The sequence below is a fragment of the Scyliorhinus canicula genome, chromosome 19 (genome assembly GCF_902713615.1).
Source record: "Scyliorhinus canicula chromosome 19, sScyCan1.1, whole genome shotgun sequence".
Classification (NCBI taxonomy): Eukaryota; Metazoa; Chordata; class Chondrichthyes; order Carcharhiniformes; family Scyliorhinidae; genus Scyliorhinus; species Scyliorhinus canicula.
Genome location: NC_052164.1, coordinates 79,832,641 through 79,883,455, shown reverse-complemented (window position 1 = coordinate 79,883,455; position 50,815 = coordinate 79,832,641). Strand labels below are relative to the sequence as shown.

Here is a 50,815-nt window from a genome sequence, read left to right as displayed (position 1 = left end):
TTCGTTTGACACCTCCTGTTGTACGATCGCTTGTCCTGTTGGAGGGTGGGTAGCAGATGTAGAAACAACAGTGTTAGACACGAGACCAATATTCAATTTGCCTTCCCAATTATCTAGTTAACTGCATGCTAGCTTTTTTTCTTTGATGCTTGGAGACCCCCAAATCCAACGGTTTGGCAGCTTTCAGCACTCTTTCACCATGTTAATCATATGCAGCTCATTTATTCTTCCTACCATAGTTCAGAACTTCATAATTTATTTATTTATATCCCGTCTGCCATTTTTTTGCCAACTAACTTAATCTGTCCAAATTCCTTTGTAGACTTGTGCCATCACACCAATTTATGTGTCGTCCACGATTATGGCAGAAGCGCTTTCACTTCCCTCATTAATATAAATTGCAATGTAAACCTCATCCTGGAGTCTAAGAGCAGATGCTGGAACTGAATTGGTGTTGGTGTAGTGTCCTGATAGAAGCGCCAGTGTCGGAGCCTTTAAAGACGTGCAAAGGGGCCAGCACCGGTGCCCAGTGGAACTCGAGCTATTCTAACTAAAGCAAACATTGAATTTGGTGCTGTCCTGATTGGCACCCGAGAGCTTGATTAGTTTGTGCTGCCTATAAGCATTCCTCTCCCCACACACTTTCATTGCAGCCAGGAAGATGGTACCTTAAAGAATTGCACCGACATTCGCAACTGTAGAGCTCCAGACACAGCTGAATGCCATGCAGGAGAGTTGGGACAACCTGTTCCCTGGACAAGGAAGGAGACAGACACCAGCCGGTGTCAGAGGTTCAGCGCCACGGGCCCCACTCCAAGGATTCGTCAGCAGAGCAGTAATAATCAGCCCAATGTTCTTGGGTCGGTCCATATGAGTCACCACCCCATATCCCCTGGCAAAGGTCACGACACATTAGGGTTGGTGACCAAATTAGGGCGAAGGTCAAGTTCAGAATGATGGTCAAGTTCAAGATCAGAATGAAGGTCAAGTTCAAGGTCAAGTTCAGAATGAAGGGCAAGTTCAGAATGAAGGTCGAGCTCAAGTTCAGAATGAAGGCCAAGTTCAGAATGAAGGTCAAGTTCAGAATGAAGGTCCAGTTCAAGGTCAAGTTCAGAATGAAGGTCAAGTTCAGAATGAAGGTCAAGTTCAGAATGAAGGTCAAGTTCAGAATGAAGGTCAAGTTCAGAATGAAGGTCAAGGTTGGTTTTCAATGTCACGGGGAGGGTGACTCACCCTGGCTGCCCTGACGAGGTTGTTTATCTTCTTGTGGCACTGTGTGCCTGTCCTTGGGGTGATACCCGCCGAACTGACAGCCACGGAGACATCCCTCCACATGCAACTTCGGAGTCGCGGGGCGACCCTGCGCCCATCTCGGGGGTAGAGGTCCTCCCTCCTGGCCTTTACTGCATCCAGGAGCGCTTCCAGGTCGCGGTCCTGAAACCTGGGTGCTGATCTCCGCGAAGCCATGACCGGAGATCTTGCGGGGGGGGGGGGAGGGGCGGATGCGCTATTTATATTCAGTTTCGCCGGGCGCCGTTGATGATGTCACCCGACGCGCCACTTTCGCAGCGCGTTAAAATGACACGTATCGCGTCAGTCCGCTGCTGGCCCTTTCGGGAACGGAGATTAACGGCTTAAAAGAAGGCCCCGACGCCGGAGTCATCCGCACCGCTTTTGCCCACCGGAAATGGGCGTCGCGCAGGTCTTCGCAGAATTTCGCCCAGGATTTATAATCATCTGGAAAGGAATAATTTGATTAAGGATAGTCAACACGGTTTTGTGAAGGGTAGGTCGTGCCTCACAAACATTATTGAGTTCTTTGAAAAGGTGACCAAACAGGTGGACGAGGGTAAAGCAGTTTATGTGGTGTATATGGATTTCAGTAAAGTGTTTGCTAAGGTTCCCCACGGTAGGCTATTGCAGAAAATACGGAGGCATGGGATTTAGGGTGATTTAGCAGTTTGGATCAGAAACTGGCTCACTGTAAGAAGACAGAGGGTGGTGGTTGATGGGAAATGTTCAGCCTGGAGTTCAGTTACTAGTGGTGTACCAGAAGGATCTGTTTTGGTGCCACTGCTGTTTGTCATTTTTATAAATGACCTGGAGGAGGGTGTAGAAGGATGGGTGAGTAAATTTGCAGATGACACTAAAGTCGGTGGAGTTGTGGACAGTGTGGAAGGATGCTGCTGGTTACAGAGGGACATAAATAAGCTGCAGAGCTGGGTTGAGAGGTGGCAAATGGAGTTTAATGCAGACAAGTGTGAGGTGATTCATTTTGGAAGGAGTAACAGGAAGACAGAGTGCTGGGCTAATGGAAAGATTCTTGGTAGCGTGGATGAGCAGAGAAATCTCGGTGTCCACGTACATGGATCCATGAAAGTTGCCACCCAGGTTGATAGGGTTGTTAAGGCGGCTTACGGTGTGTTAGTTTTTATTGGTCGAGGGATTGAGTTTCGGAGCCATGAGGTCATGTTGCAGCTGTACAAAACTCTGCTGCGGCCGCATTTGGAGTATTGCATGCAATTCTGGTCGCCGCATTATAGGAAGTATGTGGAAGCATTGGAAAGGGTGCAGAGGAGATTTACCAGGATGTTGCCTGGTATGGAGGGAAGATCTTGTGAGGAAAGGTTGAGCGATTTGAGCCTGTTTTCGTTGGAGAGAAGAAGGTTAAGAGGTGACTTAATTGAGGCATACAAAATGATCAGTGGATTAGATAGAGTGGACAGTGAGAGCCTTTTTCCTCAGATGGCGATGGCTAGCACGAGGGGACATAGCTTTAAATTGAGGGGAGATATATATAGGACAGATGTCAGAGGTAGGTTCTTTACTCAGAGAGTAGTAAGGGCATGGAATTCCCTGCCTGCAACAGTAGTGGACTCACCAACATTGAGGGCATTTAAATGGTCATTGGATAGACATATGGATGATAAGGGAATAGTGTAGATGGGCTATATAGAGTGGTTTCACAGGTTGGCGCAACATCGAGGGCCAAAGGGCCTGTACTGCGCTGTAATGTTCTATGTTCTATGTGCAAATATTTCAAATCCTAATTCTAAATTTGTAGCTCATTCAAAAACTTTTTTTCCAGCTTGATGTGACAAGATTGAGTTTCATTACACGGGAACAATGCTATTCAGTTTGCAGAATCACTGTACTGACCCACACTAGGAATCCTCGCACTGCTATGATAATCGCTGAAGACAGATCCAACTGATATGATGCCACAAGCATAACGTACCATGTTTACACTCCAGAGGTTGGCTTGAGGCTGCTGGGCAATAATGCCCCAGAGGGCAGGGAGCACCAGTGACACCATCGACAGGAGAGGCACTGTCAGCACCGGAAATGCAGTAAAACCCAGCAGAACAGTCACCTGAAACAAAAAGGGTGAACTTCAAACTTCCCTTCTGACAACTTATTTTTCCATCAGGCTTGGGATGGTTCAATTGTGCAGAATTACATAAATGGAATTGACACAAAAAGGTTTATTTTGCTTCCATCTCGCTTTCTTAAACCCTGTTGGAAAACGCTTAATCTGCTTTCAAACCTTTTGGTTGTTATTCCTGATTAGCCTAGCTGATATGCATATTGAAAAATGAGATAATTCGCCACAATTTTTAAAAACATTGCTACATTTCTTTACTCAGCCCTATTTGCAACAATCCAAACTGAACTCCCCTTTATCGATTGGATTTTAAGATTAAAGTCAACCCCCTGTGCCAACTCAGGCCGAAAGGGAAGCATGAGATGGACTAAAGGCTGTTACACATTCCTGAAAACATTGTTTAGCAATCGTCTTGTTCAGAAGCAGAAACAAGGTAGTGGTATTTTTCATAAAGGTACTACATAGAAACAATGGAACAATGCCTTTTTCTAATCATAATTGTAATTGCAACATCACGTTCACTCCAGAAACATAAGAGGAGGTATTCTGCTCCTTGTATGTAACCTCTGACTGTAAGACTAGTAAACTAGTGGAAAATCCTTGTGGACTTGGTTTATTTGTAACGGAGCTAAAAATTATTGGGAGTTATTCAACTTGTGATTTCCAAAAGTTTCAAAACAGCCACTGATGACGGTGTAACAATCACACGGTTGTCTTCAGGCGAGAGAAGGTTCTAATTCAAACCCAAGTTTTAAAAGAAGCTTTCTTTTTTCTCGTTTTCTCGACCACAAATCCCCACAATGTAGAAAGAGGCTATTTGACTCATTGGGTCTGCATCAACCCTCAGAAAGAGCACTGTATCGAGGCCCAGAGCCCTTCCCTATACCCCGCACATTGATCATGGCCAATCCACCTAACTTGCACATCTTTTGTTTCTGGGAGGAAACGGGAGCACCCGGAGGAAACCAACACAGACACGGGGGACGTGCAAACTCCACACACAGAGAGTCACCCAAGTCTGGAATAAAACCCAGGTCCGTGACGCTGTGAGGCAGCAATGCTAACCACTGTGCAGTCTCCTATTTTCTTCCATTTCCCTGGGTATAAATCTGGGCATTATTGTACTGAGATTTCTGAAGATATGATTTAGTTTAAGTTTACAGAGCGTGGAAGATCAATGTGATCAAGGTAATACTATCCTGTACTTCCATATTTGACCTCCAGTATGTTGGAACCATCACATCAATTATTGTAAACTTTGAATGCCATGTCATTTTATTGAATGAGTATTCAAAAGAAATACAGATGAATGCGGTAATGTTGCATTTGTTCCCTACCAGAGGGAAGATGTAACATTTCAATATATAAATATATTCTATTGTTCAGAAATATATCGAGTGAGATTTTCTGCCCTCCCCCCAATGGCATGTTTTCCGGCAACAGAAGCAGCTCGCCATTTTTCTGGTCCCGTTGATGTTTATGGCGTGTTGTGTGACACACCCATCCCACTGCCATGGTGGTGGTGGTGGTGGGGACCGGTAGTTGCTGGCCAGTGGGAAGGACTAGAAAATCCCACCCAGTGAAATTAAATTTGTGTAATTTACTCTTAAGAATCAGAACAAATCCTTACCAGACACATTACTCAGTCGTGGACCTTTGCAATATTTCCCTCCTGTACAAGGCAGACACTCATTTTGGGAAGTCACGCCGGGGAGAGGTTGATATGTACCCAGGGGACAAGGTTTGGGACTGATGCTCCCAGGTGGGCAGAAGTGGCCTGGTGGACACTCATCACCTTTTACGCCTCCAACAGGATTGGGTGTTGTGGCGCCGTGCAGGCAGTAATGTCCTGGGAAACAAGGTCCAGTTGGAGTAACAAGTCCTGGGGGAAGAAAGAAAGAGAGGGCTCTCAGCTATAGGATGAAGACATCCTTGACTGTCTACAAAAACAATTTACTTACACTTCAAATTTAATCAATTGGATGAAGTGCCTGAAATGTCTAAAAAAAAACACAATCCGATTAATTCCGTGATCCTGTTCTGCCAACAGGTGGACATATTGAGGAAATGATCCGAGGATCAGGTTACAGCTATTTCTAAACCTTCAAACATGGTCACACATAAATGCAGAAATTCCATAGAGAAAAGATTCACTGCCCCGCAGTATTACGATTGAACTTATGGACACTTTTTTTAAAACCCACATGCAACTTTCAATCCGTACAATTATCTCTGTTTAATTTCAATGCTGGATACAGATATTCAGCCGTATGTTGTATGATTGTAACAACTTCAGGGTGAAGCAGGATTTCTTTGATAGCAAGTGAACATTATCTGTAACAAAATTAATGCACTGTTCTGCACTCTTTCAATTATTTTCTCCAATATCAATTTGAGAAAATTAATTATAACCTTCTGTTATGCTTATTGTGTCAGGGAATCTGGTTAAGGAAGCAACAAAAACAGTAGAAGCTAACTGCACTGAATGAGAGTTGGAACTAGAGTGCAGTTGCATTGGAGTGATGAGATGTGCCGAATCATAGAATCCCTACAGTGCAGAAGGAGGCCATACCCTCTGAAGAGTACTCCACCCAAGCCCACTCCTCTGCCCTACTCCAGTAATCCCTTCACCTAACCTACACATCTTTGGACATTAAGGGAATTTATCATTGCCAATCCACCCAACCTGTACAGCTTTGGATTGTGGGAGGAAATTGGAGCACCTGGAGGAATCCCACGCAGGCACAGGGAGAATGTGCGAACTGCACACAGTCACCCAAGGCCAGAATTGAACCCATGTCCCTGCTGCTGTGAGGCAGCAGTGTTAACCACTGTTCCACCATGTCACCCGATGAAATGTTAATACGTGTCAAAGGACCATACGTGGGTTTTACACATTTTTAATGCAGAGTTTGAAATCAACTTACGCGATGATTTGAATATATAATTCTGTGACTGCTTGTGAATATATAAATCAATGATGAGACATATACATTTCCAACTATCTGCTGCATCGCATGTTGGATACAAGATATATTTCATCCAGATTTTCCATGATAAAAATAATTGTATCTGGATAGGAGTCTGTTAGTGAAGAATGACAACAGGAAAGATTTTAACTCATTCAAAACCCATCCTCTTGCATCAACTTAAAATTAGGCCTAATAAGGCTTGGCTCAATGGTAGCATTCTTGCTCGACAATAGAAGATGAGGGGTTCAGTCATTCAGGAGATTCCAAGCATTAGTACAAGAACAATTAAAAAACCCAAATTGAGGCGATAGAAAATTACTTTGTCTATCATTACCGCATTGGTAACACTCCTATTTCTCAGAGGCAGTAGGATTCATCATGGTTTTAAGGGTTTTTCACATACCTTCCGTGTCACAGTAGAACCCTGGTGTACAAGCAATGCATTCCATCACAGAATATAGACCATCCCGAGGGCCAAATGTTCCAGCTGGGCATTTAATTCCATGGCCAGATCCTAGGGGACAATAGTACCCAGATAGACATTTATATCCAGTTATGTTATCCGAAGGACAGGGAGAGGTGGCACCTGTCAAGCACACGCAACCTGGGTCACAGAGGCCGGAGTAACCACTCATTCCTGGAAAAGGTTGAATACAGCAGAATTAAAGGGGAGCACTGAGCATATTGTTTTGACTGAGAAAGTTACAAAAAACTCAAAAAGTTGTATCTAAACTTATTTTACAACACTGGCAATACAGGTTTTGGTGGCAATGTCATTTCTTATATACTTCATTCATAATTATTAAAGAGTAAATAGCAGTACCCTTCAGTGCACAATATTTTCCACTAGGACAAGGCTCACACTGCTCAGCACTGTGTCGACCAGTCTGATTACTATAAGTTCCCTCTGGACAGGGGTATAGTATTCCTTTAATGCAGTAATATCCGCCCGGACAGTCAATGGGCTGGAATATACCAGGGTTATTTTCACTGTATTGTTCAAATACATGGAGTGGGTCACAATGCCTAAAACAAACCAAATAAAGTGTATGCTATTAATTTCTTGTCCAGAGAAATGTTTGAGAGACAAGATTTATTTAGATACACATTTTAATAAGAAAATAAAAATTAAATAGTGTACAATATTCCTGTTATTTTATACTTACCTCAAAGAGTTCCAGCGGAAATCCACTCAGCTAGAATCAACATATTAACATTATAAATGAGCCAAGCTTTCTTCATCTTAACTACTCTGTCCATTGCCCATGAGAAAATTGATACGTTTGTTCCAATTCCATTAGCTTTCTTGACTGTTTGCTCAGTCTTCAATAGCTCAACTGTTGAAATTTGTGGTTTAAGGGCAACACAGCAGAGTAAGGATTATCTGGCTTGGGGGACCAAATGGGACCGAATGGGAAGTCACCCCAAGGGGTCGAGTCCTCTCTTACGCAAAAGACATGTAGGTGACTACAGTTGCCATCTGGCTGCTGTACAGTTTTCCTTATTAATAAATACCTTTTGTGTTTCTAATGAAGTCTGTAAGTGCATCTGGCAACAAGGATAAAAATATGACACTGACTTTGGCCTGATACCCGAGTGTATCCTGTTGTAATTGAAGACTGAGAAAAGGAAGGTGCTCACTCGAATAGACTCTTTGGACGAATAGACCCATTTGAGATGTTGAGATATTGCCAGACTCTGAGTAATGTGGCATCAGAAAAGATGGACAGTTACAAGCTGTGTGGGCAATGAAGAGAACAAGGCCAAGAACCCTGGGTTAGAATCCACAAGAAGGTCGAGAAAAAGGCAGAAACGTATCTTCACTTACTTATAGACTAGGAGCTAAGGTGGTCCGGGAGGCTCAGTGCATTGGAGCAGTTGAGGGACAGATGCAGAACAAATCTGAATTGTCTGGTACAGTCAAAAGTTTAGAAATAAACGTATAAAGAGTATATAACTCTGAGAAGCAAGAGCTGTGGTTTTTAAAGTTTTTAAAAAGTGGAACTTAAGTTTAAAAATAGTTTCTGCAAGTTCTTTTTCAAAACAAAAAGCACACAGAAATCAGGCCTTACATACCCCAAGGAGCTGCAGTGGGGTGTCCTGAAGCATGGGAAAATCAAGAGGTAAAAACAGACTAGCTTCCGAAGTTGGAGCAGAGCCTGTGGCAGCAATCGATGCACTGATGGACTTCAAGCAAGCAGAGAAGTCCTCAACTATAAGTTGTAAAAATATCAGCTTCTAGGGCAGCACGGTGGCTCAGTGGTACCACGGCAATCTCACGGCGCTGATGTTCCAGGTTCGATCCCGGCTCAGGGTCACTGTCCGTGTGTAGTTTGCACATTCTCCCCGTGTTTGCGTGGTTCCATCCCCACAACCCAAAGATGTGCAAGGTAGGTGGATTTAACATTAAATTGCCCCTTAATTGGAAAAAATGAATTGGGTACTCTAAATTTATAAAAATAAAGAAATAAATAAAAATATCAGCTCTTGGACCTCGAGAATGCAAGGTCTCCCAGTGAAAAATGGACAAAAAAAAATAAAAAAATTTGCCTCATCAAACAAAAAAAAAGGACTCTCCAACTGGCCAGTAAAATAACAAAAAACTACGGAGATCATTAAAAGGGCTTTCTTTCACTAAAAGTTGAACTTTTAAAAGTTGAAAAAAGAGCAACCATGTTTGGCCAGAACTTCAAAAATGCGGGAAAAATAATGTCAACAGCCGTTGACAGTTCAGTGGAAAAAAAGATGACAGTCTTAAAGCGGTTATGCATGTAAAGAAGTAATGCATTTAAAGTGGCAATGTTCTTAAAGCAGCAACCACAAGAAAAAACAGGCGGCATTGCTAAGGAAAATTGGAGAAGACCCCAGATAAGGGGCAATTCTCAAATAAAAGCGCCATAAGAAACAAAGACTTTATGGAAGAGGCAACAGAAGACCCCAGAGGAGGTAACAGAGACATCAAAGAGAGGGCAAAGTAGACCTCAGATAGGAAACAATAGGAGATCTCAGGAAAAGGGCAAAGTGAGACCTGGAAGAAGGGAAACGCAAGTCCCCAGAAGGGCACTGAAAGACCTCACAAGAGCAATCAAAGACCCGAGAAGGAGGGCAACGTAATACCCCACAAAAAGAGCAAGGCGAGAATTGCAGAAACAAGTCAACACTTATCGGAGATAGACCTGACTAACAGTGAAGCCAAAAGAGTTTGACTGAAGTTAAGACAAGTAGAAATGAAGGTTTCATTTGTGAAATGTAAATGTCCAGTAAGAACATGATCAATTCTCCTCAGAAGAAACATTGGCGAGACCATGCAAATGCTGCGACAACGAATGAACGGGCATCGCACGACAATTGCTAGGCAGGAATGTTCCCTTCCAGTCGGGGAACAGTCAAGGGCATTCAGCCTCTGATCTCCGGGTAAGCGTTCTCCAAGGCGGCCTTCAGGACACGCGACAACGCAGAATTGCCGAGCAGAAACTTATAGCCAAGCTCCGCATGCTTGAGTGCGCCCTCAACCAGAATCTTGGATTCATGTCGCATTACATTCACCCCCCCCCCCCCCCCCCCCCCCACCATCTGCCCTGGGCTTGCAAAATCCTACCAACTGTCCTGGCTTGAGACAATTCACACCTCTTTAACCTGGGATTACCCCTATCTCTGGATCTGTAAAGATTTGATTATCCGCAAATGCTCGCATTCCAAGCATTGTCTGGTATCTCTGACTTTATCTATATATAGGTTTCGGGAACATATCTCTTCATTCATCCGAGGAAGGAGCAGTGCTCCGAAAGCTCGTGTTTGAAACAAACCTGTTGGACTTTAACCTGGTGTTGTAAGACTTCTTCCAGAAAAATTAAACGCTTCCAAAGAAACCAGAAACTATTGAACATAAAGAGGAATCAGCATAAAGAATTAAAGCTCTTGAGAAGACATTATGAAATGACTGACAGTAAACTTGGGGAAAGGAAGTTGCAAAAAAAAAAAAACAAAATGAAGTTCAGAAGAAAGATAAATGAATGAGACAAAATAGAATAAGCTGAACTCTGTAAGAACCAATTCAGTGAAGAATTGAATCAGCAGATTCTGAGCTTGAAGGAGGAAGCTTGGCAATGATAAATTAACTGAAGAGGCAAAAACATTGAAATTGACAGCAGAATCAGCAATTCAAATCGAAAAGGAAACGGAGATTACGTGCCAGAACAAGATTGTCGAAATGGTTACACCAATGGAAATGCACAAGAATCAATAAAATGGTCAACGAAAAAAATGCTGAATTGAAATGCTGGAATGAGAAGAAATTTTATCACGCAACCTAAATTCCAGAAACAGAGTACCACGGCCATTCCTTCCCATGTGACAGGCAAAGATTATGAAAGAACTGTCAAGACATACGACTTTGTTGTAATGTGATACGTGCCTGCATGCATTATAATGTACGGTAGTCACATTGTCAGAGTACAGTCTAGGACAGAACGTGGCAAGCAGCAAGCCTGCATGTAACGATTCCATCAGCCATGATTGAACGGCAGAGCTCACTCGATGGGCCAAGTGGCCTAATTCTGCTCCTATGTCTTATGGTCATACAAGACCTTGGGCGGATTCTCCCACCCCCGCCGGGCCGGAGAATCGGCGGGGGCAGCGTGAATCCTACCCCGCTACCCCAACGCCGGTTTTTCAGCGGGGGGCGGGAATCGCGCCGCGCCGGTCGGGGGCCTTTGTCAGTAGCCCCCACCAGTGATCCTCCGCTCCGCGATGGGCCGAGTGGCCGTCCATTTTCAGCCAGTTCCGCCGGCGTAAATCAAACAAGGTCCTTACCAGCGGGACCTAGCTCTACGGACGGCCTGCGGAGTCCTTGGAGGGGGGGCCACGATGGCCTGGACTGCGATCAGGGCCTACTGATCCGTGGGCGGGCCTGCGCCATGGGGGTACTCTTTCCCTCCGCGCCGGCCGCTGTAATGGTCCGCCATGGCTGGCGCGGAGAAGAGTGTGCTGGGATCACGGCAGAACATGCTGGCACTCCCGCGCATGCATCATCTCGCGTCGGCCAGCGGAGGATTCCGCACCTTCCGGGCAGCCCGATGCCGGAATGGTTCACGCCACTCCTTGGCGCAGGTACAGCCCGCCCGCCGGTTACCAGAGAATCCTGGCCCATATTTGGAATTGTACATGGTTGAAGTCGACCAATAAATGTGTTTATATTTAAACACATCAGCCTCACGAGCTTATCAATGAGCCTTCACCACTGCAACAAAAACATATTAAGTACGTAATACGACGTGGTGTCATAATTTGAAACTTCAGTCGTGGATCAAGTTCGATTCTAAAAATTGTCTCGGAGACCAGACCCCTATCATACCAAGTAGACATGGAGGGATGGATCGTTCCTAAACAAGCGGACAACTTGAGTAGTGACACTGAGCAATCAATGTCGCCCTCAACAAATGTTTTCCAACGCGTAAGCACCAAAGTACCTGATCAACCTGTTATAGGCATAACTGATGTCTCCGCGGAAGCGAGTAGTAATGAACTGCCTGTGCCAAAGGGATACCAGTTATTGTAGTCCTAGTTAATGTCAATCCTGTGGAAGCAATTCAGACTACAGAATTATGCCCCTCTGCAAGAAACAGAAAAATTCTTCAAATTTTCAATTTGTAATTGTCCAACTCACATATATCATGTTTATTTAGAATATAGGACTGCACAATTTAGTTATTGAAAGGTGTATAAAGGAGTTAAAAAGGGAGGGATGTGGTGATTTGTGGTGATTGTCAGGCAACACAGCAGAGTAAGAGTCATCTGGCTTTGGAAACCAGGGTGGTTGGGAAACCAATTTGGGACCAGAGTGGATAATCACCCTGGGGGTATTGTCCTTTCTTAGACAGAAGACATGTAAGGGACTAGGGCAGCCAAACGGCTGCTACATTGCTGCACAGTTTTTCTTATTACTAAATACCTTGGGCGGGATTCTCCGAGCCTTCCGCTCCAAAATCACGATCGGCGCAGGGGTGGAGAATGGGAGTCGACGCTGAAATCCTGTGCGTCACCGCTGCCGCAATTTGCCACGAATCGCGCGCGCAGTCTACGCAGGGTAGGGGGCCATTGGCAGAGGCCTCCGTGTTGATTCTCCAAATTAACTGACCAAGTTCCCGATGGCGTGGTTCTCTCATGGTCCCACCCATTGGGAACTCGGCATGGCGGCTGCGGACTCAGTCCACGGCTCCCGTGGTGGGGGCGGGGGAATCATTCACCTGGAAGGGGGGGGGTAGTCCTCACAGACGGCCAGGCTATCCATCGGGGGCCACTGATCTTGGTGGTGGGGTGGGCTTATCTTTTTGGTGCCGCTCCGCAATGTGCGTCCGCCATGACGCGCGGGGCGGCTGACGCAGGCCGCCGCTGTGCGCATGCATGGGCTCCGTATTGGCAGCCGGAGCTGCTAAGGCTACTCCGGGGCCCTGCTAGCCCCCTCCAGGTAGGAGAATCACTCTGGACTTTCTTCAGCCAAGTCCAGAGTGATTTGGCCACGTTTTCACACTGGAGTGGGGACATGGGGAATCCCACCCCTTGTGTTTCTGATGAAGTCTGTGAAAGTGCATCATTACATCAACAATCTGTGCCTTGTTCAGCATTGAGCTGAACTTGTATCCAATAGCTTCTTGATCACAAAGACTATCTATTTCCTGTCACAGCCTCTCTCCAATTCAGTCCACTTGGCACTTTGTGATGCCTTTGCCATCTCACTGCTGTCTGAGCCAACCATCATCTTCCAGACTTCCCAAAGAAAACGCCCCAGCTTGCATTGTTCATAGGTCAATGGCTTATGCTTCCCCAATGGCTCAAAGTTAAAACTTCCATCCTTTTGTTTAAATTCCTCTCTGGTTTTTCCCATCTCTTTCTGTAACCTCCTTGACTGTTACAATCAGCATCACTTCCTGACTGTACAATCTTCAGGTATTGATCTTTCGTGTGTATACAGCCCAGGCTCAATGCTTGGGAACTCCTTATGTAAAAAACCCTCCACCCCACCCTCACCATCCAAGATCCCTTTTAAAACCCATCAATCTTAAAACCTCTTCTCAGAAAACAGCAACCATACTAAGAAGGTCTTTTAAAAAATGATAGTTACTTACTTTCCCAATGGACATGGTTTACACTGCATCTGTCCAATCAGATCCTGGTACTGCCCAGATGGGCATGGCTTGGGTTTTAGACTGCCAGGAGGACATTGATGATGATTAGGACAAAATAACTCTGGGAGCAATAAAATGAACAGATGTACGTTGGATTAAGTAAGGCTTATTATCGGCTTAAAAAATATGAACATATTTATTCTGCAAGTAAAAGATCTGATTAGATCTTCAAGTTCCTTTCATTTCTATTGCAACCGTTAACATTTGAACCACTGACATTTAAATGTTACATTTCTTTGCTTGGGGCAGGTTAATGTGGAGTGAGAAGGCAACTTAGGACAATCCAAAATAGCATTTAAAAGTGTCCATAAAGTTGTTGAACCCAAGCATGCCCAAACTTCTGCCCACCTTACATGCAGCGGTACCGGAATTGAGAGCTTGGTGAGAAAACTGTGGCGAACAATGCCACATACCCTCATCTCTCACTTGCCAGAGATCCAATGCTGCTGGTTACTTAAGTCTACAGTTTTAGTGGCACATGGGTCAAAAGAGTGAAAACAGAGTTGTGAGAAAGGGGAAGAGAAAAAAAGAAAATGAGTAAGAAAAAAAAGAGGAAGAAGAGAAAGTGAGATAGAGAGAAAACGTATGAATAGAGGCGAGAAACTGAAATGGATGAGACAGAGGGGAAATAGATAAAAAGCTAGAAGTGAAGGGCAGAGGAAGTTACTGGTTCACGATTGCACAAAGTTAAGCTCAGCCCCATTGTTTGAAATTTGGCTTTTCCAAAACTGATATGTATATTTTAATGGGTTTTCAAACCCTATCTACCAGATATCAGCCATGAGAGTACAAGGTCACTTGTAGAACTGGTAATATGTGAAGAAAGTGATCCTTTACCAGAGGGACGGACTGTAGAGTTAATGTCCTCAGCTTCACAGTAGTGACCTTGGGGACACACAAAGCATTCTTTTTGTTCCCAGGAAGGGTTGTAAGTTCCTGCAGGACAAGGTTGTGGTCTGCCGCTTCCTTCAGTGCAGTAGTATCCTGGCGGACAAGGACCTCCAGTATGTGTTACCTAAAGAACAAGCAAGTGGAATTGCTAAACATATTTAGTTACTTTTGCTTAACTACAGATTTAATTTGCAGTATATTTGCAATTGAGAATTATGCTGATTTCATGTTTAAATAAAGTTTAACTAGGTCTACAGCAAATAAAAGTTGAATCAGCAATAGGAGAAAAGTACAAACAATTAAAAAACAAATGAATTTTACTTATTAACTTCAGCAGAGATATTGTAAAGAGAAGACATGAGTGATTAAGAACAAGCCATATGGAAATGTTAGATATGCCATGGAAAGGGATATCGTTGGGAAGGATTAAAAAACAATGTATATAATGATATACAGGCATTAACACAGGAATGTCACGGCATAAGGAGAATCTGCATTCTTAATAATCAACAAAAATATCTCCATAATCTAACGCATTAATTGCCACAGCTGACAGAAGGTTGGGAGTATTATCAAAGAGTTAAGTCATAGAGGATAGAGAGGATTATTTAGGCAATAAAGATGGTTTAAGAGATCAAGGAACACATTTTTCCCCACTTGACAGCAAAATTGCGTCCGACGGTCAGCACACCAGATTCCCAGTGCTGCTAATTTTACAGAAATTAATTTTAATTAAAAGAGTCTCACAAACATTGTTCCTAAGTGCCCTAGCCACAAGATCCAAAATTCTCATTATAACTTGAGATATGGCTGAAACAAGCTGGTGAATTGGATTTCCTCTTTCTCATCCTCAGGACTGATGTTCTGCACTCCCCATCGACAGTTTCAAACAGTTCATTTGTCCAATTTTCTGTCAGATTTTATTGTTGGAATGGTTTTCTTGTATCTCTCATTCACCTCAATAAATAAAACATAGTCTTATAACCCACCGGCTAGAAGCAAGTTAAACAGAAAATGGTTCTTCATTTTCAAAGACCTCTTACTGGATGAGTTGGAACTATCAAAGAAACAATTAAGAAAATATTTCAAACCCATCTAAAGGTGAGTGGCTGGGGCACTGAGCTGATGCAATTCACCTATGTGACTAGGGTTTTGAATACCGCGCAGGCTGACGGGGTGAAAATCTCCTTTCATTGATTGCACAAGTCTTGTGTGAATTGAGTTCAGCCAACTTCATCCCAATTGCCAGCGAACCTATTGCCAATGTGCAAATTTATCATCATTTGAAAATGAATCGAGAATATTGTTCATTAAATCCACAGGCTGAGTGATGTCAGACCTGTAGATTGAAACAACCTTCTGGGCAGAATAGAGGGCCTTTTCTTGAGCACTTATACCTGGTTTGAAAGTGATTGATGCTGACACAGAGCATTTGAAATGAAAAACAATTTCTTCTACAGATCTCATATCTCTCTTCCTATTGCGAACAAAATTACCTTTCTAAATTGCCTATAAACTGAATACACCCTTTTAAAATCACAGTAAATATTTGTGAAAGGTTAACAGGGCATCAGCTCAGTGCAGCAGCCACTCACCTTTGGATAGGTTTGAAATATTTTCTTAATTGTTTCTTTGCTAGTTCCAATTTCACAGCAATTTATCAAGGCCAATCCACCTAACCTGCACATCTTTGGACTGTGGGAGGAAAGCCACGTAGACACAGTGAGAATGTGCAAACTCCACACAGATAGTGACCCAAGGCTGGAATTGAACCCGATCCTTGGTGCTGTGAGGCAGCAGTGCTAACCATTGAAATGAAAATGAAATGAAAATCGCTTATTGTCACAAGTAGCTTTCGAATGAAGTCACTGTGAAAAGCCCCAAGTCGCCACATTCCGGCGCCTTTTCGGGGAGGCTGGTATGGGAATTGAACTGTGCTGCTAGCCTGCCTTGGTCTGCTTTAAAAGCCAGCTCTTTAGCCCTGTGCTAAACATTGTGCCAACCATGCCGCCCTGTTAACCTGTTAATTGGCACTGTCAAAAGCCCCTAGTCACCCCTTAGTATTCAAAAAAGATGTGCAGGTTAAGTTAAGTGTTATTGGAATAGTTGGGGAAGTGAGCCTTTCAGAAGGTTGGTGCAGACTTAATGGGCCGAATGGCCTCCTTCAGCACTTTAGGAATCCTATGATTCTAACACAACTTATCATAAACTTGTATTTAAAAAGAATCTTTATTTCCTGAAACACTAGACGAGCTCCATTCTTCACTTTTCTCCAGGCGGTTTCTTTTCATTACTGATTTATATCATGACAATTATCATCTTCTCTTCTTTCTGTCATTACGAAGGATACATGTGACAGCATCAATCACAACCAAGCTCCTTAGTTACTGAATCTGCTAATTATTCATTCTTATATAAAAATACCCTCGGGTTGGAGGCCTTGACTATTTGCAGCATTTATTAATAATTTGGTTAATGGAATAGAAAGCCTCATTTCCAAATTTACCACTGACTCAATGAAATTGTAAGCAGTTCAGATGGAAGCATAAAATTACTTCTGTTTATAGATTAAGCACCAGGTAAAACGGTGGTAAATGGATTTTTTTTTAAAAATAAATTTTAGATTAGCCAATTATTTTTTCCAATTAAGGGGCAATTTAGCGTGGCCAATCCACCTACTCTGCTCATTTTTGGGTTGTGGGGGCGAAACCCACGCAGACACGGGGAGAACGTGCAAACTCCACACGGACAGTGACCCAGAGCCGGGATCGAACCTGGGACCTCAGCGCCGTGAGGCGGTTGTGCTAACCACTAGGCCACCGTGCTGCCCTCGGTAAATGGATTTTAATGACATCATTCACTTCAAAAGGAACAGAGTAGACTACTTTCTGGATGGTGAAATATTTGAAACATGGAGATTCAAAGAGGCTTGCCGATTAATATGTCTGGTTCCATAAAATGCCATGGGCGGGTCTAGGAAATAATCAGAAAGGATAAGGAACACAGGCCTTTATATCTAAAGAACTCAAATACAAGTGAGTAAAGTCTTGCTTCAGGTCGACAAAGCCCAGTTAGACAACACCATGTGTTCAGTTTCATGCACCACACATTGTGAAGAAAATGTTGACCGTGAAGGCAGACTTACTGCAATGTTAGTTGGATTCCCAAGCGTTAAATTATGAGGGGCAATTACACCAACTAGGATTGAATTCTCTGGAAATTATGAGGTTAATGAAGATGATTTTCAAGATAATAAACAGAACTGATAGGGTAGAGAGACAAATAAGCTATTTCTGCAGGTTGGACAGTCTGAGTCTGGGAAGCATAGTCTAAAAATCAGAACCAAATCTTTATGGAGCAAAGTTGAGAAACAATTCTGCATGGAAAGGGCAATAAAAGTTGGAACTCACTTCCACAAATTATATCACAGGATATGGGGAAAGGTGAGTTAAGCCACAGCCATGAATATCTTGAATGGTGGAACAAGCTTGAGGGCCAAAATGAAATCATCTTGTTCCTGTGGTCTCCACTTTCAATCCAGGTTTGGGAACCCGATGCCCAGAGCCTGCATCTGTGTCACTGATGCAATGTTATTTTTACATGCTAATAAAGCTGGAGCTGAGCCCAGCGCCAAACTAGTGTTTGCTAGAGATGGGAATTGGCTCTGGAGGAAGAATTTCAAAGGCAATCAGGAAGGAGAGCAGAGGTTCCGTATCCAAAATGTCAGGCGTACAATTATTGACCTACTTTTCTCAAATGGTAGAAACTTTGTACCATCACTCGCTTGAGTGCCTCAGTTAGAATTCTCATTCCTTTTTAAAGACTTTAAATCAGCAGCAACAATACATACCACCATTCTGACTGCTGTGCACTATTGATAAGGATGGAGATGTGGGCATCGCTGGCTGGGTCAGTATTTGATGCCCATCCCTAATTGCCCTTGAAGGGGCATTTAAATGTCAACCACATTACTGTGAATCTGGAGTCACATGTAGGCCAGACCAGCTAAGGATGGCAGATACCCTAAAAGGACATTAGTGAACGAGATGGGTTTTTAATGACAATCGACAGTGGCTTCATGGTCACCATTACAGGCTTCACAGTCACCATTACATTCTTAATTACTTCAAATGTCATCATCTGCTGTGGTGCAACTTGAATCTGGGTCCCCAGAGCATTACCCAGAGTCTCTGGAAGTGACAATACCACTACGCCACTGCCTCTCCAAATGTGTTTCAACCAATGGGCGTCACAGTGGCTTGTACTGCTGTCCCACTGCAGTGGGGACCCAGGTTCGATTCTGGCCTTGGGTGACTGCCTGTGTAGAGTTTGCACATTTTCCCAGTGTCTACATGGGTTTCCTCCGGGGGCTCTGGTTTCCTCCCACAGACCAAAGGTGTGTATGTTAGGTCATGGTCAATGTGCAGTGTTATGGGGATCAGGCAGGGGAGGGGCCTAGGTAGAGTGCTCTTTCGGAAGCACAGTGCAGACTCGATGTCCTCCTTTTGTACTGCAGAAATTCTATGGATTGGGCAAGGTATTAAAAAGTCAGCTCTTACTCTTCTAGCCTCCAGCAGATACAAGCCTAGCCTGTCCATCTTTTCTCTCAAGTCAACCTGCTCATTCCAGGTATTAGTCTAGCAAATCTTCTCTTAACTGCTTTACATCCTTCTTTAAATAAAGGGATTAATTCTGTACCACAGTACTCCAGATGTAGTCTGTATAAATGAAGTATAACCTCCCTATTTTTATATTCCATTCCCCTCACAATAAACTAACATTCTATGAGCTTTCCTTAATTACTTGCTGCACTTGAATTATAACCTATTGTGAGTCATGCACCAGGTCACCCACATCCCACTCAGCTCAGAGCTCTGCAATCTCTCACCATTTAGATAATATGCTTTCTGTTCTTACTACCAAAATAGACAATTTCACATTTTTCCACATTATACTCCACTTGCTAGATGTTTGCCCACTCACTTAACCTTTGAACAATTCCTTCCGCCCCTCCCCAGCCTGTTAACTAATTAGTCAAGGAGATTAACAGGTGGTTAATTGACATCGAGTAGGTTACCAGCTTTCCCCTTTCCCCATCATTGTGTTGAAAATTGCCAGGCATTTTGGGGACAATGAAGGACAGACAGGACATCTGTGAATGCCATTTACAAAGCGCATCTGCACCCAACCTCAACTAAGGGCAAATCCAGCCCGACTGGAACATCAGGGGCGGCATTCTCCCCTACCCGGCGGGGCGTGGGGTCCCGGCGTAAGGGAGTGGCGTCAACTACTCCGGCGTCGGGCCTCTCCGAAGGTGCGGAATTCTCCGCACCTTTGGGGGCTAGGCCTGCGCCGGAGCGGTTGGCACCACGCCGACTGGCGCCAAAACCGACACCAGCGGCATTTCAGGCCCGGTGCCGGGGCTGGCCTAAAGGCCTTCGCCGGTTCGCGCATGTGCCGCTGACGTCACCACCGGTGCATGCGTGCTGGGGGATTCTCTTCTGCCTCCGCCATGGCGGAGGCTGTGGCGGCGGCGGAAGAGAAAGAGTGCCCTCCAGGGCACTGGCCCACCCGGCGATCGGTGGGCCCCGATCATGGGCCTGGCCACCGTGGGGGCACCCCCCGGGGTCCGATCGCCCCGCGCCCCCCCACGACCCCAGGGGCCCGCTCGCGCCGCCACCAGAGGTGGTTCAAACCTCGGCGGTGGGAGAGGCCTCCCAGTGGCAGGACTTCGGCCCATCGCGGGCCGGAGAATCGCCGCAGGGGCCTCGCCGATCGGTGCGGACATCACGCCGATTGGCGGGGCGTGATTCCCGCCCCCGCCAATTCCCAGGTGGCGGAGAATTTCTGCCACGGCGGGGGCGGGATTTTCGGCAGCTCCAGGTTTGTTTTCTCCTGGTTTTCAGTCTGAGGAATTGTGTCCCAGTTACAATAGGCATCTGCTCCACTCTGTATAGCAATACGACTCATGGTTCTAATTAATGATCTAACAGCTCCTGTCAGTGTGATTGAAAATATAAGCTTTTTCACATCTTAATTACCATTTTGTACGTGCCGGATCATGAAGCTTTGACTTTCACAGTTCTGAACAATCACTTATATACATTTACCTCTGGTGGTCTGGATGAACTTGATCCCATCACACAATAGAATCCGGCCTCACAGAGCCCAATAGGTGTCGTTAGGGCCACTCGGTCACAGTAATAGCCTATTTGCAAGAATAAATACATATAATTTGTAATCTGCATTCCAATCCTTTAACGGTAAGGACTGAATTTTAACCTCAAATTCATTTTTAAGCAGGAGCCACTCCAGCAGATTGTCCCCACTCTGCTGAGGCATCACTTCGGTGTTTTCAATCACCGAGTTCTCATTTAAATGACACCAACTCATTTCTTGTCTGGACGGGATGTGGGAATTAAATTCCACACTACCCATATTCCTCAATGTCCTGGGCAGCCTGCAGGACTAGTACTGAATGAGTTACAGCAGCTTACTGCTGAAAATGGGATTGTAAGCAATTCACTGTGAGACAGGGAATGGGCACGTCCAGAGGTAAAGAGGATGATAACACGTCTGAAGTTAAGTAAGTGCTCAGTAATGGCTGAAGTGATTTGGAATATGCCTATTGGATCAGTGGTGCTTATGAGAAATGATGCTGAGCTAAATAAAGCATTGTCCTCATGGTAATGGGATAATTGGAAGGGGTTGAGAAGAACAAAATGTATATTATCAGTTGTGTGGGAACTTTGATTAACCTCAATTGTTATCTGCTGCAACATGATGTATTGATAAGTATGCATAAAATGTAACAATGAAAGGAAAAATTTGAACTGACATGTAAGCAAATCACTACATGGGGGCACTAACACAAGAGTCATGAAGGAGAATGGGGTCTTAATGAAGGCCTAATCTAACAATGTTACAAATGTCTGTGTGTGTAACCTGTTGTTTAAGGTATTTAGACCAATTTGAACAAGGAAGAGATTTAACCAGGAAGGTTGCACAAAATGGCTGCCATCAGGTTAAAGATGAGATGGTCTTTTGTTGCCCAAGGCGAGGTGGTGAATCCTTCAGGTCTCAGATACAGAAGCTTTCTACATACCAGAAGGCCCATTTTGCTTTCAAATCAGTTGCAGACTGCTACTTAGCTGTAAAGTTACAGTGGCTTCCCTGTTTAGGCTCTGGTGCGAACAGCATTATGGTTCTAGGTACCTGGACTTTTCCTTTCTTTATATAAATTTAGAGTACCCAATTCATTTTTTTCATTGGGGGCAATTTAACGTGTCCAATTCACCTAGCCTGCACCTGTAAGACGACAGAGGGTGGTGGTTGATGGGAAATGTTCAGCCTGGAGTTCAGTTACTAGTGGTGTACCAGAAGGATCTGTTTTGGTGCCACTGCTGTTTGTCATTTTTATAAATTACCTGGAGGAGGGCGTAGAAGGATGGGTGAGTAAATTTGCAGATGACACTAAAGTCGGTGGAGTTGTGGACAGTGTGGAAGGACGTTGCTGGTTACAGAGGGACATAGATAAGCTGCAGAGCTGTGCTGAGAGGTGGCAAATGGAGTTTAATGCAGAAAAGTGTGAGGTGATTCATTTTGGAAGGAGTAACAGGAAGACAGAGTACTGGGCTAATGGTAAGATTCTTGGTAGTGTGGCTGAGCAGAGAGATCTCGGTGTCCATGTACATAGATCCCTAAAAGTTGCCACCCAGGTTGAGAGGGTTGGTAAGAAGGCGTACGGTATGTTAGCTTTTATTGGCAGAGGGATTGAGTTTCGGAGCCATGAGGTCATGTTGCAGCTGTACAAAACTCTGGTGCGGCTGCATTTGGAGTATTGCGTGCAGTTCTGGTCGCCGCATTATAGGAAGGATATGGAAGCATTGGAAAGGGTGCAGAGGAGATTTACCAGGATGTTGCCTGGTATGGAGGGAAGATCTTAAGAGGAAAGGCTGAGGGAATTAAGACTGTTTTCGTTAGAGAGGAGATGGTTAAGAGGTGACTTAATTGAGGCATACAAGATGATCGGAGGATTAGATAGGGTGGACAGTGAGAGCCTTTTTCCTCGGATGGTGATGGCTAGCACGAGGGGACATAGCTTTAAATTGAGGGAGATAAGATATAGGAAAGATGTCAGATGTAGGTTCTTTACTCAGAGAGTAGCACGGGCGTGGAATAACCTGCCTGCAACAGTAATGGACTCGCCAACATTAAGGGCATTTAAATGGTCATTGGATAAACATATGGATGACAAGGGAATAGTGTAGATGGGCTTTAGAGTGGTTTCACAGGTCGGCGCTGCGCTGTAATGTTCTATGTTTGGGTTGTGGGGGCGACACCCACGCAAACACGGGGAGCGGGATTCTCCCAGCCCGGGGCCGGGCCGGAGAATATCCGCAACCGGGTAACGCCGCCCTGACACCGGCACGCGATCAGGAGAATCGACGGAATTGGCGCTGGCACGTTTGGCACGGCACTGGTCGCAGGCCGCCGATCACTGGCCCGGATGGGCCGAGCGGCCGCTCTAAAAAGGCAGAGTCCCTCCGCAGCCGTCCACACCAGTGGCGAAATTCACCGCGGACCTATTTGACGGCCATTTCCGGCGGGCAAAAGTGGCGCCGGTGATTCCGACGTCGCGGCCTGCTTTTAGGCACTAAATCGCCGTTTCCGAAAGGGCCAGCAGCGGACCGACGCTATACGCATCAGTTTCACCCGCTGCGGAAGTGGCGCGTGGAGACAGAGAGAGGGGGGTGAAGGAGAGAGGGGGGGTGAAGGGGAGCGGAGAGAGAGAGGGGGTTGTAGGGGCGCGGAGAGAGAGAGGGGGGTGTAGAGGCACGGAGAGAGAGAGGGGGGTGTAGGGGCGCGGAGGGGGGTGTAGGGCGCGGAGGGGGGTGTAGGGGCGCGGAGGGGGGGTGTAGGGGCGCGGAGGGGGGGTGTAGCGCGGAGGGGGGTGTAGGGGCGGGAGGGGGGTGTAGGGGCGGGAGGGGGGTGTAGGGGCGGGAGGGGGGTGTAGGGGCGGGAGGGGGGTGTAGGGGCGGGAGGGGGGTGTAGGGGCGGGAGGGGGGTGTAGGGGCGCGGAGGGGGGGGTAGGGGCGCGGAGGGGGGGGTAGGGCGCGGAGGGGGGGTAGGGCGGGAGGGGGTAGGCGCGGAGGGGGGTAGGGGCGCGGGGAGGGGGGAGGCGCGGGAGGGGGGTAGGGGCGCGGGAGGGGGGGTAGGGGCGCGGGGAGGGGGGGTAGGGGGGGGCGCGGGAGGGGGGAGGGGGGAGGGGGGTGGCGCGGGAGGGGGGTAGGGGCGCGGGAGGGGGGGTAGGGGCCGGGAGGGGGGGTTAGGGGCGCGGGAGGGGGGGTAGGGGCGCGGGAGGGGGGGTAGGGCGCGGGAGGGGGGGTAGGGCGCGGGGAGGGGGGGTAGGGGCGCGGGAGGGGGGGTAGGGGCGCGGGAGGGGGGGTAGGGGCGCGGGAGGGGGGGGTAGGGGCGCGGGAGGGGGGTAGGGGCGCGGGAGAGGGGGTAGGGGCGCGGGAGGGGGGGTAGGGGCGCGGGAGGGGGGTAGGGGCGCGGGAGGGGGTTTAGGGGCGCGGGAGGGGGTTTAGGGGCGCGGGAGGGGGGTAGGGGCGCGGGAGGGGGGGTAGGGGCGCGGGAGGGGGTTTAGGGGCGCGGGAGGGGGGTAGGGGCGCGGGAGGGGGGTAGGGGCGCGGGGGTGGGGTTTAGGGGCGCGGGAGGGGGGTAGGGGCGCGGGGGTGGGGGGTAGGGGCGGTGAGGGGGGGTTGGGGGCAGCGGCGTGCTGAGAGGGGGGCTACTGTGCGTTGGCATAGTCAACCGGGCATCCGTCGCCCCCCCTCTGCACGCCGCTGCCCCCTACCCCAACCCCCCTCCAATGCCCCTACACCCCTCACCACCATTACCACCATTACCTCCCTCCCCACCACCCCTACCCCCTCCCCACCACCACTAACCCCCCCAACGCCCCCCACCCCTCTCTCTCTTAACGCTGGTACACCCCCCCCCCATCTCTCAATGCCGGTACCCCCCCCCCTCTCTCTCTCTCTCTCAACGCCGGTACCCCCCCCTCTCTCTCTCTCTCTCAACGCCGGTACCACCCCTCTCCTCTCCACGCCGCTACCCCCCCTCTCTCAATGCTGCTCCCCCCTCTCTCAATACCGCTACCCCCCCTCTCAAATCCGCACCCCCTCCCCCCCTCTCAACGCCGCTACCCCCGCACTCGATGTAGGTTACTGAACGGCGTCAACCATCATCAATGGTTGACGCCGTTATAAACCTACTGTGATTACGGGTCACGTCGGCGGGACTTCGGCCCATCTGGGCCGGAGATCTGTTGACATTAAAAATTAAATGACATCCCGCCGGCGGCAGCTGTTCTCAGAGGCTGCCGGCGGGATTTGCACAACGCCGATTTTTGGCCCGCTCGGTAAATTCAAATCCCGGTGGTAGCGGGAATAACGCCGCCACCGGCCGATTCTCCGACCCTGCGTGGGGTCGGTGAATTTCGCCTTGTCTCAGCTGGCAAGAGCTCTGCGCGCAGGGTCGGGGTGCAGCTTGTGTGGGGGGGGGGGGGGGGGGGCCTCCAATGGGGCCAGTCCCGTGACCGGGGCACACCAATCAGCGGGCCGGCCTCTCGCTCCCTGAGCCTATTTTCATACGCGCCGGCCCCTGAGTCATGTTGTGTCTGGGCCGGCACGTTGAGGGAGGCCACCATGCATGCGGCGGTTGGCACTGCGCATGCGCGGATCCCACGGCGCACAGTTTGCGCTGGGATGGGAGTGGCGTGAACGCCGTGCAGGCCCCCTGTAGGTGCCAGAATCGGTACTCCCAGCGGCCACTTCACGACGTCGTAAAAGGCGACAGCGTTTCCAACGGCGTGGACACTCTGCCGCCGAATGGGAGAATCCCGCCCAGGGAATATGTGCAAACTCCACACGGACAGTGACCCAGAGCTGGGATCGAACCTAGGCCCTCAGCGCCATGCGGCAGCAGTGCTACTCGCTGCGCCACCCTGCTGCCCCACCTGAATGTTTCTAACATGTGGCATATCCATCCACAAAATTTTCCAGTTCAACATTACTAACAGTTTGAAATGGCCAGGCCTAGATAAGAAAGTGGTTGGTTTTGACTACCTCTGGCTGCGAGATTAAAATTTAGGGTGACACGGTGGCACAGTGGCTAGCACTGCTGCCACACAGCGCCAGGGACCTGGGTTCGATTCTGACCTGCGTCTGTGTGGGTTTCCTCTGGTTCCCTCACAGAATCCAAAGAAATGCAGGTTAGGTGGATTGGCCATGCTAAATTGCCCCTTAGGTGTGGTTGCAGAAAAAGGGCAGGGGATTGGGCCTAGGTAGGGTGCTCTTTTCATCGGCTGAATGGCCTCATTCTGCACTGTTGGGATTCTCTTTTATGAAAATTGATCTTTATATCAATCTAATTTCATCACTATATCCTAATTTCATCATCATAATTAGAAATAAGGGGGCGGGATTCTCTCAGCCCGGGGCCGGGCCGGAGAATCCCAGCGACCGGCGCGAATCACGCCATGCCGCCAAGACGGCGGCACGCGATTCTCCGCAGAGCAGAGAATTGGCATCATTGGCGCCGGCGTGGTTGGCGTGGCGCCGGTCGGCTGCCACTTTACAGGACCTCCCCGCCGATTCTCGGCCCGGGTTGGGCCGAGCGGCCGTCCCAAAAACGCGAATCCCGCTGGTGCCGGCAGGAGCAGGACCTCGGCGTGGAAGGGTTGGGGGGGGGGGGGGAGGTCCGGGGGGTTGGGGAGGGGGGAGAGGGGGTTCTCCAATTTGGCCTGGCCCGCGATCAGGTCCCACTGTTCGGCGGGCCAGCCTCTATGGCTGGGCGGCCTCCTTTCCTATGCACCGGCCCCTATAGTTCTGCGCCATGTTGCGTCAGGGTCAGCGCTTTGAAGGAAACCACTGTGCATGTGCACATTGGCGCCGGCGCCACTGCGCATGCGTGGATCCTGCGGCGCCAAGTTCGCGCCGGGATCGGCAGCTGGAGGGGCCAAAATTAGTCATCTGATCGGCCCGTTCATGCCTTCGTAAAACGCAAAAGGCGTGGACGCTTGGGATTAGAGAATCCCGCCCAAGATATTAAATTATATTAATCTCCCCCAAGTGCTCTGGCACTGAAGCTGTAACAAGACAAATAAAATAGATGTAAATTTAATGCAAGTGGCATGCATAAACAGAATTCAGCAATTAGAAATATGTAATTCTGAACACACTGAGCCTCAATTGTTACTATTGTGCAAAGCTTTCTGAAGGTTGGTTGATCTAAAAGGCAGGAGCGTACTTATAACCAAAGTTCCAACTAAATACTATGGTTGGAACCTTACCAGAATTTGGCAAAGTATCAGTCCCAGTGCAAAAACCAATGCCTATTTGAAAGTGTTTTTTAAAAATCAAGTGAATGTACCACGCTAAGGGCAGCCTCCCTCGCTCACCCAGGGCAACTTAATCTCTGCAATCCATTCGATCTAGATCCATTAGAGGAGACAGCTGCCAGGAAACCAGATCACAGTTCACAGATGGAGCTCATGGATGGTGTGTAGGGGAGGTGGGACACCCTGTATTCATGATCATGCAGACATCCTTCCAACAAAGTCATCACCCACCGCCTGGGAGGCAGTGGCTGCCTTAGTCAGTGCCAGCTCACTGCAGAAGAGAATGGGGCAGCCATGTTAGAAAAAGGTGAATGACCTTCTTCTCGCAGTCTGCCACCTCCACTCTCTCGCTGCACCCACTCACAAACCCCTCGCACCTCCAATGCGATCTCTTACCCAGCCACCTTGTGGGTTGCCAACAGCTCTATGAGACCCTCTTCATCAACCCCCCCCCCCGCCTCTCCAATCCCCATGGCGTCCCAGAGTATCTACGCTGCTCCTCACATCCCTGCTCCCACTCACGACTCACAAGAGGCCATGCCTCAGCATCATCTGAACTGTCAGGACTCTTAGCTCTACTCTTCCCCATCTGTCTCATTGCAGGAAAATCCCAAACCTAACAGGGGTGAGCAGATGCAGCCACCCGGACCCATACGCAAGCTCCGAAGCCTCGCCCCCTTTGAGGAAAGAGCCATTGAGTTGGCCGGGGAGGAGCAAGACCATATTTGTGCAGAGGGCGCATTCGGTTACAGACAAGTGAGAACCCTCAGGACACAGTCATTCTTCCCATGCCTCATGTAAGTAAACATTGTCCCATCATTTATCCCCTGTGCGGTACTAATGCCATCTCCTTTCGTTTGCAGGGCAATCAGTCAGCCAGCCTGATCCATTCTCACATCCCTTGGAGACCACGGACCACAAGCATCTCAGAAGGAAATTTCTCAAAGGCCTCCATTGAAGAGGCATCACAACTGTTACCCGCACCCTCCGCCAACCCAAATACTCACACCGTGGTGAGATTTACTCTGGGTCACTCACTGTTGAGCACTCACAATTGACAATCTAAGGCAAGCAGAGGCAGGGACGTCCCAGGGAAGCAGCATTCGGAGGGATCCCGTCAATCCTATGCAATGAGGCCAACACTGAGGGTGGATATGCAGTGGAGACCGGGGGATGCCCACTCCATGTCTGAGGGCATCAGCTGCATGGTGCAGGGCACCAGCAGCACGGTGCAAGCACTAGTGGGTATCCATGTGGATCTACACCAGGGTATGGTAGGACTTCTGGATCTCACTCCAGCTGACCCTCTATTGCATGGAAGAGCATAGGGCCCCAGGGTGCCTGAAGGGAAGAGGATCAACTGGAGCGCAGCCCAAAGCCCTCCACCGAGGAGAGTCTTGGGGTGCCCAGCTGATCGACACAGCTCCAGCCCAGCACACTAGGGAGGGTAGCATCTGTGATACCCAAAAGTAGGCTGGGAGCCATAAATCCAAGTCCCCTAAGGGACGCCTGCCAAGGTCATCTTCGATACCAGTGCATGGAAGGCAGAAGGCAGCCTCAACCTCAACTGCGAATCCTGGGAATTCACCTTGGTGTAGCGGGAGGGTGAGGAAGTGCAAGAAACTATAGGCACCTAGTGGGAAACATCACTTTGTTCCCCAGCAGATCCTGGTGAACTTCATGGCGCCATCCTCCACAAATCCCCACCCAGACCCATTGTTTCATCCTTGTGCAGTGTGAGAATGGCAGCACTATGTGTCTCTCACTTCCCAAAGTAAAGACGCTCTGCTGCTGGCACGGGCCATGCCAGCATCCCCAGCATCAACGCTCGGGCCTTTTGTTTCTGCCACTATTCTCCAGGGATGAGGAGGCTATGGGCTGACAAAGTGTGGAGAGGCAGTCCCACCTCAGATGTTAGTTGCAGGAAAACACCACCAGGACCCCTGACCTCGGAGAGGGACTGCAGCCCACGAGAGGTCATCTGGCGTCTCCGAATTCCATGATAAACCTGTTTATTGGCAGGACACGTTTACTGCTGGCACCACAGTCCTGATAAGATATCACACCCCTTAGTCACTCCCTAGTCCTGATCATCCCCAAACTGAGCGGCTATTCCTGCATCCCTAGCGCTTCCGTCGGGAATCTCAGTGGCACCGGATTCCCAAACATTCCCCAACCCCTCCCACCCTGGGATTAGGTGAAAGGGCAGTAAGGACCAGTGTCTGAATGCTGTGGTATCTCAAAGATGCCCCCATCATGACCTTGAACAGGATGAGTGATGAGAGACATCACCATCGCTCTTTGCATAGAGGTACACATCAGTGTTATCTGTATAATGTTAATGCTTGTAGGAGTGCTGAGTGTTCAATATTTGTGTCCACAGAAATGCCAGGCAATGCCCAAATCCAATAAGAAAGAATCAAACCATCACCCCTTGACATTCAGTGGCATTACCATCACTGAATCCCCACATCCCAGGGGGTTACCATGGGGGCGGACCTCCACTGCTAGATGGCAACAAGATGCATCAAAGTGTGTCGGGTGACGTTACCATGGCCAATCCACCTAACCTGCAATTCTTTGGACTATGGGAAGAAACTGGAGCACCCTATGGAAATAATTGTAAGTTATTGGTCAGAACATGAATGACACTGTAGGTATGCATCATGAATATACTTTACCTTGCAAACACAGCTGGCATTCATCCAGAGACTTAAGCTGTGGAAGATTGCTGAATGTGCCAATTGGACAAGCAATGGGATTTGCAGTTCCTGTAGAAACAAACTCTCAATCACACATCGCAAAACAAATAAAATAAATATTCCTATCAAATAATCCCAAAATAAAAACAGAAGTGCTGGAAAAACGGAAGTCAGCATCTGTACAGAGCTAATTAGAGCTGACATTTCAGATCGATGATGGTCTTTCATCAGAAAGTGTAGATCTGAAAAGTTTACTCTGTTTCTCTCTTTACAAGTGTTGTCAGGCCTGCTGACTGTTCCTGAGGAATTGAACAAACGAATGTGATACAAAATGGTATAATTAGTTAGGATAATGTAGAGGATACCCGGGTATAGGAGCCGGAACAAAGAAACCGGGCAAAGCATGGCTTGGATAATTACTAGGATGAGAATGCTGAGTGAAAGCTCCCCCCCCCCCCCCCCCCCCAAAAGGGCTGAAGAATGTGAAGTGAGCCCAGGGCTGAGGAATGTGAAATGAGCCAATCAGGATATATGGCCAGGTCAAGAAGTGTATAGGGATAGCCTATGGGAATTTTGCATTCATTACTGTTGCCTTATTTGGTCGTATGTATGTGAAATTTGATGCAACTTGAATGTATCTGTACAGAAATGTTTTGTCCCTTTGTTCACTCTGGCTGTTAAAGATTCAGGAGACTAGTTGTTTCCACTCTCCCAATAGAGTGAGTCACCCCAGCTAGCTGGTTAAAATAAACAATAATTGATACCTGTAAATCCGTCTCAAATTTTATTCAGACCAGGCTGACAGCAAAAGAATCAGGATTGTCATTCCCAGCATCCACAATATTTTACTTTTGTATCAAATGACCCTGCCTCCTGTTTTAAAAGAAGAAGTTACTGAACTTCACTCTAGGCTGGATATTCAGGGTTTGTTTTTTTTTCACAGATAATGTAACTGGGCAGCAAGCACACTGTTTTCAATATGGGACAAAGCCCCACGTCCTGTTTTACCAGCAAATGTGATGTTCAGAGGAAATTGATTTAAAAAGAAATGGAAATACCTAAAAAGAATAGCAGTTTACTTAAAACCATTTAATGAATTGTTTACATTAACCAGTACAAAGCAACAAATTAAAGATGCCAGTTGATAAAGAGCGTGCTTTGGTGATGAAAACTGCTGTACGGCCACAAACCCAAGAGAAAAAGTCCAAATTGAAATACTGATGAAGTACGTTCCTAAGAACAGTTGAAAATCCTACCTAATGTACAATAGTACCCAGGATGGCACACACCAGCATCTCCTCTGTGATCACCTGTCGGCTCTTTAGAATCAGATCCAGATCGGCAGTAGTACCCTGAAGCACAGAGATCTGCAAGTGAAATGTAACATTGATCAAATTCCACAATTTCTTATTAATAGTCATTTGGTAGTGTAGAACTTGAGTACTGTTGGCAAAAAATATACTTTTTTGTCAAAGCTTTTTAAAAAAAATTTATTTTATTACCAACATGAATCAAAACATATAAACACCCCGGGAAACATACTTCCCAGCAATCAACTATACAGTCTGTACAATTCCGTTCCCAACCAAGCCGCTACACCCAGTGACGATACCGACCACCACTCCAGTAAGATTTGCCACCATGCAATCAGAGAGTCGAAGGCCACAACATCGGCCTTCGTCTCCATGAGCTCCGGCTTCTCGGAAACCCCAAATATCTCATCCTCCACTATCCTGGCTAAGACCGCGAATACTCCTGCCCAGAATCTTCCCAATTTTTCACAACCCCAAAACATGTGTGTGAGATTTGCTGGCCCCGCCCACACCTCTCACACTCATCTGCTACCTCATGAAAGAACCCACTCATTCTCGCCCGAGTCATATGCACCCTGTACACCACTTTAAACTGCATCAGGCTCATCTTTGCAAAGGAGCAGGTCCCATTTACCCTACGGAGTGCCTCGCTCCATACTCCCCAATTGATCTCCCCTCTGAACTCCCCCTCCTATTTCTCCTTGATCTTCACCACCCGCTCACCTATTGTCAAAGTTTTAGTTTGCTCTCATCAGAGAAATTCACAAGAATACAATGTAATGGAAGCCAACAAATTTATACTGTATGAGAAGAGCCATTGGCAAGTGGACTCTAATTGGTAGAGATGTTGCCAGGAAGAATGCACCAGTTGAAGATGTTAACTGCCAAGCATTGTTTGAAATTTAAACCAGGCAGCTTGACTCTGATTAGTAAAGTCATTGCCTTGATGAATGAGCCAGTGAACTGCTGTTACTTATTTTTTCTAGCTGAAAGAGGTGCAATGTATGTACCCGTCTTTTCTGTCTGCAAAAAGCAGGGCCCTGTGTATTAATATATGTAGCTTCTACAACATGCAGATACAGCACACTGTAAGCCCAACTGACAATCATAAATAATTATACAAACTTAACAGGGTTAAAACAAAAGCAAATGGAAGGCTATCTTTTCTGAAGTGTGGACCAGGGCTTCAATACCAAGTTATTTTCTATATAGCTATGTTCTATATTTTAAAGCCAAATAAACCATAATATCTGATGCACCATAAATCTACTTTAAAAATAATAACTGTTGGTATAAATGAGCATCTCTGGGTATAGAGCAACTGGCTCAGTTTTTTTAAATGTTATCCAAGCAATTAATATCTGCTTGATTTAACAAGAATGTTGCTTGGTGAGTTAAATCAGGCTTTATTCTTGGAACTACTGTTAATCCCCTGGAGAAATACATTTTAGAGCAGATGCCAATCAGTGTAAACTCGGTGTGATTTTCATATTTTTTATTTTCGCTTTTAAGAATTAAGAAAAGCCAGATTTAATTCCATGCAAAAGTATGAGCACAGTTCGAGTTCAATGGACATTGATCTGAAAATACTCCAACCTAACTTTACAAAGGCCAAGAGAGATTTAAAAAAACACAGATAGAAACCAATATCAAGACATGAGGCGAAACCAAAAAGTAATAACCTTCATCTCATTTTTCTAAAGCCTAGTTCTCAAATAGAAAAGTGAACGTATTGAACAGATGTCCTCCCCAACTCTGTCCTACGAAAACTTTTGAAGACATACCAATCCCAAACATGCACAGGTTTGGGTAAGATTGTCAATATGATATAAAGGCACTGTAATAACATGGCTACACCAGTTAGATACAAATAATGAACGTTTATTTGCACAACATGCTATTTGCAGAGTAGTGCAGCCACGATGCTGCCAATCTGTTTCCTGGACTGAACGGAACAAAAGCTTTAGCTTTGCTCGGGTGATTCTGCACACTAGCAGCCGATTGGATAAGCAGATCACATAACCCTTCATAAGATCTCCCCTTCAAGGGGCCAGCTACTATGGGCACCCATCACTCATAAGGAATTGCATAAATGCATTATGGGTTCATTTATTGAGACTAGGCACATCTGAACGGATATACATGGGTATAAAGCAGAGCTGTAGGTGCTGCACTCTGCTTGAAAGCAAAAGTGAAACTAATACTAGATCGCATGACACACTTTCTTTTAGCGATGCCATGTTGCAATGCTTTAAATGCATATTTCAACAATGGAAGTTGGTTTTAAGTACCTGTTACTGATGTTGCATTTTGTCCATCACAATAGTAACCTGGGGAGCAAGGTTTGCAATCTGAAGAGGTTATCAGGCCCTTCTGATCTCCAAAGGTTCCGCGAGGGCAAGCTTTCAATACATCACTTGAACCAACAGGGCAATAAAATCCCATAGGACAAATCTATATCAGGGAGCAGAGAAAAGGATATTCCATCTTTGACAATCTGGTACACCTGCTTAGGTACACAGGAACACAAGAGCAGGAGGAGACCATATGGCCCATTGTGCCTGCTCCATCATTCAGCACGATTATGGGACTCAACTCCACTTTCCCACACAAATGCAGAGTTCATTCTTATATTATTCTACATCTTCTGTTTCCACTGCCCTGCAACAAATTTCAAATGCCAGAATACCGCTAGTTTGGATAAAGAGGTAATAGAGGAAGTAAAGCAAGTAATCCCATACTTAGGCATAAATAAATGAAAACAAAATACCATGGATGCTGGAAGTTTGAAATAAAAGTATTTCAAACTCTGGCAATTTGCATTAAAAAATTGGCAAGTTTTAAGAAGTTAAGCAGACTTGCCTTCTTAGGAAAAGGGGAGACCTGGAACTGACATTGAATTTACTTTGATAATGAAATCAATTGATAAAATTGATTCAAGCTAATTATCACACATTGTAAAGGATTCAAATAAGAAGGGAGACAAGAAAAAAAAAGCAACTTTCATTGATCTATCGTCTTTCTCAGATGGGAACAAAGATGGATTCCCAGGAGCATTCTGGGGCTGGACGTCAGAACCCCTTCAGGACACTAGATCTGGCAAGTCCACCTGAAGATGTACCCCCTGACCCACTGCTATGGTGTTCTGGGTGGCTTCCATCCTTAACTCTGGAGGAGGCCTTGGAATTGTTCAGGTGGATCCCAACATTTCCCCACCTTGTTTTTCCAAACGTGTTTCAAGCGGAGGCAATTTCCCACTGGCATCGGGGAGAATCTGAAGTGGGGGTGGGGGGGGGGGGGGGGGGGGTTGGGGGTTTCTAGCTTTCATCTGCATCCCATTAACAAGATGAAAATAAGGTTCATGCTGGTCTCTAGCAGATTCCAACCTGCCACGGGGAGCATCAGCGGAGGATCCTGCTGTAAATTCACACTGGCGTGTGAAGCAGATTTCTGGGCCTCCTGTCATATTCTCCCCCACGCCCAACTGTGCTTGGGAGAATTACACCCAAAGTGATAGTGAAATATGCCAATTGTCATTATTTAGGTGGAACGTCACCAATTTAGCCCAGTGAACTGAGCAATGAGCTGAATGACCAGCTGATGGGGATATTCAAAGGAGCAAAGTTGACAAGTTAAAGTTAGAAAGTTAGGAATAAGTAGAAAGTCAGTCAATGTTTTCACCCAAAAGGTAATTTGATAATAAATGTTACTGAAGAAAAAGCTAAAAGGATTTGTTTATATAATCACAGAAGCCATATAGTGCAGGAGGAAGCCATTCTGCTCATTCGGTCTGCATCTGCCCTCCGAAAGAGCACTCCACCTAGGCCCATTCCCCTGCCCCATTCCTGCAGGCCTGTAACCACACATCTTTGGACACGTGGGGCAAATTTAGCAGAGCCAATTTACCTAACCTGCACATCTTTCAACTGTGGTAGGAAACCGGATCATCGGGAGGAAACCCACGCAGACAGGGAGAGAACGTGCAGACTCCACTTAGTCACCCAAGTCCAGAATTGAACCTGGGTCCCTGGCACTGTGAGGCAGCAATGCTAACCACTGTGCTAGCGTTCTTCTGCAAGGAGTAACGATGAAAACATAATCTTAGAAGGTGGATAAGGTAGGCTTGAACATGTTGGGCCTCGAGACTTTTTCCCCATTTCAAAGAATGTCCATTCATCAGTGAACGTACATCTCCCCAGTGGCCAAATATGGAGAAATGCTACTTACATGTTGTAGCAGATTGTTGCCTGACCTTGTGGTCAGAAGTTGGATTGATTGAAATGGACCTAACCAGTTGATGAAAAAAATGCTTGAAAACTCAAGACAGACAGATAATAAAAATAATTACTGACAAGAATATTCTAAGACCAAGTGAAAGTACAGCATAGTATGATAGCTTTAAATTCAATACATGTTACATCCTTACATTATTCAGGTCTTCCCCAGCAGTGCTGAAAGCTGTTGCATATGCTTTTTAATGCATTAAGTCATTCCACATTTACAATAGAAATGCATCCTTCCCTTAAATGGAGATACATATTTTCCCATACGTTTAAGCAGATTATACCTGGATTCTTACCTTTGGGATGGAAGATTTCAGAGGACAATAATACCCAGGAGGACAGGAATGGCATTTGAGGCTCTGCATGACGTCTGTGTATTGCCCAGGAGGACATGGCAATGGCCGAATACTACCAGGAGGGCAGAAATGACCAATCGGACAGCGGTTACCTCAAACAAAAAACAATTTTCAAAAAAAGTTATTCTTTGCTGAATCCATTCAAGAAATAGTTTATATTGTAATTTTTAAAGAGAAAACACATCTGTTCAAATCTTCTTGTAAGGAAATAAAGGTCACAGTTACAATGAAGCAAAATTATTATTGCTACAAATATTTTGTTTTTTGTTATTCGTAAATGGGACGTGGGCATCGCAGGCTGGGACGGCATTTACTGCCCATCCATAATTGGACTCGAGGGGGAAGTTAAGAGTCAACCACATTGCTGTGTGCCTGGAGTGACATGTAGGCCAGATCAGGTAAGGACGGAAGATTCCCTTTCCTAAAGGACATTAGTGAATCAGATGGGTTTTTATGACAATCGACAAATGGTTTCATGGTCATCAATAGATTTTTTTTATTGAATTCAAATTTCACCATCTGCAGTGGTGGGATTTGAACCTGGTTCCCACAGCATTACTCTGGGTCTCTGGTTAACTAGTGCAGTCACAATACCATTTTATGCCACCGCTCCCGTATATAGCTTGTATATTAATTAGGGAGGTTATGCCTGGATTTCTCAGGGGCCAACGCCAGTGGAGGGAATCCAATGACCCGGTGAATCAGGCGGGAACATGCAAATAGCTCATTAGTACTGTTTTGAATGTAATTTACGGCCAGGTTGAGAGATTCAACCCCCCCCCCCCCCCCCCCCCCCCCCCCCCGCCCGCCCCGCGCGCGCACCACAAACACAAGCCAAGAGCTTGTTGATATGAATTGCCAAAAGTCCTACGAATTGGGAATTTAGCAGCTTACAGCCCAATAGGTGGAAAGAGAGAGTGTAAAAACAAAGAACAGTACAGCACAGGAACAGGCCCTTCGGCCCTCCAAGCCTGCTCCATCCATGCTGCCCATCTAAACTAAAATCTTCTACAGTTCCGGGGTCCGTATCCCTCTATTCCCATCCTATTCATGTATTTTTCAAGCTGCCCCTTAACGTCATTATCGTTCACCACCTCCTCCGGCAGTGGGCTCCAGTCACCCACTGCCCTCTGTATAACAAAAAAAAACTTACCTCGAATATCTCCTCTAAACATTGCCCCTCACACCTTAAATCTATGCCCCTTAATAATTGACCCCTCTACCCTGGGAAAAAGTCTCTGACTATCCACTCTGTATATGCCCCTCATAATTTTGTAGACCTCTATCAGGTCGCCCCTCAACCTCCTTCATTCCAGTGAGAACAAACCAAGTTTATTCAACTCTCCTCATAGCTAATGCCCTCCATACCAGGAAACATCCTGGTAAATCTCTTCTGCACCCTCTCTAAAGCCTCCACATCCTTCTGGTAGTGTGGCGACCAGAATTGAACACTTTACTCCAAGTGTGGCCTAACTAAGGTTCTATACAGCTGCAACATGACTTGCCAATTTTTATACTCAATGCTCCGGCCAATGAAGGCATGCATGCCGTATGCCTTCTTGACTACCTTCTCGATCTGTGTTGCTCCTTTCAGTGACCTATGGACCTGTACACCAAGATCTCTCTGACTGTCAATACTCTTGATAGTTCTACGATTCACTGTATATTCCCTACCTGTATTAGACCTTCCAAAATGCATTACCTCACATTTGTCCGGATTAAACTCCATCTGCCATCTCGCCGCCCAAGTCTCCAAATGTTCTAAATCCTGCTGTATCCTCTGACTTGTCATAGGCTTTACTGAAGACCATATAGCCAACATCCACTGCCCTACCTGCATCAATCATCTTTGTGACCTCCTCAAAAAACTCTATCAAGTTAGTGGGACACGACCTCCCCTTCACAAAATCGTGCTGCCTCTCGTGCTAATACGACCACTTGCTTCCAAATGGGAGTAGATCCTGTCGCGAAGAATTATCTGCAGCACTTTCCCTACCACTGGCATAAGGCCCACTGGCCTGTAGTTCCCTGGATTATCCTCGCTACCATTCTTAAACAAAGGAATAACTTTGGCTATTCTCCAGTCCTCTGAGACATCACCTGAAGACAGCGAGGATCCAAAGATTTCTGTCAAAGGCAGTGAGGATCCAAAGATTTCTGTCAATACCCTCCAGTACCCTCCCTACAAACTGCACCCAGGTGTCGAGGGGCTTCCTTCATGGGAGGTTTGTGCTGGACTGGAGGGGTTAACATCAAGGGCATTTCATGGGATGGGGTTGTTTGGCTGCTCTTCCCTTCTGCAGCCTTTAAACCTTTTAACTAGTCTGTCAGTATCATTCGAGAAAGTGTTCCCATCTGTACCCCTAAACTCTTTAAATAGTCTGTCAGCATGCTGAGCTCAAAGATCTGGGAGATGAAGGTAAAAGTATCCCGTTAAATGTGGTGGAAATCTTTGAAGTGTTTTTTCACAATCAATTTCATTACTCTAACTTTTTCTTGCCTGTTTGTATGCCGAGGAGCCTAAAAGCTTTGAACTGAATAGTCTAAATGCAATTTCATGGACTATTACTTTTTGAAAGTTTTCTGATTGACAGGTCCGACAGTTTCAAATGAATAGTTAAGATTGCTTATTTAGCTCTGCAGTGATCCATTAACTCAGAGGAGCAGCTGTTCTTCTAACCACAGTTTTTTTTTAAAGGGGCTGACTCTTTGTTCACCCTCCAGCTGCTCAGAACAAAGAGACAGTCTCTTTCACATAACTGTGCTTGCCAACAATCCGGGGGGGGGGGGGGGGGGGGGGAAAGAGAGAGGGTAGTTGTTCTGCAGCAGCATTGAGATTGGGGCGCCCTTTGAGGATGGAAGCCGGCCTGGAGGATTTGGTCCCCGGACTCAGGTCCAGCGAGAACTCTGATATGCCATTGAATGGCACTGAAAACCTGATTGAGAGCAAAAGGTTTTCAAGTACCTCTGAATGGCACACCAGGGTTGCTCCTGCACCAGCGGCTTTCAGTGCCAGAGCTTGTTTTCACCGTGAGGCAGAGAGAGCAAGTGAACAGTAGGCTTTAATAGTCATGAACTTGCCTAGCCAGAGTCAATAGTACAGAATGGATGCCGCCTGCAAGAGGCCGGCTTATATATGCCCCGGTGTGGGCGGAGTCAGAGGCGGAGCCATACTGGGGTTACAGTAAAGTACCTGGAAGCAGTTCATATCACCACTTCCAGGTCATAGGTCACAGGTTACAGTATTATGCATGCATTATGGTGAATACATTCATCACAGTCATAATTTTCGATTCAGTCATTTTAAGTGCTGAAGTCATGAGCAAATTGTGCCTCATTTGGTGATTATCTCAACAGCTCCCACCTACCAAGGCTCTAGAGGGTCAGCCCTCTGATTGGGCCAGCAGCATTGGGAGCCCTGGCACCTAATTAGGACACAGCCATTTAAAAAAAAAATCCCAGTAATGGAAGAAAAGCTAACCTTAATATTTTAATTCCTGGTCCTTTATTACACTTCAAATGAAGAGTAAAAAAATTGTTTCATTGTTAGTGACAAATTCGCATATTGTTGAAAATTGACCACAATCACTTCACATTTCTCCAGATCACGTAGGATGGATAACAAGTTTGTGTCCAGTTAAACTATGTTCAGCCACACACTGACAAAGGAGGATTATACACAAGGTTCTGCCCAGAGTTTGCACCAGATATCACTAAAGCAGGTTAACTGATCTTTATCACATTACTATTTGTGGGATCTTTCTGTGCACACATTGGTTGCCATATTTCCTACTTGCCAATAGTCACCGCACTTAAGCAAAATGCTCAATCATGGCCCAAGCAATGCTGGAGATGTTTTCTCTCCATTCCAAGATTCCTGCATGCTTGGTCCCTCTGAATTTACAGTGTGAACCTCCATTTTTAGGTGCCCTTGAGGTATCTTACTGTGACTTTCCCTAACTGTTTCTCTCTCACAGATGCTGCCAGTCCTGCATTTCCAACATTTTCTGTTTCTGTTTCAAATTTTCAGCATTCGCAATTCTCGTTCTTGCATTAGTACATTTAAGAAATTCAAATTTGTTCAACAGGGAGAATATTTAATGAGGGCACTGGACTAAAAGAGTCGTGTATTGCTTCAATTACTCTTCCATTGATGAGGACAAGATTAACACGTTGAACAAGAATTTACATTGAAAAAATGGAATTGGAATAGTTAGGTGGTTGTTTTTGATTGGCACAGAGGCGATGGCCCGAATGGCCTTTTCTGTGTTGTAGCACTCTTATGACACTACGGCTATGACTCCATATATAGCACACTCGGGTCTCTCACATCAGATGGTGCAATATGTGAATTGGCACATAGATTGCTGACTCTAATTAGCAAACGTACATAGAGGCGAGGTTGACTGATGGGTATGAAAACATCCCATTGTACCCATGATCAGTGCTTTTCACAGTTATGGTGAGTGGGTATTGCTCTTTACCTGTGACATTGTCAGTGGGTGTTGCTCTTCTTGCTTTTCCCATGCAATAGTAGCCGGCACTGCATTTTCCAGCAGGAAACGCCAGTCCAGATGTGTTACAGAATAGCCCTGGCGGGCATGGGGGACAATCTATTTCTGACCCACTACCTAAAAGAGAAAAAGGCATTTGTTTTTCCAGACGCAGAGAGAAAATAAAATAACCCTGTGTTGTTCCTTGTCTTAATAAAGCTCGTAGTCTTAAAGTTGAAGTAGATGCTTTGTGAGTTCGTTCTCTCTTCAGTGCTTAACTTAAAGTTACATCTATGCTGCTAGTCTGTCTTGCTACCAGCTCCCATTCCTGTGAAGTGTGTGCTGACTTCCTGTTTGTGTGTATTTATATCTCTCCCATGCTCCCTCTAGTGCTTGCTCAGTTGTATTGCATCTACACAGATATACAATCACCACAAACCCTGGTTGCTTTGGTTACCTTGCACTGGTCCGAAATGCCCCACTGGACAGGACAACATATTCTTCGAACCTCTGGGGCAGTACAAGCCTCGAGGACATTTGCGACCTGTAACTTCATCAGTTGGATTTGGAGAGGAAGAGTTTTGAATGCAATAATATCTGGAATTCAGGAAAAGAAGGCAACCATATTCCATTAGCAAACTGGAATACATATGGCATCATTGAGTGCACTTGCTTTAAGAATGCAGCAATTGATTTGATTCTCTCAAAGTAAATGCAATGTGAAAAGCACATCAGTCAAAGGAAATTCAGCGTAAATCTCCTACTGGGAAACACATTGCACAAAGTCCCAGTCACAACAAAATATTTTCTCATGTGGCTCTGAAACTGCAGCCAATGCAGATTTTGTTCACTGCAGCTCATTAAATGTGCTTTATCAAAAGCAATGACTAAGAAAGAAGTGTAAAATGATCACCTTTTAAAAAGTACTACACAGCATCATTGATAATTCAATGTGTACAAGTACAATGCAAATAAAAGGAAACGCCTTTCCATTTGAATCTATGTAGGCATGCAAACAACTTCCAAATACAATGGGGTTGAATTTACTCACTGGATTGACTTGTTCCTTATCTTAACTCAATAAAAGGACCCAACTGTAGTTGGGAAATCCCAGTCAGAATTGTACGGTGGAGCCAGCAATCCCAGCTGGAGGAGACTCCTATTATAGAGACCCCCTGATTCCAAAGTCTAAAAGGGCCCTGGTGTGAGATGGGGCAGACAGGCCTCCAGAAGGGTTAATGTGGGTCTCTTGCGAGTGGTGGGTGGTGCCCCAGACCAGGAAAGCAGTACGGATTCCCAAAGAGTAAATCCGTTTCTCTGATTTATAAGGGAGCGTGAACTGACTTAACGTCTCCAATGGAGTCCGAGGGTCTCCTTAACCCCAAGACACAAAGATTTTGAAATAGCAGAGGCAGCGTCTGCCAGCCTTAAATGAGCATGGACGCAATCTCGGACAGGGTTGTTACTGGGTCAGGATGAATGTAATCCTGGAATTCCAGCCCGTTTTTTGTGGGGGGCAGGACATTGTGATTGACATAAGTAGCAATTCAGAAATGGCGCGAGATGGGACCACATAACTGAGAAATAAATTTCAATGAAAGGTGACAATCAATAATTGATTGATTGAGGGGAATCGCTCATGATGTTTATTTAATAACCTAATTCATCCGGAAAATGTAGGACGTGGAAAATGTGCAGGAACGTGCTTTCTGCTGTACGAGGTTCACTGGGTATCATACTTCCATCAATGTTTATTTGGAAAATCATATTTGTCACATTGTATTTCCGGTAAGTATCTTTTACTTGGCTGTAAACGTAGCCTCAAAATTAAGTGGATAAAACAGGAGACTGAAAATATATTGTGCCTTCCAAATGATGTTCATCTAGTTGTGAAATGCATTTGAAAAAGAAAAACAAAACTGCTTATGTAAAGAACTTAGTGAAACCAATAGCAGGGACTTTGGAAATTCAGAAACTTGTTTATACACAGAGGCTTATTTATTATAGAGGGTTGTACATTTACAAACTCTAGTATTCACTGAATATTTTGCTTCCTGCTGCATTTTTGTAAATAAATATATCAAAGCAGCTCTCTATTAAAGTTGACTTGTGAGGGAATGGCTCTGTCAAAATCACAAAATAACAATTCTGCCTGGGAAAATCTCCAGTCATTAATCACTTTGGTGCAGAGAAAACGATAAACCAGTGTGAATATGTGAATCACTGCTTTCTACTTACAGCAATGATGTGGAGATGTCGGCGTTGGATCGTAGGAAGTCTTACAACACCAGGTTAAAGTCCAACAGGTTTATTTGGAATCACCAGCTTTCGGGGCGCAGCTCCTTCATCCACTCACCTGGTGAAGGAGCTGCGCTCCGATAGCTAGTGATTCCAAATAAACCTGTTGGACTTTAAACTGGTGTTGTTAGACTTCTTACTGTACTTACAGCAAGATGTTCCGTCCCAAATGTTGGGGAAAGTATCTGGTCGAAGTCAAAGCAAAAATAAACAGTTGTATCATACCCTTCCCAGCAATCTCCTGTTGGTTCAGTCAGGCTTCTCTTGTCACAATATTTCCCAGGTGGACACGAAAGACAATCGGTGACTGTACCAATCCCAGTTCGATTGCTGAATGTTCCAATAGGGCATGGAAAATGGGAAGCAGACATTGTACCTAGAATTCAAGAAGATCTGATGAGTTGTCAACAGCATGTAATATGCACCATTCCGCCTGGGCTGCAATTTTCAACTCATGGTGGGTGCTACTTCCTCGATAACTCTTGGGTACAGCCATTTTAGTTTCTCTCCCTGGTCTACTCCAAATTGACCCACCTTTACTACAGTGGGGCAGATTTCCTCTGTGCAGTGTGACTGTAGACGGGTTCTCTCGAAATGAAGGTTATTTTTTTTCCTACACAGGAAACTCTACACCCCCCTCCCCCCATCCCATTCCAGTGGTCACCAGTTGGTTTAAATACTGCATGGAATAATTTTCATTTTGGAATTACCCAGCTGTGTGCATTACCTGGAAACTATTGCAATATGACTTTCAGGGATTTCAGCATGACACCAATAGAAAGAAAGTGTGCCATGCAATCCAGTTTTAGCTTCACTTTTGATTTTGATCAGAGCACACACATACACATAGCTCTTACATTTCACAGGATATAAGCAAATCCATGGAGACCTCTCACCAGATGAGTGCTAACCCTTAAGTTCTTTCATAAAGGCAGACTGAAGGAAATAGCATTCAGTAGTAGGGAAAAGTACACAAGAGAAATTATATATTCGAACCTTAGGCTGTATCTGTAAAATAAATGTTTTTTTAAAAAAAGAATGTAACGTGAGTCAAGGTCCTAAGCCATTGTTTTTTTCCACTGCTTCGGAGTATCACTGAACTTTATTGACCAGAGGAGGCCATTTCCATTAGACTACCCTCATGCCATGAATAAAATTGAATTTGGTGGCATGGTGGCAGAGTGGTTAGCACCGCTGCATCACAGCATCAGGGACCTAAGTTCGATTCTGCCCATGTCTGGGTGACTGTCTGTGTGGAGTTTGTATGGTCTCCCCATGTCTGCTCCGGTTTCCTCCCACAGTCCAAAAATGTGCGGGTTAAGTGGATCGGCCATGTGAAATTGCTCCTTTGTGTCCAAGGATGTGCAGGTTAGGTTATGGGGATAGGGTGGGGTGGACAGGGGAGTGGAAATAGGTAGGGTGCTCTTTCGGAGGATTGGTGCAGACTCAATGGGCCTAATGGCCTCCTTCTACACTGTAGGGATTCTATGATATTCTATGAATATTTATCTATTTTGCTTTTAACTCAGCCTCCTCCTCAGTTTCTCATGGAGCACTCCCTATCCTAACAAGCCTTCTCTGCATTCTAAATCCTAACAAGCCACCTCCTCTGATTTTAGTAGCGCACTCCACATCCTAACCAACCTGTGTAACAAAACTCCTTCCCTTTAATCTTTCTATGTCTTTCAGTTTCTCATTCACAAACTATTGGAAACAGTCTTTCTCTATTTATCTTACTAATCCCCCACACATTTTTAAACATCTTGATCACATTTCCTTTAAACCTTTGCTTCCCCACAATGACAGGAATTCAGATTTTAATGATTATCTAGAAAGATTTACCTTGCTTTAATAAGGGCTGGAAGTTAATGGTTTGGCTCACTTTTTAAATTAAGAAAGCACAACTATATGAACATTACCTTCTGGACAATAGTATCCCCTGGGACATGGAAGGGGTGTCAGTACTCCATGTGAGAGGTCAGAATCAACATCCGATGTGAAATGACAGAAATATCCAGCAGGACATTGGATGCAAGATGCCTAAATGGGAAGACTAAAGAGTTAGGTTTCAGCCATGTACTTCTGTCAAACAATAAACAAAAGCTCTCTATGACAGAAATAAACACATAAAAGACAGTGGTTTCCTTTGGAATTAAAGGCATGTCACTGTGCTGTTGATAAATTTGCCCACCAGCCCATCCACTGAATATGGCCACCATGGTTAGGTCTCGTTACCAGTCTACCATATAAAATAGGAGCAGGAATAGGCCATTTGGCCCTTCAAACCATTCTATCATTCATTATGATCATAGCTTGTCATTCAGCTCAGTCATCTGTTCCTGCTCCCCCCCCCCCCCATATCCTTTTATCTCTTTAGTCCCAAGAGCAATATCTAACTCATTCTTGAAAACATACTGTTGTAGCAAATTCCACTCAGTGAAGGAATTTCTCCTCATTTTAGTTCCAAATGGTTTATCCTGTATTCTTAGATTGTGACCCCTGGTTCTGGACTCCCCCCACCATCAGGAACATCTTTCCTGCATCTAGCCTAGACTTTTATGGGCTTCTGTGAGTACCACCCCCCTCATTCTTCTAAACTTCAGTGAATATAATCCGAACCAGCTCAATCTCTCCTCATAGGACAGTCCCGTAATGCCAGGAATCGGTCTGGTAAACCCTCGCTGTGCTTCCTCAGATTGAAATCTTTGGAGGGGAGCTTATTTCATTCGACAACTTACAATGTAAAAAATAAGCTGAGTGTTCACTATTAGCAAGAAAGAAAGTACTTGCATTTATACATCACCTTTCACAACTACAGGATTTCCAAAGTGCCCAACAAGTCAAATTTGAAGTGTAGTGACTATTGGAATGCAGGAAATGTGGCAGCCATCTTGTGCATAGAAAGATCCCATAAATAGTAATGTGATAATGACCAGTTATCTTGCTTTTGTGATTTAAAAAAATAATAAATTTAGAGTACCCAATAATTTTTTCCAATTAAGGGGCAATTTAGCGTGGCCAATCCACCTATCCTGCACATCTTTGGGTTGTGGGGGTGAAACCCACGCAGACACGGGGAGAATGTGCAAACTCCTCACGGACAGTGACCCAGAGCCGGGATTCAAACCCAGGTCCTCAGCGCCGTAGGCAGCAATGTGAACCACTGTGCCACCGTGCTGCCCTCTATTTTGATGTTTGAGGCAAAACCTATGTTTTTGATCTACTGATATATATTCCATATTGTGCTTTTCCCATCGAAGCCAATGATAAAACTTCAACAAATTTGTATTTTGTACCTGCCCAACCTGGTCCTGAAAGGTCCCTGGGGGACATGGTCTTGGCTTTCCACTCCCCTGTGGGCAGTGGTTTCCTCTGGTACAGATGAAAGAAGTTGGCCTGCTGGAGTTCTGACCAGGTGGACAATAAAACCCTGCATCACATGACTGGGAAGGTGAAACAAGTCCTTGTCGGTCACAGGACAATCCTAGGAAAGAAAACAATAAGAGAAACAGCTTGATGTTGAGAAATGAAAAATTACATTTGTAGCATAAAGAGTTATGAGGGTATGATCCGGATGCTGCTACATCAGTGACATCGGTCAGTCATGAGAGGTTGGACCCATGCCTTGGAACAACATGCCGACTCTGTAACCTGTTGAAATGAAATGAAAATCGCTTATTGTCACAAGTAGGCTTCAAATGAAGTTACTGTGAAAAGCCCTTAGTCGCCACATTCCAGCGCCTGTTCGGGGAGGCTGGTACGGGAAATGAACTGTGCTGCTGGCCTGCCTTGGTCTGCTTTAAAAGCCAGCTCTTTAGCCCTGTGCTAAACCAGCCCCTCTTAGATGTAATACAAATAAACAGATGTTAAGCAGATACCAGAGTATGACCACAGTCTAACCAAGGACCATGTCTCGAGTCCACAGTTAGACGGGCCATCTCAGAACAATGAGAATTTCCTTATTGTTCCAAATTACTTTGTTAAAAATTGATAGTTCAATATTAAACTGGCAGCAGAGCAGAGACAGATTCCATTGAGGAACACTAAAGGATGTCCCCCCCCCCCACTCACATCACCAGTCAGTTGGTAAGCAACTGGCATGCAAACCATCTTCTACAACTAGAGTAACAGACAGCTCAGAGGCAATCACAAATCTCTCCCAAGTAATGTAGATTGCCTCCACATTATACACATTTACTCCCACCCCCATCACTGAACACATTGTTAAGAAATTCATTGCGTAATTATATCATAGATAACAGTCCAACGACACCAGACACGGTACTTCTGGCTTCAGAGAAACAAACCACTGTTTGCATTGCTAGACTCCTGGAATAACAAAATAATTCAGGAGTATTTACATTGAAGAGGTAGAAGCAGGGTGTAATTGTTAAAATGCCTTTTCCCAAAAAGTACCCAAAGAACTTTGCAAACCAGACTTGGGCTCCAACTGTAGACTCATTTGAACAGCTCGCATTCTCGATCATAGGCTCATACACCCCACCAACATAAACCACTCTGTAAATCAGGCATAGATTAAATTGGACAGATTGAATAACGTAGGTCATAATGCTAGCTTGATATCCCACAGTTTTGCAATTTTTCCTTTGGGGCTGGAGAGAAATTTCAGAGAGCTTTTATCTCCTTGAACGGGATCCCCATATTAGGTTAAGGTCTACAATCCTACAACCTGCCAAACGCTTGTGAAGGGAATAGAATTGGTGGTGAAGAAGATTTCCTTCATTCATTCATTTTCCTCTTGAATTACTTTTGTTTTGACTTTCATTTATATTGCAAGTGTAACAGTATGATTTATTTTGCTGTGTTCAAGTTATTACCCTTGCACAAGTATTATGGCTAAGCAGATCTCTGTTGTATGTTTTTATTGAGAGGGTGGGGGGTGGATTGGAATTTACATCTGCCTGGGAATGGATGCCCCACAACTGCACTGCACAGAATAAAAATAACCTTAACACGGGTACTCCCTCGGGATTTCTCTCAAGTGGCGCCTGTGACTTCAGAGACATTCTTTCCTCTATGGGGCACTTGCATAGTCCAGGGGAGTGGGGAACTCCAGGCACAGGTCTCTCTGATTCTTTCACCCATCATCCAGCTCGGAGTGGTGGGAATCTGGAACTCACTAGTTTGCCTGAAAGGGTGGTAGAGGCAGGAACTCTCAACGTTTTAAGAAGCATTTAGATATGTCGAAGCGTTATATCATACAAGGCTACGGACCAAGTGCTAGAAAATGAGATTAGAATGATGGTTGGAGCAGGCACGGTGGGCTAGAGGGCCTCTTGCTGTGCTGTGAAACTCTATTACTTGACTTTACAACTACAAATCAGAAGGAAGATTGATACATGGTTATATAGAAATCTCAAAGGCTTCTCAGCCTGTCAGCTATCCTGATCTCTTCTCAATTTGTAAGCATGAAGCCCAGCCAGAGGGCAGGCCAACAGCAGGAGTCAAAAGGAGGAAAGGGGAGAGAACTTTGAAAAGTGCCTTTTACAATTTCAGGACATTAAACAGCTTTACAACCAATGAAGCACTTTTGAATTCTTGTCAATTTTATGTATAATATTGCGGCCAATTTACACAAAGGAAGGCTTGAAAAATGGCAATTAAATAAACAACCAAGGAATCAATTTTTGTTAGAAAACCAGAGCACCCCTCCCCCTCTCCCACCACCACCACCATTCCTTCGAATAACACTGCATGATATTTTAAGAGAGCAGTCCAAGTGGCCTTGATTTAATGTCTATTCTGAAAAATATCAAGTGCAGCAATGCAGCACTTCCTCATTACAGCACCAGTGTGTTGGTTTAGATTTCCATGCTTAAATCTCTGGAGTGAGTCTTGAACCCACCACCTCCTGACTCAGTGGCGAGGATGCTATTTGAGCCGACTAAAGTATCAGGGCCAACTGAATAACACTGGTGTACTGCTGAACATACAGTGAAACTCTCTTCGGAGTTTTGGATATTCATGCACCAGTGCTCTACTGCATTTGCCAATTAGAAAACAAGTGTAATTTTATAAATTCTTTTGTTTTTAATTCTTTTAAATTTTTTTTTTTTTTTTAGAGTACCCAATTCATTTTTCCAATGAAGGGGCATTTAGCGTGGCCAATCCACCTACCCTGCACATCTTTTGGGTTGTGTATGTGTGTGTGTGGGGGGGGGGGCAAAACCCATGCAAACACAGGGAGAACGTGCAAACTCCACATGGACAGTGACCCAGAGCTGGGATCGAACCTGGGACCTCAGAGCCTTGAGGCTGCAGTGCTAACCACTGCGCTGCTCTAATTTTATAAATTCTAAGCAAATGTTTAACACCATACCACAGGAAAGGCTACAGAAAATGAATCACAAACTCCTAGCAAATAACGAGAGAGTTACAAGACAGATGAAGACAGCTCACTAACCTTTTTGAGGCAGTGGAAAACGAGACAGAACAGGAAGGAATACCTGGCGGGCAAGAAAGGCAGTCTTCCACTCTCTTGTTCTGTGTGCTGTTACTATAGTAACCAGTTGGACATGGCTCTGGGGAAGATGCTCCACGGACACAGAAATGGCCTGGAGGACACACTTTGCCAGATATACCATCGGTTGGCATGGGAGTTGTGGCTTCCTTCATGCAGTAATAACCAGCAGCACACAATCCGGTGACATTTTCTTGACCTGCTTGTTCGCAGTAACGTCCTGTGGGGAAGAATTAAACACATAAATTTCACAGAATGTGAACTATCCTTTGTGAGAGAGCATTTCATTTTGACAGTATGCTGGGGATAGTTTCAAAATTCCAAATAAAGAATTGAGTTTGCCTTTATCTCCAGCAACTAACACCTTCCAGAGGCTTTCCACTATATGCACCACACAAGCGCATCATTTTCTGTGAGCAATTCTTACTTCATAGAATCCTTAAGGGTGCAAAAATTATAATTAATATATAATAGCTTTAAGTACATGGCTGACTCAAATATCAACAGCAGAAGATGTAAATTATCTTTGACATGAGAAGCTTTTGTACAGACGTGTAGCAATGGTTATCGGGAGCCTTACGAAGGCCAATTGAGACCAGAGAGCGACTGAGGAAGGATTTGAATTTGGTGACTACGGTCAGATTAAATGGACTGGATTTTCTGCAAGGCACAGAACATTCAAGTGATCAAAACTGGACACAGTACAGTAAATGTCATGTGGCTATGCATAATACATGTTAAAAATGCGTGGTTTCATTTATAATGAACAAACATGAACTGGCGGAACACACAGAAATAATTTAGCAGGGCTATGGAAATTCAAACTTCATTTAGACTTTTAGTTTAAATGTTTTCTGGGTTAACATCACCCAAATTATTTTGTGCTTTGGATTTTTGCACTCATGTATGCTGTTTGAACACCAGTAATATGGGCAGCATGGTAGCACAAGTGGATAGCACTGTGGCTTCACAGCGCCAGGGTCCCAGGTTCGATTTCCCCGCTGAGTCACTGTCTGTGCGGAGTCTGCACGTTCTCCCAGTGTCTGCGTGGGTTTCCTCCGGGTGCTCCGGTTTCCTCCCACAGTCCAAAGACGTGCAGGTTAGGTGGATTGGCAATGATCGTAGAATCATAGAATTTACAGTGCAGAAGGAGGCCATTCGGCCCATCGAGTCTGCACTGGCTCTTGGAAAGAGCACCCTACCCAAGTACACACCTCCACCCCAACCCCATAACCCAGTAACCCCACCCAACACTAAGGGCAATTTTGGACAATAAGGGCAATTTATCATGGCCAATCCACCTAACCTGCACATCTTTCGACTGTGGAAGGAAACCGGAGCACCCGGAGGAAACCCACGCACACACGGGAAGAACGTGCAGACTCCGCACAGACAGTGACCCAAGCCGGGAATCGATCCTGGGAACCTGGAGCTGTGAAGCAATTACTCACTATGCTACTGTGCTGCCCCAATGATAAATTTCCATTAGTGAGCAAAAAGGTTAGGAGGGGTTATTGGGTTACGGGGATAGGGTGAGGGCTTAAGTGGGTCGGTGCAGACTCGATGGGCCAAATGGCCTCCTTTTGCACCGTATGTTCTATATTCTATGTTGTTCTATTTTAATTTTCTACCTGCATCACATGGCATACAATCCAAAATACTGGTCCTTCCTGACAAACTGTTGTATGTTCCTTTGGGGCAGGGGAATTTATCTTGAGATCCTGTTCCTCGAGGACAGTAATGCCCAGGCGCACAGATGTTTCTCTCATAAGATGAAGCATTTGAAGGACAGAAATGTCTGTAACGAAGCAGAAGAGAATTTCCATTGAATCCGATAACAACCATATCTTGTTAAACATTCGTCAGATTTCTCTCATGTGTGTTGTGCACTGCAGAAGAAAAAGGTACCTAGAATTTGGGTTAGATTGACGGATAATCTTACAAAGAACAAAGAAAAGTACAGCACTGGAAAAAGGCCCTTTGGCCCTCCAAGCCTGTGCCAATCATGATGCCCTAACTAAAATAAAACCTTCTGCCCTTACTCGGTCTGT

The 50,815-nt window shown here is 45.6% G+C and overlaps 1 protein-coding gene across 1 annotated transcript; it reads right to left on the bottom strand.

The window, feature by feature from the left end:
* Nucleotides 1-5,359: 5,359 nt before the first annotated feature.
* Nucleotides 5,360-50,609, bottom strand: LOC119954019 (multiple epidermal growth factor-like domains protein 11). The gene is made up of 17 exons (XM_038778794.1): nt 50,396-50,609; nt 48,751-48,984; nt 45,580-45,767; nt 44,203-44,323; nt 42,509-42,659; nt 40,443-40,582; nt 39,977-40,123; nt 35,433-35,584; nt 33,145-33,307; nt 30,797-30,907; nt 29,520-29,609; nt 20,543-20,640; nt 14,379-14,556; nt 13,482-13,602; nt 7,181-7,383; nt 6,761-6,994; nt 5,360-5,385 (listed from the first exon to the last, which is right to left on the bottom strand). Exons 1-17 carry the CDS (start codon nt 50,607-50,609, stop codon nt 5,360-5,362), a joined length of 2,571 nt encoding a protein of 856 aa, XP_038634722.1.
* Between the last annotated feature and the right edge of the window lie 206 nt (nt 50,610-50,815).

Excerpts from the sequence above, each read along its gene's own strand:
- LOC119954019 (XM_038778794.1), bottom strand. The coding sequence starts at position 50,609 with ATGGTTGTTATCGGATTCAATGGAAATTCTCTTCTGCTTCGTTACAGA. Across the intron at positions 45,768-48,750 it reads CTGCCTTTCTTGCCCGCCAG|GATTGTCCTGTGACCGACAA; the intron begins GTATTCCTTCCT and ends TTTCTTTCCTAG. Across the intron at positions 29,610-30,796 it reads TGGGTACTATTGTACATTAG|GAACTGCAAATCCCATTGCT; the intron begins GTAGGATTTTCA and ends TTGTTTCTACAG.